This window comes from Triticum aestivum, chromosome 3B, assembly GCF_018294505.1.
Source record: "Triticum aestivum cultivar Chinese Spring chromosome 3B, IWGSC CS RefSeq v2.1, whole genome shotgun sequence".
NCBI lineage: Eukaryota > Viridiplantae > Streptophyta > Magnoliopsida > Poales > Poaceae > Triticum > Triticum aestivum.
Genome location: NC_057801.1, coordinates 87,720,679 through 87,791,660, shown reverse-complemented (window position 1 = coordinate 87,791,660; position 70,982 = coordinate 87,720,679). Strand labels below are relative to the sequence as shown.

The 70,982-nt window shown below is 44.5% G+C and overlaps 4 protein-coding genes and 6 non-coding genes across 11 annotated transcripts in view; 3 read left to right on the top strand and 7 right to left on the bottom strand.

Moving 5' to 3' along the window:
- Positions 1–5,922, top strand: part of LOC123068795 (autophagy-related protein 18d) — an 8,806-nt gene extending 2,884 nt beyond the window's left edge. The window contains exons 2-5 of the mRNA XM_044491455.1: positions 1,625–2,493; positions 2,678–2,936; positions 3,484–3,607; positions 5,526–5,922. Coding sequence (XP_044347390.1) covers positions 1,732–2,493; positions 2,678–2,936; positions 3,484–3,607; positions 5,526–5,634 — 1,254 coding nt within the window. The 5' untranslated portion in view covers positions 1,625–1,731 and the 3' untranslated portion in view covers positions 5,635–5,922. The remainder of the gene's footprint in view (positions 1–1,624; positions 2,494–2,677; positions 2,937–3,483; positions 3,608–5,525) is intronic.
- LOC123068796 (uncharacterized) lies at positions 3,777–5,506 on the top strand. The gene has a single exon (XM_044491456.1). It carries the CDS (start codon positions 4,162–4,164, stop codon positions 4,999–5,001), a length of 840 nt encoding a protein of 279 aa, XP_044347391.1. The 5' UTR covers positions 3,777–4,161; the 3' UTR covers positions 5,002–5,506.
- Positions 5,923–26,495: 20,573 nt separating the features above from the next.
- On the top strand, positions 26,496–30,161 carry LOC123068794 (rhamnogalacturonan I rhamnosyltransferase 1). Its single transcript, XM_044491454.1, has 8 exons — positions 26,496–27,067; positions 27,791–27,858; positions 27,951–28,039; positions 28,251–28,413; positions 28,511–28,800; positions 28,879–29,083; positions 29,167–29,324; positions 29,490–30,161. The coding sequence occupies exons 1-8, from the start codon at positions 26,821–26,823 to the stop codon at positions 29,740–29,742; spliced, it is 1,473 nt and encodes a 490-aa protein (XP_044347389.1). The 5' UTR covers positions 26,496–26,820; the 3' UTR covers positions 29,743–30,161.
- Positions 30,162–31,275: 1,114 nt separating this feature from the next.
- Positions 31,276–31,347, bottom strand: TRNAC-GCA (transfer RNA cysteine (anticodon GCA)). Its single transcript has one exon. It is a non-coding gene; the product is annotated as a tRNA-Cys (tRNA).
- Positions 31,348–32,804: 1,457 nt separating this feature from the next.
- On the bottom strand, positions 32,805–32,876 carry TRNAC-GCA (transfer RNA cysteine (anticodon GCA)). The gene has a single exon. It is a non-coding gene; the product is annotated as a tRNA-Cys (tRNA).
- Positions 32,877–38,928: 6,052 nt separating this feature from the next.
- On the bottom strand, positions 38,929–39,000 carry TRNAC-GCA (transfer RNA cysteine (anticodon GCA)). Its single transcript has one exon. It is a non-coding gene; the product is annotated as a tRNA-Cys (tRNA).
- Positions 39,001–40,658: 1,658 nt separating this feature from the next.
- On the bottom strand, positions 40,659–40,730 carry TRNAC-GCA (transfer RNA cysteine (anticodon GCA)). The gene has a single exon. It is a non-coding gene; the product is annotated as a tRNA-Cys (tRNA).
- A 3,219-nt stretch (positions 40,731–43,949) lies between these two features.
- On the bottom strand, positions 43,950–44,021 carry TRNAC-GCA (transfer RNA cysteine (anticodon GCA)). Its single transcript has one exon. It is a non-coding gene; the product is annotated as a tRNA-Cys (tRNA).
- A 3,051-nt stretch (positions 44,022–47,072) lies between these two features.
- TRNAC-GCA (transfer RNA cysteine (anticodon GCA)) lies at positions 47,073–47,144 on the bottom strand. The gene has a single exon. It is a non-coding gene; the product is annotated as a tRNA-Cys (tRNA).
- Positions 47,145–47,345: 201 nt separating this feature from the next.
- On the bottom strand, positions 47,346–49,361 carry LOC123068793 (dihydrolipoyllysine-residue acetyltransferase component of acetoin cleaving system). 2 transcript variants are annotated; one of them, XM_044491452.1, is made up of 3 exons: positions 48,389–49,361; positions 47,901–47,987; positions 47,346–47,814 (listed from the first exon to the last, which is right to left on the bottom strand). In XM_044491452.1, exons 1-3 carry the CDS (start codon positions 49,061–49,063, stop codon positions 47,596–47,598), a joined length of 981 nt encoding a protein of 326 aa, XP_044347387.1. In that variant the 5' UTR covers positions 49,064–49,361; the 3' UTR covers positions 47,346–47,595. The 2 variants fall into 2 exon arrangements, with proteins under 2 accessions (XP_044347387.1, XP_044347386.1); XM_044491451.1 differs by having other exon boundaries at positions 47,901–47,990; positions 48,389–49,336.
- Between the last annotated feature and the right edge of the window lie 21,621 nt (positions 49,362–70,982).

Here is a 70,982-nt window from a genome sequence, read left to right as displayed (position 1 = left end):
TTTGCGGCCTTCTTCGCCATCTTGTACTTCTCTATGTTGTCTGCACTCCTATCCAGGTATAGGCGTCTGAAGCAATCTTTCTTCTCTTTAAGCGCCTTCTGGACATCATCATTCCACCACCAGGTATCCTTATCTTCGCTTCTCCTTCCCCTGGACACTCCAAACTCCTCCGAGGCCACCTTACGAATGCAAGTCGCCATCTTCATCCACACATTGTCCGCATCCCCTCCTTCCTCCCAAGGGCCCTCCTTAAATACCCTCTCCTTGAACACCTGAGCTACCTCCCCCTTGAGCTTCCACCACTTCGTTCTAGCGACATTGGCACGCTTATCCTGCTGGACACGAATCCGAAAGCGGAAGTCAGCAACCACCAGCTTATGCTGGGGTACAACACTCTCCCCAGGTATCACCTTACAGTCTAGGCACGCACGCCTATCTTCTCTTCTCGAGAGGATGAAATCAATCTGGCTAGAGTGTTGGCCACTACTAAAAGTCACCAGATGTGATTCTCTCTTTCTAAAGAGGGTGTTAGCTACAATCATGTTGTAGGCTAGAGCAAAGCTTAAGACATCTTCCCCTTCTTGATTCCTGATGCCATAGCCAAAGCCCCCATCCGCCCCTTCAAAACCTGTGTTAGATGTACCCACGTGGCCATTGAGGTCTCCTCCTATGAAGAGCTTCTCACCAATCGGTACACTCCTAACCATGTCTTCCAAGCCTTCCCAGAACTCCCTCTTGGTGTTCTCATTGTGGCCTACTTGCGGGGCATATGCGCTGATAACATTGAGAACCAAGTCCTCAGCTACCAGCTTGACCAGGATAATCCGGTCCCCACGTCTCCTGACGTCTACCACTCCATACTTGAGGCTCTTGTTGATCAAGATGCCTACGCCATTTCTGTTTGCAGCCGTCCCCGTGTACCACAGCTTGAAGCCGGTATCCTCCACCTCCTTCGCCTTCTGTCCTCTCCATTTGGTTTCTTGGACGCAAAGGCTATCAACACCTCTCCTCACTGCTGCATCAACTAGCTCCCGAAGCTTCCCTGTCAGAGACCCTACGTTCCAGCTACCTAAGCGAATCCTCCTAGGCTCGGCTAGCTTCCTTACCCTTCGCACTCGTCGAGTCAAATGCGAAGACCCTTGCTCATTTTCCACTACATCCGGGCGCCGATGTAGCACGCCACTAAGGATGCGACGACCCGATCCTCGCTCACTTGCCATCGTATCCGGATCAAGATACGGCGCGCCACTTGGGGGGTGACGGCCCGGCCCTTGCCCATTTTCCACCACACCCGGGTTCCGATGTGGCGCGTCGCTGAGAGGGTTACGCCCCAACGAAAATCTTTTGGGTTTCATCTCCATAAGAGTTGCTGAGTTTTTACGTTGGCTCGCCAAGCCTATCACAACCCTCCTCCTTTACCCGGGCTTGGGACCGGCTATGTTGAGACAAGTACATATTCACATCCTCGACAGTGTTAAATGCTGACATTGTACCTAGATCTGTATCACTTGTTTGAATGATTACTGTTTTTGTTTGGAAGTAGTTTGAATGGTTTGTTCACTACATTCAGTGCAAGATGTTTTTGTTTTAGTTGCCTTCTGCTGATCTTTCATCTTTGTTGCAGGATCTCTGAAAACTTAACTTGTGTGTGTTGTTGTTGTTGCTTACACATCGACAACCTTTGGCGTAGTTGCATTTGGAATCGATTCGTTTGGTGTGTCTGGCTTGTATATGAGCTCACAAGTCTCCACATCGCGGGGTTTACATCCCCCAGAGAAAATTATGACGTACGAGTCCCCTCACACATGGCCACTGTCGGTACCTATGAGCAAGGCTGAGGCAGGTAGCAGCGATGATCAGGAGGTTAGGCTGTTGTCGGTTTCTTGGAATCAGGATTGTGGTTGCTTCGCTGCTGGCACAAGTAATGGCTTTAGAATCTTTAACTGCGACCCTTTTAAGGAGACTTTCAGGAGGGATCTGAAGAGTGGTGGGTTTGGGATAGTTGAGATGCTGTTCCGCTGCAACATCCTTGCTCTTGTAGGTGGCGGCTCCAATATGCATTATCCGCCCAACAAGGTGATGATCTGGGATGATCACCAGAGCCGTTGTATTGGGGAGTTTACCTTCCGCTCTGATGTCCGGGCTGTAAAATTGGGGAAAGATAACATTGTGATTGTCCTTGAGACAAAGATATATGTTTATAACTTTACGGATTTGAAGATGCTCCATCAGATAGAGACCCTGCCAAATCCTAAAGGACTGTGCTGTCTCTCTCATCATTCCAATACTTCAGTGCTGGCCTGTCCTGGGCTCAGTCAGGGAAATGTTCGGGTAGAGCATTTTGGGCTAAAGGTGACAAAGATGATTACAGCCCATGATTCACACATTTCTTGCATGGCCTTGACCATGGATGGTCTCTTGCTGGCAACGGCTAGTATGAAGGGTACTCTAATCAGAATATTTAACACAATGGATGGCACACGCCTGCAAGAGGTGAGTAATATTTCAATCTCACTTTGATGATATCCCATCCTTTTGCAAATAAATAGCAGACATATTTATCTCCATACCTCACAGGTCTTCTTTTAGCTGTCTCCACAAGTCTTTCTGTAGTATATGTAATTTGTTGATGGTTAGCATGGGCATGTAACTATCTTTATGTTTAAATGGTATGCAGGTGCGCAGAGGTCTTGATAAAGCCGAGATATACAGCATTGCACTGTCACCAAATGTGCAATGGTTGGCAGTGTCCAGCGACAAAGGAACGGTTCATATATTCAGTCTAAAAGTCAGGGTTGCGGGTGAAGATTCAAGTAATGATCAGCGTACCCTTGAAGCTCCACGGATGGATCACCAGAATTCTTCTACCTCTATGGATCCTCTTATACAAACAAACACCGGATCCAATGCAAGCTCATCACTGTCTTTCATGAAAGGTTAGAATGGCACTTCTGCTCACACTATTTGATTGCTCATCTGGTCTTGAGAGTTCTGTGTAGCTTTTGGCATAATGAAGGGCTAATTTAACAAAAACTTACATATGGTGTACTCCATTTGCCTAATGCTCATTACAATTAGCAATTCACAGAGGACTAATGGATGCACAATATTCTGCAATTTTGCATGCTGCTTATGAATGAATGTGATGAATAGTCTAGTTAATGCGGAAAAGTTAGCTCAAGATAGAATAATTAACATAATTGTCAATTTCGTAAAATGATGTTTACTAAGTAGTGATCTCAAGACATTAAACAGGCAAACTGCTGCTCTGCTATTGCTATGAGAGAAAAAATAAATTAAACAAAGCCCAATTCTAGCAGCAAGGGGCCAGGATCACATGCTTCACTTATCATTTGTTATGTACTCGTGATTCTCTTCATAACCAGTTGGATCAGTTTGTATGCATGTTCAGAATAATGGGTTGGCATCCCAGAGAATTCAGTTAGTCAAGGCATTAACATATCCTTTGCTTCATTTCTCTAGGGATTCTGCCGAAGTACTTCAGCTCAGAGTGGTCATTTGCTCAGTTCCATTTACCGGAAGTCACACGTTACATCGTAGCTTTCGGCGCTCAAAACACTGTAATGATGGTTGGCCTGGATGGCAGGTACTCATCAGTCACCTCGATTGGTTAAACATTTATTGCAAGATTTATCATTTCAGCAAATGTATACATACATGTATGGTGTTTCTTGTTTGCCATATACCTGTAGTCCTGTAGAACATACTCCCTCCGTCCCAAAATTCTTGTCTTGGATTTGTCCAAATACGGATGTATCTAGTTACGTTTTAGTGTTAGATACATCCGTATCTAGACAAATCTAAGACAAGAATTTTGGGACGGAGGGAGTATATAATTCAGTTAGCCTTTGCTGTCAGTATATGTTCGATTTTCACTTCTGAATGTCCGATCAATCGTTTAATATTTAGCTACAGAAAATTACACCAGTCGGTAGAAAAACAATGAGCGTTCTTGTTACAGGCTAAAGCTGTTTCAGTAGTAGTTGCCTGAGGAGATTTTTCTTCTTCTCTAGCAAGTAGCAAGTCACGGGAAGAGGGCTCCAGGCCCCCGCGTCGCCCCTGGGAGCGACTCGGGTGGCGAAACCCTAGCCGCCACCCAAGCCCCCTCCCTCCCCTCCCTCCCCTCGCCGCCGCCGGAGGATGCCGGCGGGCGAAGCCCACGCCGGTGGACGGCGGCGGCGGGGCCCTTGTTCGCGTGCTCGCGCGCAGGTGTTGGGCGCGCTGGAGCGGCGGGAGCGTGCGGTGGCGCAGCGGACGGCGGTCTGCGCGCAGGGGTGGTCGAGATGGCGCGGTGGAGCTGCCTGGCGACGGCTGGCCGCTGCGGCGAGCGGCAGAGCTGCAGGCGCCCAGATCTGGGCCGCGCGGGCCCGTACTGGCCCGCGTCAACCACTCTGCCCCTGCTCACCCTTCTCCCTCCTCCCACCCCTCCCGGCCGCCGCCAGTGGTCGCTGCTGGGTTGGTGAGCACGCGCGCGGCAACTCCGACGGTTGCTGCGATGCTGTGCCCCGGCGGATCCTGGTGGCGGAGGCTGCGGGCTGGCGCAGCGGCGGCGCGGTGCAGGTGACTGCTGTCGCCTGCTGGACGCGCTCCCGGCGGTGGCCGGCCTGCTGGCGCTGTGCTGGCCGGTGCCCACTTCTGCGACTGTCGACGTTCCTAGGCTTCCCTCCTCCATGTGTGTCTGTCTTCTCCGGCGTTCTCTGCCATGTCCAGTCTGAATCTGCATCTGAGGTCCTTGCTCATGGGTCGGGGCGAAATCCCCGCGCGGCGATAGCCTGCGCTGTCAACGGCGACGCCCGAGGGCGCCGTCACCTCCTTGGAGGCGTTGGCATGACCCTGACCGGGCCTCCTCCTAGAGCACCGGGAGAAATCGTAGGTCCGGCCTCCCGGACTGGGCAGCGGCGGCGTCTCTACGCCGTTACCCTCTTGATGGCGCTGCTTTGGCTGCATGCGGAGTTTGATGCGGCAGATGGTGGCTGGTGATGCATCGCTCTGGTGTCGACGGCTGCACAGGGAGCAGGTCGCAACGTATGCCAGCGCCGGCGCTCCCCAGTTCCTGTCAGGCCCTGCCTTTCACCCGCTGACTCCTAGGCACATGGGTGTGTGGTACGTTGGTCTGGCAAGAGCTGCAATCGTCCCTGGTGGTGTCTTGCAATGGCGGTGATGCTGCCCTGTTGCTCCGAGTCTCTGCGCCTCGCCATCTTTGGCTGGAGGTCTGGCTGGGCGAGGCCTAATGTCGTTGTGTGTTGTAGTTGAGGGCACCTCCTTACCTAGTTGTAGTCGCTTGGTGAGGACGGTCGTGTGTGTGTGTGTGTGTGTGTGTGTGTGTGTGTGAGTGTCCCTCCTTCCTGGAGGTTGTACCCCCGATGTCTTCCTGTTCAATGCAATGAAACGCAAACTCTTTTGCGTTTTCTCGAAAAAAAAAGTAGCAAGTCACTGTGCTAGCATCTTGCTCTTGTATTTGTTGAAACTCTCACACTAACTAGGTCGACTTTTGTCATTTCCAGCTTCTACAGGTGCATCTTTGACCAAGTAAACGGCGGGCAGATGACGCAGAAGGAATACTCGCGGTTTCTCAAGACTGACTACCCTCCCCTGAGGACATTGACCGCGTAAACCCGCCGCACCGCCTTGACGACATGTACATACTTAGAAGGTTGTGCTCTGTCCATTGTATATAACCGTCCTCCTCGCCGGCAAAGCTCTAGGCCGGTCGCTGGAATAAGGAGCGCCGGGGGTGTCCGGCTGAAACCGCAACCTGCCTGCCCATTTTGCTGCAGATGTCCTCCCATCCAAATTTGCATTGTTTATTCGACTTGTTCTGAACAAGATCGTCCATTGATATGTATGTATGTGTGTATAATCAGGAAGGAATGCAAATATGACCTTTTCTGCAACCAGCAATGAAACAGTCGCCATCAGACATTCTCTTGCCAATGCATAGATTATCAGTGTGAGTGCTGCTACCTTGGCGCGCAATGCACTCATGGATCCTGCCCGCCATCTTCTAAAGAAAGCTTATATAGACTCTAAAGAAAGCTCAGAGGACTACTCCCTCTGTTCCTAAATACAAGTCTTTATAGAGATTTAACTATGGACTATATACGGAGCAAAATGAGTGAATTTATATTCTAAAATGCATCTATGTGCATCATATGTGAACCATAGTGAAATCTCTACAAAAGACTTGTATTTAGGAACGGCGGGAGTAGACGCCAATAGCATATATGTGTATGTATTTGGTTTATATATTTAGCTTGGGTTGGTTGGGCGTGGTTTCGTGTGCTTGGCATGTTTGGTCATGTACATACTATAAACTTTTATTGAAAGCAACATGGGACCAGGTGCTCTTGGTCGCTCTCGAAGCCCTGATTGTAAGAGCATCTCCAACAGCCGCACAAAAATCCCGCGCCCAATAAACGTTATAGCACGTCATTGTGGCGTTTTTAAAGCCCCGGGACCAATTTTGGTTTAGCAGGTGCCCAAAAACGCGCGACTAAAAAGCAGACAATGCAAATTGTGAAGCACACGCAATCCGGCACCCCAAATATATTGCGCGCGATAGCGTTTTTCAGTGCGCGCCTAAAATTTTTTAGCGCTACAGCTTCTGCTGGAGCAGTCCGGCGCCCAAAAAAACAAACTTTTAATGCGTAGAGTTCTTTTTGTGCGCGTGTTGAAGATGCTCTAAAATGCCATTCAGGACCGCAGGGCAGTCCGTCTCTGTCGTGTCCATTCCCAGTGGTTGCGCGTCTCTGATCTGATCTCGTGTCGTCGTCCTCCTGATGTGCCCATCTCATCATACCATCATACGTGTATTTCCTCTTCTTTGTCTGTGCAAACTATTTATTCCAGCGCGGATGACTCGTCGCTGTAAAGTGTAGACGAAGGAGACAAAGATTTGAGCAACACGCAGCGTGTGGTTTTAGGGCCATTTGTCATGCAATTGTTTCGCCCTAATGATTTGGGTAATCCGGCCGGAGTTTCAGCGCGTAAAAAAAGGCACCGCTTGGAACGCATGAACGGAGGAGGGAACCAACGAACTTATATTGTACTAGGAGTGATGTCATTGGATTCGCGGAAAACATTTGCAGCATGTTTGGGTTGATGTTTTGTTTTTGCAAAGTTGCCATCGATCCGCTGCGCCGTTCGGCATAAATTTAGTTTATCTCTATGTTTGAGTTGGAATGAATTTAGTTTATTTATTAAATAAATGAAGCCTTTCAAAGAATTGGATTTCCCGGGGATTCTCTTGTTTCTCCCAGGGCCTAAACGTGCCTACAAATGGCAGCCGGATGCAGCCTAGTCACACTTGTCTGATTCGTTGACTTCTTCGGCTCCAGACGAGGCAATCAGCCATGTGATTCGTGACGTAGTACAAGCACAACCGACACAAAGAAGATACTAATATCTTCAAATAATAATGGCCATGATGGTGATGATGATAAGGGCATTAATTTGTTCTAAGCTACTCAATACCGTTTTCATCTCATGGTATTCTTTTTTCCGAGGGATATACACGGTATTCTTTTTTTTTTGCGAAAAACTTCCGATCTATTTATCTTCAATCATGGCAGTATAATGAACATCAGAAATAATAAAAATTACATCCAGGTCCGTAGACCACCTAACGACGACTACAAGCACTGAAGCGAGCCGAAGGCGCGCCGCTGTCATCGCCCCTCCCTCGCCGGAGTGGGGCACAACTTGTTGTAGTAGACAGTCGGGAAGTCGCCGTGCTAAGGCCCCATAGGACTGGCGCACCAGAATAGCAACCGCCGCCGATGAAGGATAACGTAGATCGAAAGGATCCAATCCGAAGACACACAAACATAGACAAAAAATAACCAGATCCGAGCAGATCCACCGAGGATAGATCCCTCGGAGACACACCTCCACACGCCCACCAACGATGCTAGACGCACAACTAGAACGGGGGCTAGGCGAGGAGACCTTTATTCCATCTTCAGGAAGCCGCCGCCGCCTCGTCTTCCTGAACAGGACACAAACCCTAACAAATCTGAAAGGAACGACTAACAACGGAGCCCTCTCGCCGGCCCTTGCTAGGATCCACCTCGCCTCCATGCCCCTAGGGCCACCGGAGGCGAGGCAGACCTGCAGCGGAGCCGGCTGATACGTCCATTTTGCATCATGCTTTTATATCAATATTTATTGCATTATGGGCTGTTATTACACGTTATGTCATAATACTTATGGCTATTCTCTCTTATTTTACAAGGTTTACCAAGAAGAGGGGGAATGCCGGGAGCTGGGATTCTGCCTGGAAAAGGAGCAAATATTGGAAACCTATTCTGCACAGCTCCAAAAGTCCCGTAACTCCACGAAAGTTACTTTTGGATTTAATAAGAAATTATGAGCAAAGAAAATACCTGAGGGGGCCCACACCCTGGTCAGGAGGGTGGGGGCGCCCCCCCTACTGGGCGCGCCCTCTGTCTCCTGGCCCCCCTGGTGGCCCTTCGGTGCCCATCTTCTGCTATATGAGGTCTTTTACCCTGGAAAAAATCATAAGGAAGCTCACGGGACGAAACTCCGCCGCCACGAGGCGGAACCTTGGCGGAACCAATCTAGGGCTCCGGCAGAGTTGTTCTGCCGGGGAAACTTCCCTCCGGGAGGGGGAAATCATCACCATGATCATCACCAACGATCCTCTCATCGGGAGGGGGTCAATCTCCATCAACATCTTCACCAGCACCATCTCCTCTCCAAACCCTAGTTCATCTCTTGTATCCAATCTTGTATCAAAACCACAAATTGGTACCTGTGGGTTGCTAGTAGTGTTGATTACTCCTTGTAGTTGATGCTAATTGGTTTACTTGGTGGAAGATCATATGTTCAGATCCTTTATGCACATTAATACTCCTCTATTATGAACATGAATATGCTTTGTAAGTAGTTCCGTTTGTTCCCGAGGACATGGGTGAAGTCTTGCTATTAGTAGTCATGTGAATTTGATATTCGTTCAATATTTTGATGAGATGTATGTTGTCTCTCCTCTAGTGGTGTTATGTGAACGTCGACTACATGACACTTCACCATTATTTGGGCCTAGAGGAAGGCATTGGGAAGTAATAAGTAGATGATGGGTTGCTAGAGTGACAGAAGCTTAAACCCTAGTTTATGCGTTGCTTCGTAAGGGGCTGATTTGGATCCATATATTTCATGCTATGGTTAGGTTTACCTTAATACTTCTTTTGTAGTTGTGGATGCTTGCAATAGGGGTTAATCATAAGTGGGATGCTTGTCCAAGTAAGGGCAGTACCCAAGCACCGGTCCACCCACATATCAAATTATCAAAGTACCGAACGCGAATCATATGAGTGTGGTGAAACTAGCTTGGCGATAATTCCCATGTGTCCTCGGGAGCGCTTTTCTCATTATAAGAAATCGTCCAGGCTTGTCCTTTGCTACAAAAAGGATTGGGCCACCTTGTTGCACCTTATTTACTTTCATTGCTTGTTACCCGTTACAAATTATCTTATCACAAAACTATCTATTACCTACAATTTCAGTGCTTGCAGAGAACACCTTACTAAAAACCGCTTTTTGTCATTTCCTTCTGCTCCTTGTTGGGTTCGACACTCTTACTTATCGAAAGGACTACGATATATCCCCTATACTTGTGGGTCATCAAGACTCTTTTCTGGCGCCGTTGCCAGGGAGTAAAGCGCCTTTGGTGAGTGGAACTTGGTAAGGAAACATATATATAGTGTGCTGAAATTTTCTGTCACTTGTTACTATGGAAACTAATCCTTTGAGGGGCTTGTTCGGGGTATCTTCACCCCGACCAGTAGAGCAAAGAGTTGCTCCTCAACCTACTGAACCTACTGAAAATGTTTACTTTGAAATTCCTTAAGGTATGATAGAGAAACTGCTAGCTAATCCCTTTGCAGGAGATGGAACATTGCATTCCGATTTACACCTTATCTTTGTGGATGAAGTTTGTGGATTATTTAAGCTTGCAGGTATTCCCAATGACATTGTTAAGAGGAAGGTTTTCCCTTTATCTTTGAAGGGAGACACATTGACATGGTATAGGCTATGTGATGATACGGGGTCTTGGAATTCTAAACGATTGAACTTGGAATTTCACCAGAAGTTCTATCCTATGCACCTTGTTCACCGTGATCGTAATTACATATATAATTTCTGGCCTCGCGAAGGAGAAAGCATCGCTCAAACTTGGGGGAGGCTTAAGTCAATGTTATATTCATGCCCCAATCATGAGCTCTCAAGAGAAATGATTATTCAAAAATTTTATGCTCGGCTTTTTCTCAATGATCGCACCATGCTCGATACTTCCTGTGATGGTTCTTATATGCTGAAGACTACTGAATTCAAGTGGGACTTATTGGAAAGAATTAAACACAACTCTGAAGATTGGGGTTCCGACAATGGTAAGGAGTCATGTATAACACCTAAGTTTGATTGTGTTAAATCTTTTATGGATACCAATGCTTTTCGTGGATTTAGCGCTAAATATGGACTTGACTCTGAGATAGTAGCTTCTTTCTATGAATCTTTTGCTGCTCACGTTGATCTTCCTAAGGAGAAGTGGTTTAAATATAATCCTCCCATTGAAGTAAAAGTAGTTGCACCTATTACAGTTGAAGAAAAGACTATTACTTATAATGATCCTATTGTTCCTACTACTTATGTTGAGAAACCACCTTTTCCTGTTAGAATAAAGGATCATGCTAAAGCTTCAACTGTCGTTCGTAAGAGTAATACTAGAACCTATACACCTCCTGAGCAAATTAAGGTTGAACCTAGTATTGCTATGGTTAAAGATCTCTTGGATGATAATATAGATGGGCATGTTATTTACTTCTGTGGTGAAACTGCTAATATTGTTAAACCAGATGCTAAAATACATAGACCTGTTGTAGGCATGCATGTTATTTCTGTTAAAATAGGAGATCATTGTTATCATGTCTTATGTGATATGGGTGCTAGTGCTAGTGTAATACCTTTTTACTTATATAATGAAATCATGCATGATATTGCACCTGCTGAGTTAGAAGAAATAGATGTCACAATTAAGCTTGCCAATAGAGATACTATTAAGCCTTTTGGGATTGTTAGAGATGTTGAAGTCTTGTGTGGGAAGGTCAAATACCCTGTTGATTTTCTTGTTCTTGGTTCCCCACAAGATGACTTTTGTCCCATCATATTTGGTAGACCTTTCTTAAACACTGTTAATGCTAAGATTGATTGCAAAAAGGATGTTGTTACGATTGGCTTGGATGATATGACTCATGAGTTTAATTTTGCTAAATTTCGTAGACAACCCCATGATAAAGAATTACCTAGTAAAGATGAAATAATTGGTCTTGCTTCTATTGCCGTGCCTCCTACTGATCCGTTAGAACAATATTTGCTAGACCATGAAAATGATATGTTTATGAATGAAAGAAGGGAAATAGATGAAGTATTCCTTCAGCAGGTTCCTATCTTGAAACACGACTTACCTGTTGAAATCCTAGGGGATCCTCCTCCACCCAAGGGTGATCCTGTGTTTGAGCTTAAACCATTACCTGATAATCTTAAATATGTTTATCTTGATGAAAACAAGATATATGCTGTTATTATTAGTGCTAACCTTTCAGAGCAGGAAGAGGAAAGATTATTGAAAACTCTGAAGAAGCATCACGCTGCTATTGGATAAACTCTGAAGAAGTATTAGTCCCACTCTATGCCAACACAAAATTAAAGTGGAAAAAGATACCAAACCTGTAAGAGATCCTCGACAAAGGTTAAACCCTAAGATGAAAGAAGTGGTAAGAAAGGAGATACTAAAGCTCCTTGAGGCATGTATAATTTATCCCGTTGCTGATAGTGAATGGGTAAGCCCTGTTCATTGTGTCCCGAAAAAGGGAGGTATTACTGTTGTTCCTAATGATAAAGATGAATTGATTCCACAAAGAATTATTACATGTTATACGATGGTAATTGATTTCCGTAAATTAAATAAAGCTACTAAGAAAGATCATTACCCTTTACCTTTTATTGGTAAAATGCTAGAAAGACTATCCAAACATACACATTTCTGCTTTCTAGATGGTTATTCTGGTTTCTCTCAAATAGCTGTGTCAGTGGAAGATCAATCAAAAACTACTTTTACTTGCCCTTTCGGTACTTTTGCTTATAGACGTATGCCTTTTGGTTTATGTAATGCACCTACTACCTTTCAAAGATGCATGATGGCTATATTCTCTAACTTTTGTGAAAAGATTTGTGAGGTATTCATGGATGACTTCTCAGTCTATGGATCTTCTTTTGATGATTTCTTGAGCAACCTTGATCGAGTTTTGCAGAGATGTGAAGACACTAGTCTCATCCTGAGTTGGGAAAAGTGTCACTTTATGGTTAATGAAGGCATTGTCTTGGGGCATAAAATTTCTGAAAGAGGTATTGAAGTTGATAAAGCTAAAGTTGATGCTATTGAAAAGATGCCATGTCCCAAGGACATTAAAGGTATAAGAAGTTTCCTTGGTCATGCTGGTTTTTATAGGAGGTTCATTAAGGACTTCTCTAAAATCTCTAGGCCTCTGACTAATTTATTGCAAAAAGATGTTCCTTTTGTCTTTGATGACGATTGTGTAGACGCATTTGAAATACTTAAGAAAGCTTTGATCACCGCACCTATTGTTCAGCCACTTGATTGGAATTTACCCTTTGAAATTATGTGTGATGCCAGTGATTATGCTGTAGGTGCTGTTCTAGGGCAGAGAGTCGATAAGAAATTAAATGTTATTCAATATGCTAGCAAGACTCTTGATGCTGCCCAGAGAAATTATGCTACTACTGAAAAAGAATTCTTAGCAGTTGTATTTGCTTGTGATAAGTTCAGACCTTACATTGTTGATTCTAAAGTTACTATTCACATTGATCATGTTGCTATTAAATATCTTATGGAAAAGAAAGATGCTAAACCTAGACTTATTAGATGGGTCCTCTTGCTTCAAGAATTTGATTTACATATTATCGATAGAAAGGGAGCTGAGAACCCAATTGCATAGAACTTGTCTAGGCTAGAGAATGTTCTTGATGACCCACTACCTATTGATGATAGCTTTCCTGATGAGCAATTAGCGGTCATTAATGCTTCTCGTACTGCTCCATGGTATGCTGATTATGCTAATTACATTGTTGCTAAATTTATACCACCTAGTTTCACATACCAGCAAAAGAAAAAGTTCTTTTATGATTTAAGACATTACTTCTGGGATGACCCACACCTTTATAAAGAAGGAGTAGATGGTGTTATTAGACGTTGTGTACCTGAGCATGAACAGGAACAGATCCTATGCAAGTGTCACTCTGAACCATATGGAGGACACCACGCTGGAGACAGATCCTATTGCATCCAGTTTTTATTGGCCTACTCTCTTCAAAGATGCCCGTAAGTTTGTCTTGTCATGTGATGAATGTCAAAGAATTGGTAATATTAGTAGACGTCAAGAAATGTCTATGAATTATTCTCTTGTTATTGAACCATTTGATGTTTGGGGCTTTGATTATATGGGACCTTTTCCTGCCTCTAATGGTTATACACATATTTTAGTTGCTATTGATTACGTTACTAAGTGGGTAGAAGCTATTCAAACTAGTAGTGCTGATCATAACACCTCTATTAAGATGCTTAAAGAAGTTATTTTTCCGAGGTTTGGAGTCCCTAGATATCTCATGAATGATGGTGGTTCACATTTTATTAATGGTGCTTTCCGTAAAATGCTTGCTAAGTATGATGTTAATCATAGAATTGCATCTCCTTATCACCCACAGTCTAGTGGTCAAGTAGAGTTGAGCAATAGAGAGCTCAAATTAGTTTTGCAAAAGACTGTTAATAGATCTAGAAAGAATTGGTCCAAGAAACTTGATGATGCATTATGGGCTTATAGAACTGCATATAAAAATCCTATGGGTATGTCTCCGTATAAGATGGTTTATGGAAAAGCGTGTCACTTACCTCTTGAACTTGAACATAAGGCATATTGGGCCATTAAAGAGCTCAACTATGATTTCAAACTTGCTGGTGAGAAGAGGTTATTTGACATTAGTTCACTTGATGAATGGAGAACCCAGGCCTACAAGAATGCCAAATTGTTTAAAGAAAAAGTTAAAAGATGGCATGACAAAAGGATACAAAAGCGAGAATTTAGCGTAGGTGATTATGTGTTACTATTCAACTCTCGTTTAAGATTTTCTGTAGGAAAACTTCTCTCTAAGTGGGAAGTCCCTTACGATATCGAGGAGATCTATCGTTCCGGTGCCATAAAAATCAACAACTTCGAAGGCACAAGTCTGAGGGTGGTGAACGGTCAAAGAATCAAACATTATACCTCAGGTAACCCTATTAATGTTGAAACTAATATTATTGAAACCGTAACCCCGGAGGAATACATAAGGGACACTTTTCAGAATGTTTCAGACTCCGAAAAGGAATATGTATGTGGTACGGTAAGTAAACCGACTCCAAAACAATTCTAATGGCAATTTTTCTCTGTTGTGGAATATTTAAGAATTTTGGGAAGAAAGAAGTAGTCCGAGAGGGACACGAGGCCTCCACGAGGGTGGAGGGCGCCCCCCCTACTGGGCGCGCCCCCTGTCTCATGGACACCTCGTGTGTCCCCCGGACTCCGTTTTCTTGCACGTTACATATTTTGGTCGGTAAAAATTCATTATATAATCTCCCGAAAGTTTTGACCACCGTATCACACAAAAATCTTCTGTCTTTGTTTCGAGCTATTTTTCTGACAGATTTAGAGCACCATGACGTCTCCAAGAGCTCCCAAGGACAAGTTTTTCGAGAGGGTTATCAACCCCTATCTTGCGGAGGTGCTGCAACACCCTCAAACCATTGAGATGCGTGAGGGGGTGTTGCACATCCGCGATGTGGAGGGACCCAAGTGTACCAGAAGCATGGAGACAAGGCTCGAAGCTATGGAACAACAAGTCTTCAAGTGCCAAGAGATGGTGGAGCGTGGACTCAACGCCAACCAAATGATGATCACGGAGTTCACCAACAACCACAAGCTGGATGCCAAGGACATTGGGGAGACCATCTTCAAGCTTCATGAGAAAATCGAGCATCTCCAAGCCCAGATTTATGACCTGCAAAACCAAAGCTGTGAGTATGAATATAGATTCAAGAGGATGAGTTTGGCTGCAGATTTGAGGATCCCAGAGACTCGATCATCCTTTTATGATGGTGAGCCTATGCCTTGGAAGATGGACGACAAGCCTACATCATCGACAACTCCTACAACACCAACTCTGAAGAAGGGGACATAATCACATGGGTATGGGCACTCCCCTTGGCAACTGCCAAGCTTGGGGGAGGTGCCCCGGTATCGTATCACCATCACACTCATATCTTTACCATTTTACTTAGTTCGATCCTTTTAGTAATATCTTGATCTAGTAGATTGAAGTCTTGGTATGAATTAGTTTTGAGTTTTGCTTTGTGATCTCTATGTAATCGAGTCCGTGAGTTATCTATAGTAAAGATTAGTGTTGAGTCAAAGGGCTTTGCTACCTTGCTATGATCTTGAGAAAAATAGAAAGAATATAAAAATAATAAAAGAGTTCATATTGATCTTGTGGATAGTAATGACTTCACACATAGAAAGTATGAGGCTTAAAAGTTGTTGAGAGTTGACAAGCATAGTTTTGGTCATCGTTGCAATTAATAGGAAATAATAAGGAAAGACAGGTTTTCACATATAAATACACTATCTTGGACATCTTTTATGATTGTGAGCACTCATTAAAGTATGACATGCTAAAGAGTTGATGTTGGACAAGGAAGACAACATAATGGTTTATGTTTTCTTGCATCTCAGTTAAAGTATATTGTCATGGACCTTCCTAACATGTTGAGCTTTCCTTTCCCCCTCATGCTAGCCAAATTCCTAACACTAAGTAGAGATACTACTTGTGTTTCCAAATATCCTTAAACCCAGTTTTGCCATGAGAGTCCACCATATCTACCTATGGATTGAGTAAGATCCTTCAAGTAAGTTGTCATCGGTGCAAGCAATAAAAACTGCTCTCTAAATATGCGTGACTTATTAGTGCGGAGAAAATAAACTTTATACGAGCTTGTTATGGAAGCAATAAAAGCGACGGACTGCATAATAAAGGTCCATACATAAGTGGCAATATAAAGTGACGTTCTTTCGCATTAAGATTTTGTGTATACAACCCTAAAAGCGCACGACAACCTCTGCTTCCCTCTGCGAAGGGCCTATCTTTTACCTTATGTCTTTTACTTTATGCAAGAGTCAAGGTGATCCCCACCTTTCCCTTTTTCATTTTATCCTTTGGCAAGCACCTCGTGTTGGAAAGATCTTGATGCATATATCCAATTGGATGTTCCTTAGCATGAACTATTATTGTTGACATTTGTTGGAAATATGCCCTAGAGGCAATAATAAAAGGATTATTATTATATTTCCTTGTTCATGATAATTGTCTATTGTTCATGCTATAATTGTATTAACCGGAGACAGTGATACATGTGTGAATACATAGACCACAACATGTCCCTAGTGAGCCTCTAGTTGACTAGCTCATTGATCAACAGATAGTCATGGTTTCCTGACTATGGACATTGGATGTCATTGATAATGGGATCACATCATTAGGAGAATGATGTGATGGACAAGACCCAATCCTAAGCATAGCACAAGATCGTGTAGTTCGTTTGCTAAAGCTTTTCTAATGTCAAGTATCAGTTTCTTAGACCATGAGATTGTGTAACTCCCGGATGCCGTAGGAGTGCTTTGGGTGTACCAAACGTCACAATATAACTGGGTGACTACAAAGGTACACTACAGGTATCTTCAAAAGTGTCTGTTGGGTTGACACGAATCGAGATTGGGATTTGTCACTCCGTATGACAAAGAGGTATCTCTGGGCCCACTCGGTAATGCATCATCATAATGAGCTCAATGTGACCAAGTGGTTGGTCACGGGATCATGCATTACGTAACGAGTAAAGTGACTTGCCGGTAACGAGATTGAACGAGGTATTGGGATATCGACGATCGAATCTCGGGCAAGTAACGTACCGATTGACAAAGGGAATTGTATACGGGATTACTTGAATCCTCGACATCGTGGTTCATCCGATGAGATCATCGTGGAACACGTGGGAGCCAACATGGGTATCTAGATCCCGCTGTTGGTTATTGACCGGAGAGCTGTCTCGGTCATGTCTGCTTGATTCCCGAACCCATAGGGTCTACACACTTAAGGTTTGGTGATGCTAGGGTTATTAGGAAGACTTGTATGTGATTACCGAATGTTTTTCGGAGTCCTGGATGAGATCCCGGACGTCACGAGGAGTTCCGGAATGGTCCGGAGGTGAAGATTTATATATGGGAAGTTGTAATACGGTCACCGGAAAGTTTCGGGGGCATACCTGTATTGTATCGGGGCTACCGGTAGGGTTCCGGGGGTCCACCGGGAGGGGCCACCTCTCCCGGAGGGCCTCATGGGCCGTGGAGGGAAGGGAACCAGCCCCTAGTGGGATCGGTGCACCCCCCTTGGGCCCATGCGCCTAGGGTTGGGGGGGAAACCCTAAAGGGGGCGCCCCCTTGCTTGGGGGGCAAGTCCCCCCCCCTTGGCCGCTGCCCCCCTCTAGATCTCATCTAGAGGGGGGCGGCCCCCTTCCTCCTCCCCTATAAATAGAGGGGCGAGGGGAGGGCTGCAAACACACCTCCAAGGCGCAGCCCCTCCCCTCCCCAACACCTCTCCTCCTCCGTAGAAGCTTGGCGAAGCCCTGCCGGAGTACTGCCTCTCCATCACCACCACGTCGGCGTGCTGCTGCTGGAGCTCTCTTCCTCAACCTCTCCCTCCTCCTTGCTGGATCAAGGCGCAGGAGACGTCTCCGCTCCGTACGTGTGTTGAACGCGAAGGTGCCGTCCGTTCGGTGCTAGGATCTTCGGTGATTTGGATCACGACGAGTACGACTCCATCAACCCCGTTCTCTTGAATGCTTTCGCTCACGATCTACAAGGGTATGTAGATGCACTCCTATCTCTCTCATTGCTAGATGACTCCATAGATTGATCTTGGTGATGCGTAGAAATTTTTTATTTTCTGCAACGATCTCCAACAACATTACCCTTGAGGTAAAACATTGGGAGGCAACATTATAAGCACCTATCTTTCTCAGTGTCCGATTAAAACTCCATAACCATAAGTAGTGCGTGAGTGTTAGCAATTGTAGAAGACTATATGATAGTTGAGTATGTGGACTTGCTGAAAAGCTCTATTCTTGACTCTTTCTGACGTTATGATAAATTGCAATTGCTTTAATGACTGAGATTATAGTTTGTTAGTTCCCAATGAAGTTTATATTCCATACTTGACATTGTGAATAGATTGTTACTTGAGCATGAGAAAGCATATGGAAAAAATCTATATATGTTGTTGTTATAAGAATGATCATGATGCCCTCATGTCCGTATTTTATTTTTATCGACACCTCTATCTCTAAACATGTGGACATATTTTTCGATTTCGGCTTCCGCTTGAGGACAAGCGTGGTCTAAGCTTGGGGGAGTTGATACGTCCATTTTGCATCATGCTTTTATATCAATATTTATTGCATTATGGGATGTTATTACAAGTTTTGTCACAATACTTATGGCTATTCTCTCTTATTTTACAAGGTTTACCATGCAGAGGGGGAATGCCGGCAGCTGGGATTCTGGCTGGAAAAGGAGCAAATATTGGAAACCTATTATGCACAGCTCCAAAAGTCCCGTAACTCCACAAAAGTTACTTTTGGATTTAATAAGAAATTATGAGCAAAGAAAGTACCTGAGAGGGCCCACACCCTGGCCAGGAGGGTAGGGGCGCCCCCCCTACTAGGCGCGCCCCTGTCTCCTGGGCCCCCTGGTGGCCCTCCGGTGCCCATCTTCTGCTATATGAGGTCTTTTACCCTGGAAAAAATCATAAGGAAGCTCACGGGACGAAACTCCGCCGCCACGAGGCGGAACCAATCTAGGGGTCCGACAGAGCTATTCTGCCAGGGAAACTTCCCTCAGGGAGGGGGAAATCATCACCATCATCATGACCAACGATCCTCTCATCGGGAGGGGGTCAATCTCCATCAACATCTTCACCAACACCATCTCCTCTCCAAACCCTAGTTCATCTCTTGTATCCAATCTTGTATCAAAACCACAAATTGGTACCTGTGGGTTGCTAGTAGTGTTGATTACTCCTTGTAGTTGATGCTAATTGGTTTACTTGGTGGAAGATCATATGTTCAGATCCTTTATGCACATTAATACTCCTCTGATTATGAACATGAATATGCTTTGTGAGTAGTTCCGTTTGTTCCTGAGGACATGGGTGAAGTCTTGCTATTAGTAGTCATGTGAATTTGGTATTCGTTCAATATTTTGATGAGATGTATGTTGTCTCTCCTCTAGTGGTGTTATGTGAACGTCGACTACATGACACTTCACCATTATTTGGGCCTAGAGGAAGGCATTGGGAAGTAATAAGTAGATGATGGGTTGCTAGAGTGACAGAAGCTTAAACCCTAGTTTATGCGTTGCTTCGTAAGGGGCTGATTTGGATCCATATATTTCATGCTATGGTTAGGTTTACCTTAATACTTCTTTTGTAGTTGCGGATGCTTGCAATAGGGGTTAATCATAAGTGGGATGCTTGTCCAAGTAAGGGCAGTACCCAAGCACCGGTCCACCCACATATCAAATTATCAAAGTACCGAACGCGAATCATATGAGTGTGATGAAACTAGCTTGACGATAATTCCCATGTGTCCTCGGGAGCGCTTTTCTCATTATAAGAAATTGTCCAGGCTTGTCCTTTGCTACAAAAAGGATTGGGCCACCTTGTTGCACCTTATTTACTTTCATTGCTTGTTACCCGTTACAAATTATCTTATCACAAAACTATCTATTACCTACAATTTCAGTGCTTGCAGAGAACACCTTACTAAAAACCGCTTTTTGTCATTTCCTTCTGCTCCTTGTTGGGTTCGACACTCTTACTTATCGGAAGGACTACGATAGATCCCCTATACTTGTGGGTCATCACCGGCGAGAGGCGCAAACCCTAGCTTTTTTGGTGGTGGAGGAGGAGGCGGCTGCGTTTGAAGTTACTGCTCAACATATACACGGTATTCTAAAGGTGCAATAATACAAACATTTATAAAGAGTAATTGTTTGAGTGCTCCGAAAGAAATTGTGACAGAACTTTCATGTACCTCCTCCAAAATAAAATGGACTGGACCATCTTGTAGTGTTTCTGTAAGCTGATCATTCCAGTATGCGGCTGGACTAAAACTTCAACGCTCTGTGAGCATAGCTCAGATGTTTAGATTCCTTGTGGTGGAACCAATCCACCAGGGTTCAAGTCTTGGACTTGACATTGGTGGTTGCATTTTCATGTATTTATTTCAGGCCTTCGGTGATGTGCGCTCAGTGGGAGGATACGTTCCCGTCGACTACGAAGGCGTCTGTGATGACTTCGTCAATCTTAAGATGATGTGTCTCAGAGGTGCTCATAGGGGTATGGTGTGTGCGCGTGTGTATGTATGAGCATTTACGTCTATACTGTGTTGAAAAAAACTTCAACATTATGATGATTTCTCATAAATTTTCAATGTTTGCGATTCCCATGCACTCAACATATAATGGGATTCACCCGCAAAAAGGAAAACCATATAACGGAATTCACAAACCATTGGGAGAGATTTTCTCATGTCAAATGTTGTGACGATTTATCGAATTTTATTTTCACAAACATATAATCAAGGGAGGCACAAAATCTCTTCACAACCATTGGGCATATAAAAATGAAATTAAATTAAAGATTTCATATGATTCACATAAGAAACATCCAAAACCAATTTATACTTTTTATATTCTAATAAAGACATAGAGTACATGATTGATATTTTTCTAAATCGTGTCCTTAGGGCCCTGATTCATTAAAAAAGGTAGAAGAGAAGAGAGTTGCACGGTTAATTTGCTAATAGATAGTTGTTAAGCAACAAGGAAATAGGAATAAAATTTGGGTAATAACATCTTTATAAGTATTTAGATTATACAGTCAAAGTTAAATAGCTAAGTATAACTTGAAAACTAATTGTATTTGATCAAGGAGCAGTATGCGTTAATTTATTAGAATCCACTACCTCTGTAACTTTTTATAAGACGTTATTAGAGTCTATGACATTGTCAAAAACCGTCTTATATTAAGCTCCGGAGGGAGTATTTTTTTACAGAGAGTACTATACTCCCTTCGTCCGAGTTTATTGGGGCCTCTCGTATTTTGAGCCAGAATTTGACCATCTATATTATTAATAAATATAAAGTATATTCTACAGAAACTATATGTTGGATTTGTATCTCAAAAAGATTTTCCACGAAATAACTTTTGTGACACATAGTTTACATTTTATTAGTTAAACTTATAGCTTAAAGTAAGAGTGGGACTAACAAAATCGAATGTAAGATGTAATACAGATCATGACCAAAGTTTAATCTTAGGTGTATTTAGACACTTGTAAATTGAATAGTTGAGTTTATCTTGAAAGCATTTATATCCAATATGCAGTTTTACTAGATTTCAACATTTGAAAGTTATAAAGGTTAACACTCACTAGCCCACTACAAAATGGGGTCGCCACAGCCAAATGTGTACACTGAAGATGACATTGGTATTAGAAAAACTATATACATAAAAGGGTACTATACCAAACTTAACATACTAGCAACCATGGACATGCAAAGTGTGTTGAACTAATATAACTGAAACATGACTCTTTTTGGCTATGTACATGTTTTTCCATCTACAATATTAAAAAAAACTACAAGAAGCGCATGCTTTTATTAATCAGATTATAAGCTCAAGAAATTACAAACTTGCATCTATCAATCATCACAATATTTCTTGCTAAATTCGTTTTTTTTCAAAAAGGATGAAAGCCCCAAGGTCTTTTGCATGGACTGATGCACATAATAATTAATTTCTTGTTAAATTTTAATACAATTTTCTAAAATAATTCAAGTAACATGCACATGACGGGCGCAAAGACATGGAAAAATATTTTAAAATATAGTGCAATATTTTTGTAAGAACATAAAGAATTCCCATGTGTGCAAAATAAAATACCATGAGAGTAACTAATTATGAGATAATGCATACAATTAAGAGCACATAAGTATACGAGTGATTAAGAGAGGTACGACATATCTCCATATTCAATGGATAAGCAATAAAAACTACTCCCTCCACTCCAAAAAAGTATCGTTGTTTTAATTCAAATTTGAAATAAAATCATGACACTTATTTTAAAATGTACGAGTAGATTAAAAATTTCAGATAGTTTGCATGAGAAATAGCCCAATTAGTTTGTGCCTTTTAGTATAGATCATGGAGTATAGAACTTACACTCCCTCTGTCACTTGAACTAAAACCACGACACTTATTTTGGGACGGAGGGAGTAGTTCGTACAACAACAAGGCAAAGGGGAAACACCTAACGAGCAATGACCAAGGAACGGTTAAAAGCTCACATGTTGAACCTAACGAGCAATGACCAAGGAACGGTTAAAATCTCACATGTTGAACACATGTAGCTTTTCCAATTTTGACCACTACTTGTAAATTAAAGATAAGATACTTCCAAATTAAGTAGTAGGAAAAACTATCTTGAAAAGTACTTTATCTGTACTTTGATTAGATGCCATAGATATATTGTGGAGAACAAATTCATGACTGAATTTGCATTTTGATAATCTCCAACATTTCAAAGCAACCGAAGAAAGATTGACAACAATTAATTGGTTGCCAAATTTAATAAACAATTAAGTATTGAAAAAAATTAATCAATTAATTGTCGTGTTTAACAAAAGTACTTGTTTGATCAAGGAATACAAATATGCAGTAATTTATTAAAACCTATATATTTTACTAGGAATATTGTAGTATGAATAAATGACCAAAGTTGCATATTATGTGTATTTTATATTAGACACTTCCACATTAAAAAAAGGCAAATTTATCTTGAGAAGTACATATCCAACACCTAATTTTATTAGTTCCTTTCAATGTTTGCGTTTCCCTTTCACTCAACACGTAATGGGATTCACAAACCATTGGGAGAGATTTTCTTGTGTCAAATGTTATGATGATTTATCAAAAATTATCTTCACAAACATATAATCAAGGGAGGCACATAATCTCTTCACAACCATTCGGCATATAAAAATAAAATTAAATTAAAGATTTCATATGATTTACATAAGAAACATCCAAAACCAATTTACACCTTTTATATTCTAATAAAGTACATAACTAATATTTTTTAAGTCATGTCCCTTAGGCCCCGATTAATTAAAAAAGGTAGAAGAGAGCTGCCCGATTAGCTTGCTAATAGATAGTTGTTAAGAAACAAGGAAAAAGGGAGAAAATTTGAGTAATAACATCTTTATAAGTATTTAGATTAGATATTGAAAGTTAAACAACTAAGTTTAACATTAGTATATGATCATGGAGCAGTATGCATGATTTATTAGAATTTACTAACTCTGTAACTTTTTATAAGACATTTTTAGAGTCTGGCAGTGTCAAAAAACATCTTATATTAAGTTAGAAAGGGAGTATAATATTTTTACTAAGAGTATTTTACTCCCTCCGTTCAGGTTTATTGGGCCCTCTTGTATTTTGAGCCAGAATTTGACCATCTATATTATTAATAAAATATAAAGTACATGCTGCAAAAGTTATATTGTTGGACTTGTATTTCAAAAAAGGTTTTCCATGATATATTTTTGTGACATATAGTTTATACTCCCTCCGTTCCTAAATATTTGTCTTTCTAGACATTTCAAATGGACTACCACATACAGATGTATGTTTACATATTTTAGAGTGTAGATTAACTCATTTTGCTCCGTATGTAGTCACTTGTTGAAATGTTTAGAAAGACAAATATTTAGGAACAAAGGGAGTATTTTATTAGTTAAAATTATAGGGAAGCGGCTATTCTGCACCCGACCTCATCTACACCCGGGTGTGAACAGTAAAATATATTTGTTAGTAAAAATATTCAAAAAATTCTTTTTCTTTTGTGGTGCAAGATGTTCGAATGCGTGAGGTTTGTGAAAATTTTAGCATGGTTGGACATTTGAGGAGCTCGTGGCAAAAAAGACAAAATTTGGGTGTCGGAGAAACTTTTGAAATCAACAATGTTCACACTAGATTTTGTCTTTTTTGCCACGAGCTCCTCAATTGTCCAAACAAACTTAAATTTTGCATGGACATCACAAGTTTGAGCATCTCGCACCACAAAAAAATCTATTTTTTTTGCTTTTTTTTTTATAGATTTTACTGTTCACCGGTATAGATGAGCTTGGGCACCAAATTAAAATTTTGAATTTATAGGTCATACTTGAGCCCAAAATAAGAGGGGGCCTAATAAACAGGATGGAGGAACAAATCAGTGACCAAAGTTTAATCGTAGGTGTATTTAGATTAGACACTTCTAAACTGAATATGTGAGTTTATCTTGAAAAGTATTTATATCAATATGTAGTTTTATTAGATTGCAGTATTTGGAAGTTCTAAGGGTTAACACTAACTAGCCCACTACCACAACAGGGTTGCTGCCATTACCATTGTTGAAAGGGCTAAAGCGACGGACAACGAAGACATACCTAAAATCTCCAAACGAAAGATACCACATGTCCATCCGGTAGATGAGGGCCTCCCTGAGCTCCCACACTAGCAGGGTAGACAGAGGAGGAGGAGTGGCCCCATGCGAGGGGTGGGGGACTACCGGCAGAGGAGATGCGATGGCGCAACATGCTCAAGATCGCCTCTTGCTAGGGTTGGAAGACAAATGGTTTAGCTCCTGCATTTGTTTTCAAACTTAACGATCTTTAAGATTGATGTACATACAGTTCCTCCTGTCAAGTGTTATGATGATTTTTAACAATGTTTTTCACATGATTATATGCTATATTTTATTTTTCATTAACATGCAAATCAAAAAGTAACGGCCAAATGTGTACACTGAAGATGATGTTGGTATTAGAAAAACTATATACAATTATACATAAAAGGGTACTAGTACCAAACTTAACATACTGGCAACCATGGACATGCAAAGTGTGTTGAACTAACATAACTGAAACATGTTTTTTTGTGCTATGCACGTTTTGCCATCTACAATATCATTGTTATGGAATAAAACTACAAGAAGCGTGTATTTCTAATACTAATCATATTATAAGCTCAAGAAATTACAAACTTGCATATATCAATCATCACAACGTTTCTTGTTAAACTCATATTTTTCAAAAAAGGAGGAAAGCCCCCAGGTATTTTGCATGGACTGATGCACATAACAATTAATTTATTGTTAAATTCTAATACAATTTTCTAAAATGATTCAAGTAACATGGACATGTTGGGAGCAAAGGCATGGAAATTTCTATTTAAGATATAATGCAATTTGTTGCAAGAACATAAAGAATTCCCACAATGGTCAATGGACAAGCACAATAAAGCACATAAGTATACAAGTGATTAAGAGAGGTATACCACATCTCCATAGTCAATGGACAAGCAATAAAAACTACTCCCTCCGTTCCAAAATAAATGTTGTGATTTTAGTTCAAATTTGAACGGAGGGAGTAGATTACAAAATTTGGGTGGTTTGCATGAGAAATATCCCAATTAGTTTGTGCCTTTTAATATAGATCATGGAGTATAGAACTTATAGTTCATACAACAACAAGGAAAAGACAAAACACCTAATGAGCAATGACCAAGGAACCGTTAAAAGCTCACATGTTGAACACATGTAGCTTTTCCAATTTTGCTACTACTTATAAATTAAAAATTAGATCTTCCAAATTAAGTAGTCATACACTTGTCTTGAAAAGTACTTTATCCAACATGTACTTTGATTAGATGCCATAGATATGTTGCAGAGCACAAACTAATGATCAAATCTGCATTTTTATGATCTCCGGCATTTTGAAGCAACCGAAGAAGATTGACAATGATTAATTGATTGCCACATTTAATAAATAAAGAAATATTGGAAATAGTTAATTGAATAATTGTCGCGTTTAATAAAAAAGTACTTGTATATGATGAAGGAATACCGATACATAGTACAGTAATTTATTAGAACCTATCTTGAGGAGTACTTATCCAACATGTAGTTTTATATGATCCCATATATATTTAAGTAGAACACAAATTATTAATAAAAAATTTGTACTCTCTTCGTTCCGAAATTTTTGTCTTAAATTTGTCTGGATATGCAGGGAGATTTCAGCATTTTGAAGGAAAATTGACAATAATAATCAAATTAGAATATTAATAATTGCCGCGTTTCAGGGTTAGCACTCACTAGTCCACCACCAACCGAAGGAGGCCTCCGGTATCCTCCAAATGCTAACGTCCTGCCTACCCGCCTCCCTGTCCCATTTCCTCGATCTCTTCTCTTCTTCCTACGAAAAGCTCGAAGCTTTTTGCAATCGCAACGACTATTAATGGCTGCCGTTCTAAACTAATCACGGAGGCCATTACTAGCTCCTGACGGCGTAGTTAATCCCCCCATAAACACCGTCGCGTCCCGCTCTAATCCTTCGCCTCCCGCCGCTGGTGCCGCTGGTAGCAGTGGTACTAGGTGGCAGTTAGGTGGAGGCGAGGCCGCGGCCGTAGGGGGCGGGAGAAAGAAGCGGTGCGTGCGGCGGGGGAGGAGGTGGAGAGATGGTCGTGGCGCTGGCGGCGGCGCGGCGGAGGCGGGTGTGGCGGTGGGCTATGCGGGCGGTGGCCAGCGCGGTGATGTGGACGGCGGTCCTGCAGCTGGCGTCCATCACCGGCCTCTGGCGCCCCAGGGTCTTCACGGACTGCTGGGGAGGCTCCGGGTCCGGGGGAGCCTCGGCCGGCCTGGCCGCGCTCGCCGGCGAGGACCGGGTCGCCGCGCTGCTCTCCCCTCCGGCGCTCGTGCCCAGGAGTAAGTGCTCTCTTCCTCTTGCTCCCATCCCAAGCTCCCCCCTCCCCTTCCGTGGAATTTAGTTTGGGCGATCTGGGCGAGCTGGTGGTTCCCTGATTTGGGCGGAGCTCGAGTCAAACGCGGCAGTTTGGTGGTCAACGACGCCGTCTCTCCCGGCGATTCGGCTGGACCGCAAGCTCGAAATGGCGATTCCGAGGCCAATTTTGTGCCGTCGTGGGATCTCCAGGTTGCATTGGGGCTGCAAACGTTTTGAATTTGCGTTCGCTTCTTGGTGGACGCTGTTCTGAACCTGGACCTGAAATGCGTGTTCATACCTCAATCTTCATTTCCTTTCCTGTGTTGCTCATATGCTATATCTTGAGAGCTGATTTTTAAGCATGAAATCACTGGAACATCCAATCGAAAGGCGCGCTCGATGTGCCGAGCTAGCTCCGGCCTCTGATTAAGATGAACCTTTGGTGCTTTATGTTGCCAAAAATTAGCAAATGATACAGAGTTGTTCGCAACACGCAAGCAGCATCCATCCAGTGATGCATTTTTATTTATTTATAATGGAAGCTTTTATTACCCCCAGACTCTACATCATTGATGCATACAGCCTCACTGATTGCATCGTTTGTTACAAAGTCACCAAACAATGACATTTGGCATGTCTTGTTGTCTCAGTCCCTTTGTTGGCACTGCGGCACTGGCGCTGATTAGGGTCTTGTTTTTTTTATGCAGGAGTTTATAGAAGCAATGGCTATCTGCTAGTGACTTGCAACGGAGGCCTTAATCAAATGCGAGCCGGGGTTTGTACCTTAGCTAGAATAGATTATTTTTTGCTCCGTAGTTTGGGTACATGCCCGTGATTCTAATTTTCTTATGAAGTGGTGTGCTGCAGATATGTGATATGGTGACCATAGCACGCCATCTGAATCTAACGTTAGTGCTCCCTGAACTCGATAAAAGGTCTTTCTGGGCTGATCCAAGGTATGGTTAGTTTTCCATTCAACATTGTTTCAATAACATCAAACACTAGCTGTTTGTCCAAAATTGCTTCTGCAAACACATAAATATGTGCTATTTAAATGCCATTCATTCCCTTATCTCAGAGTAAAATAGGATCATTTTTCTGTGTGAAATATGTTAATTATTGTTTGCTGCTTAATTACAAAATAAGTTTGTTATTTTGACTTTGCAGTGATTTTGGAGATATATTTGATGTGAACCACTTCATTAATTCGTTAAGAGACGAACTAAAAATTGTCAAAGCACTACCATTGAAACTCCAGCTAAAAACTAGGAGAAGACTTTATTCGATGCCTCCTATCAGCTGGTCAAACGATACGTACTACCTAAAGCGGGTAAATAATGTCTGTCTTACTGCACGCTGCATTTAGCAGTGATAAAAAAGTTAGGAAATCTCATAATCATGTGGACCTGAAAGCTTCTCTGCTGCAGGTATTACCTCTTGCAAGGAAGCACAAGGTCATCCATTTCAATAAAACGGATGCCCGGCTAGCAAACAATGGCATTCCTATCCATCTCCAAATGCTGCGCTGCCGTGTCAACTTTGAGGCTTTGAGATTCACTCCACAGATTGAGGCCCTCGGCAGAAAACTTATCTCCACCCTTCAGCGAAGTGGGGAATTTGTTGTGCTTCACTTGCGTTATGAAATGGACATGCTCTCCTTTTCAGGCTGCACGCATGGCTGTTCTGATAAAGAAACTGAGGAGCTCACCAGAATGAGGTTTGTATTTTGCATTACTACTTGGTGTTATAGATGTGCTGCTTCAGTAGGAACCAACTGATCACGTATGAACTATAGATATGCATATCCATGGTGGAAAGAAAAAGAAATCGATTCTGAATCCAAGAGGCTTCAGGGACTTTGCCCCCTCACACCTGAGGAAATTGCTCTAGTGCTTAAAGCTCTAGGGTTTTCAAAGGATACGTTGATATATATTGCCTCTGGCGAAATCTATGGAGGTGAAAGACGGTTGGCTGCTCTTAAGGCTGCCTATCCGAATTTGGTGAGTGCTTCTTCCATTTACTATTTTCATTTACAATGTTCTCTGAGACAAGTGTTCATTTTCTCAGCTTTGTGTAATAATAGGTTAGAAAGGAAAAACTGTTATCTTCCGATGAATTGTGGCCATTCCAGAACCATTCGACCCAGATGGCAGCACTGGACTACATGGTTTCTATAGCAAGCAATGTTTTCATCCCCAGTTATGATGGAAATATGGCAAGAGTTGTCGAAGGTCACCGCAGGTTGGCTTCTCCGGAATATGTTATTAATGTTTACATTAGTTCAATTTTTTTTGAGTTTGTGTGCTCTTTTGATTATTAGAAACAAACATAAGTAGGTCTACTTTCTAATGGCAACAGAACTACTTTGGGGTTATGCTGATGAACCTTTTGGCTGTTCCGTTTCAGGTATAGTGGCTTTCGCAAGACCATCTTATTGGACAGGACAAAACTTGTTGAGCTTTTGGATCATTTCCAGGGAGGTTCGTTGTCCTGGGATGAATTCTCTGCTGCTGTGAAGGAGGCGCACCAGTATCGCATGGGCCAACCCACAGACAGAAGGGCCATCCCTGGCCGGCCGAAGGAAGAGGACTATTTCTATGCTAATCCGCAAGAATGCGTCGGTTCCAGTTCCATGGGGAGATTAAGAGATGTTTCCTGATGATACCCGGAAAAGCATTGCAAATGAGTATTGATGCTGACCTGATAGCATAGCGTTAACCCGGCGACACCATGACTTTGTACAGCTGACCCAAGTTCCTCCTGCTTACTACTGATTATTCACTTTAGGTACAAGCAGACCTACACGTCGAGTGTCTATAACCAGATTCCATAACAGAATAAAGCTGAGAAAGAGATTCAAGGCATCCGAGTTCGGAGAGAAGAGACGCCACATGAGCAGCCATTCTGCTCTGCTCGATTGCCACTTTCAGTTATTGTTGTATTTTCATTATCTTTAAAAAAAAATCCATTTCATTTCACTCTCCACGCCCCCTTCTGTTTGTTTAGGGCTCTGACTCTTATCATGGGTATGTCAAAGTTCATGAGTGTTAATTTTGACTATGAGGAGTTTTCCTCCAATGTTCTTTTGTACTAGTTACCAAAGCCATTATGAAATTTCAGGTCATACAGAAAATGTTCTGACAAACATTAACCTGGAGCTGGAGGGCTCCATGATAAGATGATCCATTTTTATTTCTGTCCAACAACTGGGTCATGGAGTGTGTTATTACTCTGTTGAACTGTATGCAAACTTCAAGGATGTGGCTGTTGTCCTTGCTTCTGCGTATTTGACCTGCAACCGCGAAGGAATCAGCTGACCTGCAACTGCAAAGGAACCAGCTGATCTCATGCATATCTCTCTTTTTTGTTCCTCTGAAATCCCTAGATAAGTAGTGCAATCCAATGCTGTGTTTCGTCCGTGCAAGTTTTGGACTTTGGTGATGTGTCCTAGAGATTTGATGTGCCCTAGAGATTTGGTTTAGTGTAATCGCTTGTCCAAACATGTTGGCATGGAGAACATCTTGTGCTTGGTTTGAAAAGAAAATGCTCTAGAATCGTTTGGTATTTTCTGTGAACAAGTCTGAACTTGATTTTCTCCTTTTAGTGTTTGTTTAAATCTTTCACTACTTTTACGGCTAAATTTTCAACGGTAAACTATAAAGTAAGCACAACACGACATAGTTCATCGCTCCAGGATCTCTCTAGGTATTCAACTTCTTGTATGTCCTTACTTATACAACATCTGACGACGTGCTGTCACAAAATCAACAAGTCTTCAGCGGGGGAGATAAATAAGTCTAGTATACATTAAATGTTGAATTGAAACGGATGAATTTCAAACAGATTTGCTAGTGCTCGTTTGATGAGAATTAACAAAGTCTTATCTAACTCATATGCTGTTTCATTTTTACGTGGAGATTCATGAGAACCTTTTTTATGCTTGATTGATTTTTTTATAACAATGTCAGTTAGATGAGACTTATTTAATTCAGATATGTGTTATGAACGGAAGTGGTATTTTCTACAAGAATATTGTATGACCATAAAATGTTTTTCCGGCTTGTTCATCAGAAATACTGCATCGTTGTTGACAATAAGAGATGAAAATATTGAATAAAGTTGGGGGGTAAGATCATTGCTATTTTCATTTGAAGAAAGCAAGAACAAAAATGGAAAAGTGCAAGAATTTGCAAGGGCCCAACCAGGTTCGAACCGGTGACCTATTGATCTGCAGTCAATTGCTCTACCACTGAGCTATGGACCCAATTTGGTTAAAAAAAATTAATTACGAACATATTAGCTGATCTTGTCAGAGTGCACATGTTTTTTCTGTTTTGAAGTCTGCTCTAGAGGATCTCGATTCATTATTAAAAAAAGGAAAGAGAGTTGCTTGTTAAATTTGCGGAAAATCGTTACATCATGCTCACAAGATGGGGCATTCCGGCAGACCTGTCTACCCACAAGACCCACACACTACCGAAAAGAGAAACACCGTTGAGGATGCCTGCAAGGTGTCATCGTTGTCACTTCTCCCTAAGCTCCGACTTCATCGCAGACGATCAACCAAGAGCCCAAATAAATATGTCTAGCAGAGTCACAATACTAGCGCCAACCTCCGTAATTTTTGGAGGTCATTCCAAATAGAGCCCGCAAACCTTCAAATTAAACCCAACCGATCATGAGGAAGGGAACTTTCAGGTCATGCTTCCTCCCCCTTTCATGCCCGTACCAATGTTGTGGCTATGTTTTTCAACCGTAAATGCGCCCTTTAACGGCTGCTCTCTGCCTGCCGTCTCCCCAACTACCCATTAATGGCGTTTGTTCCTGCCGCCCACCGGCTATACGATGCATCTCCCTCCACTAATCCACTCTCCTCAATGGCTTATCGCAAGCCCATTTCCACCGACATCAAGTAGGAGCAGCAAGAGAAGGTGTACGACTAGGCTGCTCGACGGCCGACTTTGACCATGCCTTGGTTGCTGTTGGGAAGATGAATGCTGAGAGGGACCACTGGTTTTGGGATCATACGCCCGATGCCAACACCGGGAATGTCACATGCAGGAAATGGGATGAGCCTGCCCTGCCCTTTCTTCCCTCCATCATGGCCCGCAATGTCGTCGCCAGTGCAAGTCCGGTGTGGGACGAGGCTGCTTTTGGCTCGTTTTCGTGAGATTGAGGCGGCCAATGCCGCATCGTCTAGCATCGATAAGTCCCGCCGCCGTTATCGTTTCAACAACTAGTTTTTTTACATGTTTAGTTTAAATTTTAATGTTCTATATTTATTAAGTCGTAACGTGACCAATGCCGCATTGTCTAGCATCGACAAGTCCCGCCGCCGTTATCGTTTCAACAACTAGTTTTTTTACATGTTTAGTTTAAATTTTAACGTTCTATATTTACTAAGTCGTAACGTGACCAATTTTCTAGAGCTAACTATGAAATAAACTGCTTGGGCCGGGAAATCGTCCATGAATTAAATTGTCTGTGGGGAGCCTGTCCAGGAAGAAAATGTCGTAGCCAATGACATATGAGTCTTACATGCAGACTTTTTTTATTCGCATCAAGAAGAGACATCAAAAGAGAATATCACGTCCTTCTGAAGTTAACGATTCAAAAGTAATCATCATGTTTGCCAATGCATATTACGTAATGTTCTTCTGAAGATGTCTAAAAAAAACATGTTCTTCTGAATAAGTGAGATAAACAAAAAGACAACATATGAGGGCCCAACCGGGTTCGAACCGGTGACCTATTGATCTGCAGTCAATTGCTCTACCACTGAGCTATGGACCCAATTTGACTAAAACATTTTTGTTTTAACTTTCCTTTCATCCTCCACGCTCCCTTCTGTTTGCTTAGGGCACTGACTCTGATCGTGGGTAAGTCGAAGTTCGTGAGTGTTAATCTTTTTTACGAGGAGTTTCCTCTGATGTTTTTCTTGTACTAGTCACCGAAGCCATTACGAACTTTCAGCTCACACGGAATGACAAACATTTTTTTCGCGAATACGCAAAGCTTGCGTATCATTGCATTGATAGAAGGAATAGAATGAGTACAGAGAGGGGAACATCACATGACGCGGCCGCAGACAGGCGTGAACATGATGTCCGGAGCAGGGAGACAAGGGATGCTCGGCCCGAACAAGGGATACGCAAACATTACTTGCTACGGAGGGGTCAAATCCTCAAAGATAATACTGTACTATGATTGATTGATTTTACTTTCTTTCCAGCAACTTATTCATGGGGTGTATTCTTGTTCTATCGAACAACTCGTGTGCTTAAACACCGATATTGTGGCTGCTGTGCCACAAGAGAGCACATCCTTCTGCACATTGACCAATCAGCTGATCTGATGTGCAGCTTATTTTTTTTTGTTCTTGTGAAATCCCTAGGCCAGTGTATTCCAGTCTAGTCCTTTTTGTCCGGCTTTGGTATCGTTGCAGTCATTTTCTGCTAGATATCTGATTTGAATTGATGAGTGTAACCCAAAGTCTTCCGACACCGACAGGAAGATAAGAAACATGAGAGCATGATGTTTTCTTTATCTTGCTGTCCTGTGAGGAACCTTTATCATCAAAATTTGGTGCTTTAGAGATCTTGTTGAGATTTGGAGATATTTGGATTCGAGTTCTAGGGATTTGACAGGAAGAACATGGGGAAAAACTCTGGGACCTTCTGCTCTGTTCGAGCGAGCCCCTCTTCTCTTAATATTGTGATTCTTATACTCCAGCCCTCCACGAATTACATATTTACTTAGTTACATATAAGATATAACTCAACACTCCCCCTCAAGATGGGGCAAATGCATCGTACAACCCCATCTTGCTACAGAAGGTAGAAAATAATCTATCAGGCAAGCCCTTTGTGAGGATATCTGCTAATTGATTCGATGAATTTACATATGACATGAAGATAATTCTGAGATCCAGCTTCTCCTTAATGAAGGGACGGTCTATCTCAATATGTTTTGTCCGGTCATGTTGCACAGGATTGTTAGCAATATCGAGGGCCGCCTTATTATCACAGTACAACACCAGTGGTTTTGATTGAAATAGGCCTAGCTCCATCAACAGGATCCGTAGCCATAATACTTCACATACACCATGTGCCATGGATCTGAATTCCCGCTTCAGCTGTAGATCGTGCTACAACACTTTGCTTCTTACTACGCCATGTAACAAGGTTACCTCCAACAAATGTGCAATAGCCCGATGTCGATCTTCGGTCGTCCATGGAACCAGCCCAGTCCGCGTCAGTGTAGCACTCTACTTGCAAATGGCCATTTGATGTGTATAATAATCCTCGACCAGGACAACCCTTGAGGTATCTAATTATCCGAACTACAACATCCATACGATGAGTTCGAGGATCATGCATGAACTGACTTACGACACTTACAGCGAAAGCAATATCTGGACGGGTGTGAGATAAATAAATTAGTCGCCCAACAAGTCTTTGATAGAGCTCTTGATCAACAGGCCCGCCATCTCCATCATGAAGACGATGATTCTGCTCAATTGGGGTAGGAGTCGGGCGACACCCAGACAAGCTATTAGAGTTCGTACCGAGTTCATTTTTGCAACCGGTGCGAATGTCTCATCATAGTCAATCCCATATGTTTGGGTATATCCCTTCGCTACTAGGCGAGCTTTGTACCGTTCCACTTTGCCGTCAGGATTTTGCTTGACCGTGTACACCCACTTACAACCCACAGGCTCGTTACCCATTGACAGCGTCACAAGTTCCCAAGTTCTATTTTTCTCCAAAGCTTTCATTTCCTCGATCATTGCTGCTTTCCACTTAGTGTCCTGCATGGCCTCTCTCCAGTCTTTGGGTATGGATATGGAGTCAAGGGAAGCAATAAAACTTTTGAACAAAGGATTACAATTATCATAGGAGATGAACTTGGCGATGTCATGTTTGTGGCCAACATAATCCTTCAGACGTGGTGGTGTAACTGGACGTCTAACAGGCTTACGTAGAGCAATAGGAAGATTATGAACAGTAGGAGGGTTTGGAATAACAGTAGAGGGTTCAGTACCTTGCTACAGTGTGTCTTGTATCACTGAATTAGGGGACAGTGACATGGAATCTGGAGACACCGGCGTGATGGGTTGTACTACATGTTCAGTAGAGGACATGTCATGTTCATGCCCCTCTTGAACACTGGAGTTGCTATTGTTCTCACCCGTGTTCATGGTGTTTGTGTTTTCCTCCCCCTGTGTACCTTGCCCATATTGAGGTGTGTCACCAAGTGAAGGAACAGGAATGGACTGAATAAGAACATCTCTACCAACAACATTCTCCCCCTCTCGACCAATCCTAGAAATAGGAGTAGTAGAGGAAGAAGGATGGCATGCACCAAAGGTAGGGGGATAAAATGACTCATTTTCACGAAAAGTAACATCCATGGTCACAAAAAAACGCCGCTCAGCTGGGCACCAACAGCGATAGCCTTTCTGAGTGGGAGAATACCCAACAAAAATACAACGAACAACACGAGGGTCAAGTTTTCCTACTGAATTTCTGTAATCATGTACAAAACAAACACATCCAAATACTTTTGGTGGCACAATAAAAGGATTTGAACCACTCAGGCATTCAATTGGGGTTTTAAAGTTCAGAATGCGTGAGGGCATATGGTTTATCAAATATGCTGCTGTTTTAACTGCCTCGCCCCAAAGAAACTTTGGCACATGCATTGTAAACATGAGAGAGCGTGCAACCTCCAACAAATGTCTATTTTTTTGTTCAGCGACACCATTTTGGGAAGGAGTATCAACACATGTTGTTTGGTGTATTATGCCATTGGAGGACAGAAAATAATAAAAATCATTATTAACATACTCAGTGCCATTGTCTGAACGAAAATTTCACCTTTGCATTATATTGGTTGCAGACCAAAGCGTAGAAATCTTTGAATGCGTTGAAAACATCACATTTTTGTTTGAGTAGGTAAAGCCAAGTACATCGACTAAAACCATCAATAAAGGTTACAAACCAACGATCTCCCAAAAGAGAGGTGGTGACGGAAGGACCCCAAACATCCGAGTGAATAATCTCAAAGGGAGTTTGACTTGTTTCACTACTAGTAGGATAGGTGGCCCTTGTATGCTTAGCAAGTTCACATGCATCACATACAAGCTTATCCTTGTAGCAGGAAGCAAAAAGAGAAGGAAATACACGAGATAAAACATGGAAAGACAAATGGCCAAGTCTGCGGTGGAGTAATAGCAACTCATCTGTGGATGAGGTAAATGCAGCAAGTGCAAGCGGGGCTGCAACATTGTCGAGGTAGTACAGACCATCACGCTCGGTGCCAGTCGCAAGTACCTTCCCTGTCTTCAGTTCCCGGAAGACACAAAAGTAAGGTTCAAACCAAGCTCTACAATTAAGCGACTTCATAATTGAACTGACTGAGAGAGGATTTACTGGAAAATCTGGAACATATAAAACTAGGGTTAAAGATAAAGAAGGTGTACAACTAATAGTTCCACTCCCCATTATAGGAATATAAGAAACCTATAAAACTGGAAAATCTGGAACATATAAAACAGAGGATCCATCAGCTATACGGACCCTATCTTTTCCTGGTCTAGGAATATAAGAAGAGAACCCCTTAGGGGAACCTGTCATATGGTTAGTAGCTCCAGAATCTATTATCCAAGGAGAATATGCATATTTAATTGGATGATGTGAGTAGTCCACACCTTGAGATGGATGGTAACTGGACACAGAGCCAGCAGGAACTTCATTGGATGCAGCTAAGAGTTTTGATTTAAATTCCTTGAGAGCTTGTGCAGCTGCTGCTGATAATTCACTTGTGGACGAAGTGAGATGCACACGATCTTGCTTCTTCCATCGGGCATCACCAAACTTCAGCCGTCCATGTCGTTGTTGCCACCCAGGTGGATATCCAATCAGATCAAAACAATTCTTCTTTATGTGGCCAGTTTGCTTGCAGTGATCACATACTACCTTTGGCTTTCTCCTGTACTCAAACATAGTAGTATTTGCTTGATCATTGTTAGAAGCAACAGAAGATGTAGTATGAGCCTGTGAAGAGAGAGCAGCACGAGTGTCAACACTTGCATGTGGGGTCACGACTTGGTTTGATAACCGAGTCTCCTCTTCGAGAACACTAGATACTGCTTCATCAAGGGTGGGCCAATCCGGAGCTGAATAGATCATTTGTCTTCGAAGATCAAACTCTTGGTTTAGCCCTTCCAAAAAGCTTTGAACAAGAATGGGCTGAAACCATTCACGAAGAAGAGCCAAGTCTTTTGGATCATTAGACTCGAAAGGACGAAAGAACTCAAGGTCCCTGTATAACCTTTTCAGTTCACCAGCATAATCTGTTATAGACCTCTCTCCTTGTTTAAGATTTCTCATCTCATGGAGCACCCTTGTCACTTGCATCTTGTTTGTTTTGCGAGAGAGTTGTTGTCCAATTTCCTTCCACACTTCTGCTGTAGTTTGCAGGTTCTCAACCTGCTCACGGACCGAAGGCTCCATCGACCCCAACAACCACACCATAACACGCTGCTCATTCTGTTCCCATTGCTCCAACTCCAGTTTATCATCTGGTTTCACAGAAGTGCCGTCCAAAAAATGTTTGAGGCCATGAGATCCTAGAATCAGAGTAGCATGCCGTGACCAACTGAAATAATTTCCAGGTCCAGAAAGCCTGACCGGGTTAGGCTCCAAAGTGATGGTTCCTTTAGATTTTTGCTGGGATTACTCAACAAGCTGGGCAAATAACTTCTGCATACTCTCACATAATTTATCTACACTGGCATCTCCCATCTTATCTTTGATTTTATCTCCCATACAATCAGGTCACGACCAGATCACTAGTTCACCAAACACTCAGGTTCTAGAAAAACACAACACACTTATACAGACAACAAAACAGAGGATGAATTGTACTTGTAGTGCACACCTGAGCCAAATCGCATGGAACAGCCTAATCTTGCATCAATCGGACATCCAGCTAGCTAGCTTACTTCTTGGATAGAGACAGCTTGATGAAGACACAGCAGCACCAAGCAATTTTTCAGCGACAGCAAGACGCACCGGTCGGCGACTGCGACGGGATACAACAGACTGACGCTCACGGTGGACCTTGCCGCAACCTCCAGAAGAAAACTAAGGCGACGACGGTGCAGTGATGCAACGACAGCGACGACGGCGCTCTACAGTACCTCGCAGCCGACGACGGCGACCACGACACAAGCGGCGCTAGCTCCACCCGAGAAGCCATTTCAGCATGCAGGTGCTAATGAAGAAAAAGAAGTTAGAATCCGTTCTATGATCAGAACTACTCCCTCCGTCTCATGATGTAAGACCTTTTTTTGTCACTATCGCCCAACCTAGATATCTCTACCTTCAGCTCGATTGTTGCACAATTTATTCATTTTTTAGGTTCGGAGTCTAGAACTATTTTTTCTTGGACTTGACTCACATTGCACATGTTGTAATATACTACTCGAAAAAGGTTCCTCGCAAGCGGATTTTCAATAATGATGTAAGCGTGTTTTGAATGCATATTACAGAGCTGCTGGCCAAAAGAAAGAACAAATGACCATATCATGTTCATATGAAGAACTGAGAGTAAAAAACAAACAAGAGATACTCTACAAAAAGAAGACAATTATCATGTCTATTTGAAGAAATGAGATTTATAAAAGAAGAGAAACAAAAATAAAATGATAAAAAATAAAGAGCTGCTGGCCAAAAGAAAGAGATACTCTACAAAAAGAAGACAATTATCATGTCTATTTGAAGAAATGAGATTTATAAAAGAAGAGAAACAAAAATAAAATGATAAAAAATATAGATAGAGGGCCCAACCGGGTTCGAACCAGTGACCTATTGATCTGCAGTCAATTGCTCTACCACTGAGCTATGAACCCATTTGTTGATAAATTTATTTTATTTTCCTAAGACTGAAGTTCTCCACGATAGTATGGTTCATTTTACTTCTTTCCAGCAACTGATTCATGGAATGCATTCTTCTTTTACTGAACAGCGTGTGTATAAGCAAACGCCGATGTTGTGGTTCTTGTCCTTGCTCTGCACATTGACCTGCAAGTGCAAACGTATCAGCTGATCTTACGTGTAACTTTTCTTTTGGTTCTTCTGAAATCCCTATCTGAGTGTGTGACACAGACACACAGTGCGATGTGTTTTTGTTAGATTTTGGTGATGGCAGTATTGTCCCGGTCATTTTCTGCTAGAGGCTTGGTTTGGTGTAGTCTCCTTGATCCAAACTTGTTCACCTGGACATAATTCTGTGTTTGGTTTGAAAACTTGGTGAGAGGTTTTCTTTTGGATTAGGCACAAAACTAAAGGAGTACTAAGAGCTCCTTTGATTCAATGAAATTCCATAAAAAAAATTGGAGGAATTTAATCCTTAGAATTATTTTCCTATGGTGGTCGTTTGATTCGCAGAATTGGAATCTTTAGGAATTTTTTCATAGGATCCATTTGTACTACTTTTTAGAGAAAATTTTCCATCCACTCAAACCTCTTGGTAGAATCCCATTGTTTTTCGTGTGCTATCAAACATTCGTTCATTCATATGTTTGTTACCCTGTAGGATACAAGAGGATATGACATTGTTTCTTCATTTAGAGAATCATGTGAATCAAAGAGACCATAGTTGCAGAGTTTGGTTTTGTGTGTTCCTTTTGGAACCTCCCTTGTATGGCAAGGGTGCTCGCGCAATTCATTGAAGATAGACAAAGTTACATCATCTTATAAGGAAAACCAAGTTGAAACACTTACAAAACACGGTTTATTGAAGAAAGACATACCAAGACCCTCACATCGAGCGATGGATCTAACAAAGACTAGGCCCGGAGCGCTGTCGGCACACTGTTAGTAATTTAACTTTTTTTGCGAGTGACTGCTTAACTTTATTGCCTCAACAATTGCACTAGGATATTCCAAAAAAAAAAACAATTACACTAGGATACCTGGCAAAGTCATCATGTTGTTGGAGTCTTTCAACGATGATGAAAGAAGCACAAGAACATGACCAACGTTGGTCAATACCTAGTGATAAGAAATCTCACAACCTAAGAAACTTGTGCTAAAACAAGTACATAATACATGGTCTAGGGAAAAAATGGCTAGACTCGGTTCTCGTACTAGAACCAGGTTCCAACTTATGCCCACCCGTAGATGCTCCTACCTTTGGCTCAATCGCTTTCTTATTTTTCAATCGCTTTCTTAGACGCGAGTCTAGTATTTATTTTGGACTGAACTCATGTGCTCGTGCTGTAATTGACCGGATTTCTAATAATGAATTAAGCACGTTTCACATGCATTTTGAAGTGAAACTTAAAAAAATAAAAGAAAACAAGATATATTCTATGAAAAGAATACCACATGCCCATATAATGTTTATTTGAAGAAGTTAGTTTAAAACAAAAAATAAATTAAGCGCGTTTCGATATGCATTTTGAACTCTAGTTTAAATGAAAAATAAAATATACTCCTGTATTCTAAAAAAGGTACCACATGACCGTATACCGTTTATGTGACAAAAATATAATGGAAATTAGGGAGGGCCCAACCGGGTTGGGACCGGTGACCTATTGATCTGCAGTCAATTGCTCTACCACTGAGCTATGGACACAATTTGGTTAAAAATAATAATTACAAACATATTAGCTGATCTTGTGAGAGTGCACACGTTTTTTTTTCTGTTTTGAAGTTTGCTCTAGAGTATCTCGATTTATTATTAAAAAAAGGAAAGAGAGTTGCTCGTTAAATTTGCTGAAAATCCTTACATCATGCTCACAAGATGGGGCATTCCGGCTGACCTGGCTACCCACAAGACCCACACACCGCCGAAAAAAGAAACACTGTCGAGAATGCCTGCAAGGTATCATCGTCGTCACGTCTCCCTGAGCAAGCCACTCCGACTTCATCGCAGACAACCAACCAAGAGCTCAAAAAATATGTCTAGCAGAGTCACAATAACGGCGCCAACCTATGTAATTTTTGGAGGTCATTCCAAATCAAGCCCGCAAACTTTCAAATTTGAAGGCTGGGAGCGTTGTTATGGAGCAAGCTCCAAACCCAACCGACCACGAGGAAAGGAACTTTCAGACCGTTCTCCCCTCCCTTTCGTGCCCGTACCAATGTTGTGGTTGTGTTTTTCACCTGTAAATGGGCCCTTTAACAGCTGCTTGTTGTTTATCGTCTCTCCAACTACCCATTAATGGCGCCCGTTCCCGCGGTCCGCCGGCTATACGATGCCTCTCCCTCCACTACTCCACTCTCCTCAATGGCTTATCGCAAGCCCATTGCCACTGACATCAAGTACTAGTAGTAGGAGTAGCAAGAGCAAGTGTACGCTAGGCTACTCGACAGGCCGACTTGGACCGCACCTTGGTGGTTGTTGGAAAGATGGATGCCGAGAGGGACCACCGGCTTTGGGACCGCAGGCCCGCTCCCAAGACTGGGAATGACAAATCATCGGAATGCGATGAGGCCGCCCTGCCCTGTTTCGCTCCATCGTGGCATGCAATGTCGTCGCCCACGCAAGGCCGACGTGGGACGAGGCCGCTTTTGGCTCGTTTTCATGACGTTGAGGAGGCCAATGCCGCATCGTCCATCGTCAGCGCCGTTATCGTTTCAACAACTAGTTTAGTTGTAGGTTTGGTTTAAGTTTTATTGTTTCATATGTACTAAGTCGTAGTGTGACCATTCCCCCCCCCCCCCCTTTTTTTTGAGAAAAACCAATTTTCCGCCCCTGACTATGAAATAAGCAGCTTATTTTAATTTTACCCGTTGGTTCGGCAGCCTTGAAAACATTATGGAAAATGGCATGCCTTCCTGAAGAAGCAACATAAAAAAATATCATCTCTTTTTGAAGATAACGAATGAAAACTACCATGTTTCCAATGCATACCATGGACCCAAGGGAGTTTTCCTACGGGAGGGCCACATGACTATACCATGTTCTTATCTGCAGTCAATTGCTCTACCACTGAGCTATGGACCCATTTGATGACAATTTTCATACCTAATGGTACTCATTAGATAAACAACGGATAACCTTTTTACGTCATACTCCACATGAAATGTATAGCTTACTTAACGACGGCCAACATGCAATGTATGTTCGAGATCACGTGCTCCAACCCAAGAAGAACTCCACATGAAATGCCCGTACATGAGATACCGGCGGATATATATACTTTCATACACACTGATCCTCTCGTTTCAAAGTAAACAAAGAAGAAAGAGTCTCGTATCGATCATCGTATATGAATCAGAAAGAAACGATGCGTGCATGAAACAAAACAACATCTTCTTCCTTATACGCTCCATTACAAGTTACCACGACGTCCACTCTTGCCACCTACACGAAACCAAGTGGCGGTCTCTCTAGGCTCTAACTACTTTATCCCAGTTTTACAGTTTGTTTTACAGTATTTGTTCGACCGTAGCTAAAATAAACCCTTAAAATGCAATTTTTTTTACCCGTATCTCAGCTTTATAGTTTGCGATGTTAAGGGGTCTGTTAGAGATGCTCTAAGGGCTCCTTTGATTCAATGAAATTCCATAAAAAAAAATTGGAGGAATTTAATCCTTAGAATTCTTTTCCTACAGTGGTCGTTTGATTCGCAGAATTGGAATCCTTGGGAATTTTCATAGGATCCATTTGTCATTTTAGAGAAAATTTTCCATCCACTCAAGCCTCTTGGTAGAATTCCGTTGTTTTTCATGTGCTATCAAACATTCTTTCATCCATATTCTCATAGCTTTGTTATCATGTAGGATACAAGAGGATATGACACTATGTTTCTTCATTTTGAGAATCATGTGAATCAGAGAGGCCCTAGTTGCAGAGTTTTTTTGTTGTTGTTGCGAGAAATAGAGTTTGGTTTTCTGTGTTCCTTTTGGAACCTACCTTGTCGGGCAAGGGTGCTCGTGCAATTTATTGAAGATAGAAAAAGTTGGACCAGCTTATAAGAAAAACCGAGTCGAAACATGGCTTATTTTTTTGTTTTCATCAAGTTTGGATTACTTACCCCGAGTGTCACATACAAAGACCCTCACATGGAGCGATGGATCTAACAAAGACTAGGGCTGGAGCACTGTAGGCACACTGGTACTCCCTCTGTCCCAAAATATAAGAACGTTTTTAACACCACACTAGTGTCAAAAACGTTCTTATATTATGGGACGGAGGGAGTAGTATTTTAACTTCTTTTTTTCCGAGTGAATGTTGAACTTTATTGCCTCAACAACTACACTAGGATAGCTGGCAAAGTCATTATGTTGTTGGAGCCTTTCAACGCTGATAAAAGAAGCACAAGAGACCAATGTTGGTCAATAACTAGTGATAAGAAATCTCACAACCAAAGAAACTTGTGCTAAAGAAGTATATAATACATGGGCTAGGGGAAAATGGCTAGACTCGGTTCTCGTACTAGAACCAGGTTCCAACTTACGCCCACCCGTAGATGCTCCTACCTTTGGCTTAATCGCTGCATAATTCTTTTCTTAGACGTGAGTCTAGTATTTATTTTGGACTGAACTCACATTGCTCATGCTCTAATTGGTCGGATTTCTAATAATGAATTAAGAGTTTTCAGATGCATTTTGAAGTGAAACTTCAAAAATAAATAGAAAACAAGATATATTCTATGAAAAGAATACCACATGCCCATATAATGTTTATTTGAAGAAGTTAGTTTAAAACAAAAAATAAATTAAGCGCGTTTCGATATGCATTTTGAACTCTAGTTTAAATGAAAAATAAAATATACTTCTGTATTCTAAAAAAGGTACCACATGACCATATACCGTTTATGTGACAAAAATATAATGGAAATTAGGGAGGGCCCAACCGGGTTGGGACCGGTGACCTATTGATCTGCAGTCAATTGCTCTACCACTGAGCTATGGACACAATTTGGTTAAAAATAATAATTACAAACATATTAGCTGATCTTGTGAGAGTGCACACGTTTTTTTTTTCTGTTTTGAAGTTTGCTCTAGAGTATCTCGATTTATTATTAAAAAAAGGAAAGAGAGTTGCTCGTTAAATTTGCTGAAAATCCTTACATCATGCTCACAAGATGGGGCATTCCGGCTGACCTGGCTACCCACAAGACCCACACACCGCCGAAAAAAGAAACACTGTCGAGAATGCCTGCAAGGTATCATCGTCGTCACGTCTCCCTGAGCAAGCCACTCCGACTTCATCGCAGACAACCAACCAAGAGCTCAAAAAATATGTCTAGCAGAGTCACAATAACGGCGCCAACCTATGTAATTTTTGGAGGTCATTCCAAATCAAGCCTGCAAACTTTCAAATTTGAAGGCTGGGAACGCTGTTATGGAGCAAGCTCCAAACCCAACCGACCACGAGGAAAGGAACTTTCAGACCATTCTCCCCTCCCTTTCGTGCCCGTACCAATGTTGTGGTTGTGTTTTTCACCTGTAAATGGGCCCTTTAACAGCTGCTTGTTGTTTATCGTCTCTCCAACTACCCATTAATGGCGCCCGTTCCCGCGGTCCGCCGGCTATACGATGCCTCTCCCTCCACTACTCCACTCTCCTCAATGGCTTATCGCAAGCCCATTGCCACTGACATCAAGTACTAGTAGTAGGAGTAGCAAGAGCAAGTGTACGCTAGGCTACTCGACAGGCCGACTTGGACCGCACCTTGGTGGTTGTTGGAAAGATGGATGCCGAGAGGGACCACCGGCTTTGGGACCGCAGTCCCGCTCCCAAGACTGGGAATGACAAATCATCGGAATGCGATGAGGCCGCCCTGCCCTGTTTCGCTCCATCGTGGCATGCAAAGTCGTCGCCCACGCAAGGCCGACGTGGGACGAGGCCGCTTTTGGCTCGTTTTCATGACATTGAGGAGGCCAATGCCGCATCGTCCATCGTCAGCGCCGTTATCGTTTCAACAACTAGTTTAGTTGTAGGTTTGGTTTAAGTTTTAGTGTTTTATATGTACTAAGTCGTAGTGTGACCATTCCCCCCCCCCCCCTTTTTTTTTGAGAAAAACCAATTTCCCGCCCCTGACTATGAAATAAGCAGCTTATTTTAATTTTACCCGTTGTTTCGGCAGCCTTGAAAACATTATGGAAAATGGCATGCCTTCCTGAAGAAGCAACATAAAAAAATATCATCTCTTTTTGAAGATAACGAATGAAAACTATCATGTTTCCAATGCATACCATGGACCCAAGGGAGTTTTCCTACGGGAGGGCCACATGACTATACCATGTTCTTATCTGCAGTCAATTGCTCTACCACTGAGCTATGGACCCATTTGATGACAATTTTCATACCTAATGGTACTCATTAGATAAACAACGGATAACCTTTTTACGTCATACTCCACATGAAATGTATAGCTTACTTAACGACGGCCAACGAACCAGTGACCTATTGATCTGCAGTCAATTGCTCTACCACTGAGCTATGGACCCTATTTGGTTAAAAAATAATAATTACGGACATATTAGCTAGTCTTCTGAGAGTGCACACGTTTTTCCTGTTGAAGTCTGCTCTAGAGGATCTCGATTTATTATTAAAAAATGGAAAGAGAGCTGCTCGTTAAATTTGCGGAAAATCATTACATCATGCTCACAAGATGGGGCATTCCGGTTGACCTGGCTATCCACAAGACCCAGACACTACCGAAAAGAGAAACACCGTCGAGGATGCCTGCAAGGTGTCATCGTTGTCACTTATCCCTAAGCTCTGACTTCATCGCAGACGATCATCCAAGAGCCCAAAAAATATGTCTAGCAGAGTCACAATACTGGCGCCAACCTCCGTAATTTTTGGAGGTCATTCCAAATCAAGCACGCAAACCTTCAAATTTGAAGTTTATGAGTGTTGATATGGAGCAAGCTCCTAACCCAACCGACCACGAGGAAGGGAACTTTCAGATCATGCTTCCTCCCCCTTTCATGCCCGTACCAATGTTGTGGCTAAGTTTTTCACCCGTAAATGCGCCCTTTAATGGCTGCTCTCTGCCTGCTGTCTCCCCAACTACCCATTAATGGCGTCTGTTCCGCCGCCCACCGGCTATACGGTGCCTCTCCCTCCACTACTCCACTCTCCTCAAGCCCATTGCCACCAACATCAACTAGGAGCAGCAAGAGAAGGTGTACGACTAGGCTGCCAGATGTGCCGACTTTAACCGTGCCTTGATGGTTGTTGGGAAGATGAATGCTGAGAGGGACCATTGGCTTTGGGACCACACGCCCGCTTCCAACACCGGGAATGACACATGGACGAAATGGGATGAGGCTGCCCTGCCCTGTCTTCCCTCCATCATGGCCCGCAATGTTGTAGCCGGCGCACCGGTGTCGGACGAGGCTGCTTTTGGCTCGTTTTCATGAGATTGAGGCGTCCAATGCCGCATCGTCTATCATCGAAAGTCCCGCCACTGTTATCATTTTAACAACTAGTTTTTTTATAGGTTTAGTTTAAGTTTTAATGTTCTATATATACTAAGTCGTAGTGCGACCAATTTTTTCGCCCCTAACTATGAAATAAACTGCTTGGGCTGGGAAATCGTCCATGAATGAAATCTTCTGTGCTAAATTCATGCGTGCTTTGTGTGTGTGTGTGTGGGGGGGGGGGGGGGGGAGTTGAGCTGGGAAGAAAAATGTTATAGCCAATGACATACGAGTCTCACACGCAGATATTTGTTACTGATTTTAATTTTACCCGTTACTTCGGCAGCCTTGAAAACATTATGAAAAGTCGCATGTCTTCTTGAAGGAGCGACATAAAAAAAATCATATCGTTCTGAAGTTAACAATAAAAAGTACTCATCATCTTTCTGAAGTTAACAATGAAAAGTACTCATCATGTTTGCAATACATATTACGGACCCAAGGGAGTTTTCGAGAGGACCACATGAGTATATCATGTTCTTTTGAAGAAGTGACTTCTAAAAAGAAAATGAAAAAAAAACTAAATGAGCACGAGGGCCCAACCGGGTTCGAACCGGTGACCTATTGATCTGCAGTCAATTGCTCTACCACTGAGCTATGGACCCATTTGATGATGAATTCCGCGCCTACCACTCCCCATTACATATAAACAACGGATAATCTTTTACACCATACCTAAGCTTACTTACCTACGGCCAACGTGAAATCTATGTTCGAAATCACGTGCTCCAAGTCCAACCCGAGAAGAACTCGACATGAAACGTCCGTACATGAGAGAAGACCAAATGCCGGCGGATATATGTATGTATGACACTGAAAACTGTCCTCTCGTTTCAAAGTAAAACAAAGACGATCGAAAGAGTCTCGTACCGATCGATCATCGTATATGAATCGGAAGAAGGCGATGCGCGCATGAAACAACACATCACCACCTTCCTTATACGCCCAATTACGAGTCCACTGATGCCACTTAATTACTAGTACTACATTGCACCCCACTCTATATATCAAAATTAACCTGCACGGCATCAAGTGAGTGGCGGTCTCTGTGGCTAGCTACTTGGCGGCGGCGACGGCGCCATTGGAGGAGGAAGGCGGAGGCAGCAGGAAGTCGAGGAGGATCTGGTTGAAGAGCTTGGAGTCCTCCTGCTGCGGCAGGTGGCCCGTGTTGGGGATGATCCTCACCGTCGCCTTCTCCCCGAGCTTCTCCTTCACCTTGTGCGCCTTGGCCACCGGGAAGATCTGGTCGAACTCGCCCCACACGATCAACACTTCCTGCAAACATACGATCATGCCAACATCCCTGCTGTTAGTCGAACAAACGTACGTCTGTGAGTGCTAATCAGTAGAGTAGTAATTACCTGAGGGAGAGGAGTGATCTGGAAGCCGTGCCCGGAGGCGATCCCCTTGATCAGCTCGATCTTCCCCTCTCTCTGGACAGCGAAGCACTTCTGCACAGTAAAAGTGTTCGTGCTTTATCAAGTTATAAATCAATTAGTTGCAATCTAGTACCCCTACTCTAACTTGGATTTTTTTATTGTGGCTACATGCATGCATGCTTGCTGTGTCACACACCCACATTCTCCACCAACTGATCGGTCGGTGGCAGACGTGATTCGCCACCAAATCGCTGGTGCGCTAGCGAGCTGGGGCGATCCATCATTTTCTTAGCTTTTTGATCATGGCGGCGAATGATGCACACTACTCCGACCTTTTCAATCGACGTCGCACCCAACCCACGTATGCATGGCCTCAATGTTACGTCAACCAGAACACGTTTACTGTATGTCTGTATTACTACATGTGCGTGTGTTGTACTCCGGCGAATGGCGTCGGAGTGCGTACGTACCCGGAGGAGGTCGCGGGCGAGGCACTCGGGGAGGTACTTGGGCGGGCCGTGCGCGCAGATGTCCATCAGCCGCCGCAGCGCCTTGGTGTCCGCCGGCACCATCAGCTCCGTCACGTCCGCCACGCCGCCCTTGGCCGCCAGCGCCCGGTCGTCCTCGGGGCCCTTGGCCAGGTCCGAGCTGCAGACCGCCACCTTCCCCACCGTCCACGCTCCGCCTCCCTGCTGCAGCGCCCGCGCCAGGTGGTACGCCACCAGCCCGCCGTAGCTGGTGCCCACCACGTGCACCACCCGCCCATCCCCGGCGGCGAGGTGGTCGCTGGCGAGGAGCTTGGCGATGGCGGCGGCCTGGAACGCGTCGGAGCGGCCCGGGGCCCGCGTGGTGGAGGCGCCGAAGAAGAGCAGCGTGGGCACGATGAGGTCGAAGTGCTTGGACAGCGGGCCCACCTGCGACGCCCACTGCCACGTCGGGTCCGGGCCGAAGCCGTGGATCAGCACCACCACCGGCCGCCGCCCCCGCTGCTTGGACTCGGCGTCGGGGGAGGAGAGGAGGGAGGGGTGCGCCCAGAAGTGGAGCGTGGTGTCGGCATCGACGGCGACGGAGCTGGGACGGAGGCCGGCCGAGGTGAAGGCCCGGCGGAACACCGCGTTGAGCAGGGACACCACGCCGAACCCCATTGCTGTCTATGTGTCTGTCTCTCTCTCGCTCTGCTCAGCTCTGTCAAGCTCTGCTTCTTCTGAGAAATCTGTCTGCCTCGACGTGCGTCTTATAGTCTGTGTGTCTGCTTGTTTCCGCCCAATAGTATTAGGTTTTGTTGCTTAACTACTGGTGTACTTTGTGATGTTATTCCAGGTAGAGGTAGGTGAGCATGCATGGTTGGTTCAAGTGTGTCGACTGGATCGTTTCTGCTGCTTCTAGAGAGAGTTGGAGAGAAAATACGTCGTACTATGAAGAATGCGACTCAGATGGGGATGCAGAGTATGGAGGAATAACCATGGACTGCTCTGTTTTTTTTAGTACGAATTGGATGTAATCTTGGGTCAATCTTCTACAAAATTGACTGGTTTTTCCTCACCAGCCACGCGATCATGCGCCGGTTCGATATTTCTTTAGGGCATCATCCAACACTGCCCCGCAAAGTGAACACCGCATCTGTCCGAGGAGACCAGTCCGCCGACTGTGATGCAGGAGTCGGCCATCCAAAGCTGTACGCATACATTTCAAGCCAGATTTCAATAAATCAAACAAATTACATGTAAACCGAATGAGTTTCATGAAAAACAAAGCACATTTACTATATTTCGGACATCATTAGAAGAAAGGACCGGACCCAAACCTAGCGTACGACGGTGCTCGCCCGTGGTCCAAGTCCTCCATCTACCGTCTCCATGAGCGGCGAAGGCAAGACCTGTGAAGTGAAGGTGCGGTCGCCGGCGAGAAAGAGTAGAATATGGGAGGCGGACTAGCCCACTTGGGACTCGAGACCCCGCCGCCTCCAATGTTCTACTCCTCCTCGTCGGAGTCCGCGACCCATCCGTCGCTGGTGGAAGTGAGGTCGACGATGGACATGGATGGTCCGAGACTGTCCTCTTGCCACATGCGCCCCTGAAAGTTCGACATCGGTGTGTAGGACGCGTAGCTGGCGGCGTCCTCGTCCTCGATCATTGGTGCCGCCTCCGTGTCCAGCTGCGCTGCCTCGGTGTTGCGAGCGGTTGCTTGAGCACGTGCGGCCTCATAGAGTGCCCGCTGCTCGGCGACGAAATTGGGGTTCATCATGGCCATGGTCTCCACGGCCTCCTCACTCGCGCGCTCGCCGTAGATTTGGCCCTTTGCCAGCCGGTGCTGGTCGAGGAGGAACGTATTGTCCCATTGTTCCTTTTGAAGTGCGCATGTGCCTGCTCCGTAGTCCAGCCGGCATTCACCGCATGGGCTCCAGTGTTGTGTCGTCGTCAGAGCCTGTCTTCATCGTGGGGTCGTCGTCGGAGACCTCGGGGGAGCTGGCCGACATGCTGGCCTCGATCCTCCTGGCACGGCGGCGCTGCCAGGTGGCTGCAAGGGCGGCCACCTCGTGCTTCTGATCCATCGAGAGGCTCTCCCATAGAGCTTTCCTAAACGCGGTAATGGCGGATGTCGCGCACGGGAGAAAGATGTGGAGCGAAAGTGTTGTGGTGTGTTGTGAGCTTGGCATGGCCTCCTTTAAATAGCGGTTTCCGATGAGGTCAAGCGTTCGGGTGCGTCAATGCACGGGCGTCGGAGTTGGTTCCTTGGCCGGTGAGTTTGTTAAATGGCGGTAGACGGCCGAACGGACATTGAACGGGCAAAGTACATATACGTCACGTCCCATCAGTAAACTCTTCTCCAGTATCGAACATGCGCCTACACTGGGGTGCGGCATGGGCGGCGCCCTCAGCTGGCAAGCGGCTTCAATGTTGGCGCCAGGAGAGGTAACGTTCGCTTTGGGCTGGCGTCAGTGCGGAGCGGCCGCTCTAGAGCGGTATGAATACTGGTAGCTGGCTTCAGGCGGAAAAACGCGTGTGCGAGGGGAAGGTTTTGGGTGTGCCAGGTTTGTCGAATGCTTGTGCGGCAGCGGTTGAGACTGGTCAACGGACCGATACAAGACCGCATTGGATGACAAAACATGTCCTAACCACGTGGTCCATACGGTTACGGACGGTTTGAAAGTCGGCGTTGGAGATGCCCTTAAAATTAGGCCCGTCGGTAACAAAAGAAAAACGCATGAATTTTGGATGATATGATTCCTATAGAAACTATTCGTATTCTATTGTCGTTTGGAACAAAGGAATAATATCCTACACTCATTTGAAATTCCTATGCAACTTGTTATTCCATTGGAATTTTGAAGGAAACAAAACGTGATGTCATATCTCATGTTTTCTTCTTTTGTTGTCTACAATTTCTATGCTTTTTATGTGCGGCACCTAAATGTTAGTTTTTAGGTTTCATGTAGTTTTAGTTCCTATAGTATTCCAGGATAACACGACATCTATATTCACGCGTTTTCCCTATTTTTACGTTACGAGAGGGCAAACAGAGCTTTAGTCCTTGGGAGGCCTGTAGTCCCACGTACCCTCAACGTCGAAACCCGGTCAAGCTTCGGGATGTAGCCATATCGATAAACCTCATTAACAAATTTCGGTGTCGTATTCGTATGATTGCTTGATCCTCGGATGATCAACGGAGTGCCTCGGATTTATTCTAACAGCCGTCGACCCCGTGCGTCTCTACTCCAACACCGGCGCGATTGGTCGGCTTCTTCACCGACCCGGCGGCCTCGCGCGTCATCCACGCGTCTGCCCGTCGGTCGCCCCGACCCGGCGGCCTCGCGTCATGCAGCGGCCCTTCACCACCGTCGTTCACGCGACGTCCCGCCCGTCGATCTACGCCGGCCATCACCGCACTGCTCCGACCGGGACTCCTGCATCACCCCGACCGGCCGGCCTCGCGCCATGCGGCGACCAATCATAGCCGCCCTGCCGCCCGCCGCCGTCGGCTTCATCTCGGACTCCGTCGCCACCACGCCTCCACCGAGTGGCGTCCCTGACCTCGCGCGCGATCAGCTTGATCACCCGCTCGCCGCTGCGATCCGCCTCATCTACGCCGCGCGACTGACCTGGCCCGTCGGTTGCACGCGCCTCCGCAGGTCCCGTGAAGATCGTCCCCGAGTTCAGCGCGCCTCTCCACCGATCGAGCATCGGGCTGCCGCTGCGTCGCCCCGTCGGGCCGTAGTGTCGCCGCCACGTGGTTCTCCTCGCGGCTGCACCGACCCGCGTCACCGCTGCGTCGCCCCTTCGGGCCGTAGTGTCGCGGCCGGCGGTCCACCGCTGCCCCGGGGCCGTCCGCTCCAGGCCGTTCCCGTGGCTGCACCGACCCTTGCGCCGCCGCTGCGTCGCCCCGTCAGGCCGTAGCGAGCGTGGCATGCGGTCCACGCTGCCGTCCCGAGGCCGACCCCGCGGTTGCACCACTCGCGAACCACCGTTGCGTCGCCCCTTCGGGCCACAACGTCGCGGCTCGCGGTCCCTGTCGCCGCCCCGCGGTCTTCCCTCCGTCGCCCCGACCCGCCTGCCGCCGCTGCGTCACCCCTTTGGGCCGTAGTGCCGCGGCCCGCGGTCCACTCCGCCGTCCACGCGTCGACCTACCGTGGTATGCGCCACGCCGTTTTCCTGGGCGCGGGAAGGCCACCGTCCGCGCCGGTCTTCGTCACATTGTCAGGGTTCTTCGCCTACTTCGAGCACCGCCGCCGCACACCTAACCTAGCCGCCGCCGCCGCCGTCAGGCTGTCGCCGCCGCTCTTCTTTGGCCGCCGCCGCCGCTACCTCCGTAGCCGCCGCCGCCGCTCGTCCACCACCTTCATCTTCGTCCAAGCACCAGCCCGTTGTCAGCGTCGCCGTCATCTACCCCGACCACTTCGTCTACTCCGACCACCATCGGTGACTTCGGCCCCGCGCCGATGGACGCCGCAATCGTCGTCGAGTTCTTCTCTGCTGGCCCCTCCAGTTTCTCCGACATGGCGTACAGCTCGTGCAGGTCCCTCGTCTACGCATGCCCGGTGCTGGCAACACCGATGCGTGCCTTCATCCACGACGTGTCCCCAGGCCTGGCAAGCCTGGTCGGCGCTTCGTCAACTTCGTCTTCGTCCGTCTACGCATGCCCGGTGCTGGCAACACTGGTGCGTGCCTTCGTCTACGATGTGTCCCCGGGCTTGGCAAACCCGTTGCGACGCGTCGTCAACAACATCTTCTCCCCGGTGCACCACTACTTCGACACCACTGCGCCTATGACTAACACGGCGCCTCCTTGCGCCCGCGGCTTCACGGCGACTTCCTCGACAGCGGCTACCCCGACTCGACATTGACCACAGCATTCTTCGCACGGCTACCTCGACCACGACTCCACCACCCATGCTCTCGGCTACATCGACAAACGGCACAAAGGGCTATCGTCTGCTTGAGCAACCTTGTCGGTTTTCACTCCAGCCATGACTCCGCGATGCGTTGACTGTTCCGACTGTGGGGGGGTATCCGTCGGCTTGCCTTCGGATTCTTCTCCAGTCTCACCGTCTGCGTCGCCACCGTTGTGACTGCGGGGGGATGTTGAGTATAAGGATTATTAGGAAGTATAGGATAGACTAGGATTTGGTCCTGCCTTGTCTTGTACTCCAAGTTGGTCTTTGTACTCCTATATATATGCCCACGAGGCTCAAACAATACAACGACTATTCCACCAAACCTATCTTTCCCTTCTAACATATAGAACCTCGATGATGTAGTCTATTAACAGTCCACTGAGATAGTTTTAAAGCGTATTTGAAATGATATGGATCCATTTTAAACTTGTAGGAGACAAACCAAGAACTAAGAGTCGGAACAATGATGAAAAGGCCCTTGGTGCTCCAAGATCGAAGCACACATTGCTTGCTTGTGAGGTAAGATTATTACAGTTTATCCATCACGTTGGTTTTTTCCTACATCACTTGCCAATAGAATTGAAGTTTGGATACAAATCATGGCGTGCTAAAAAATTGGGCACTAAAGTAAGATTTTTAGATTGGCTCCTACATATTGATGTTGATTCTTCAACCCATATTTCTCAATTGTTTGTTGAGTAACTTATGAAAGAAAAACTTTGTGATGCTTCATCCGACTCTCCCAACCATGATCGACTAGTTAAATTGGGATGGGGTGGAAGCCCCCCTCCACCATCTTATGTCAGGGTAGGGGGGCTATGCCCCCCTCCCCTCTCATTGTATAATCACATATACATGGTGTATTAAGACATTATTTGCTAATGAAAATTACATTTTTGATGTTTATATCCTTGTAATGTCCTTCATAGTATGCAATGTATAGGTGTGAAATTACTTGTTTTACACTATTATAGCCATTATGCCTATTATAACAATAAATCAGCTCAATATAATCCACTTGCGAGTTAGGCACATCAATTATTATGTCAATATTTGGTGTCTTTATTAAGTATATTTGCAACTGGGTCAACTATTCTGATATCTACTTCAACATCTCAAGATGGAGCTCTCAGGTTCCTAGCACGTACACTGGGGACGGTACGACTGACGAGAACGCTTCACAGGAGAAATCCTAGGGAAATCATATAAAATTCTTTCATATTCTTAAACTTCTAGTAATAACAATTTATCCTAAAATCATATGCTCCATGAGAAGGCTACAGATTTTGCATTATCGTCACAAGGGAGCCCAAGTTCACTCAATCCTTTTATTCAATACAAGACCCTTCTAAGGTAATGTATCATGTGTCATGCTTACATTAACATGTATAAACTTATTGCTTGTATTATTAAAGTATCACTCATGTGCTTGTACTTAGGTGATGGAGTTTCTCAAAAGCTAGTTTTTGATGAAGCGTAGGTGAACTGCGTTTGCATTATGAGAAGAAGCAGCGACAGAGCACTAGTCTGTACAAAAGCAACCAGAACGGCTGCGGAATGAGAAAGGAAACAAAAAGCCGGGCACGGCCTGGCCTACTCTCGCGGCATCAGGTGTCGTCCCCCCGCCAGAACCCAGGTTGCTAGCTCATCTGTAATCCACTCGAACACCATCCCGATCGGCCGCTCAACTTCCTTGAAGATGTGGCCGTTCCTCTCTAGCCAAATCGACCAGACGACGATTTCTCAAAAGCTAGTCACATTGAGAACTGTTGGCATTGAAACAGAGGACAAAATTATTATGTTGTCCCGAGGAAGACTAGGAGAGCACCGTATCAATAAGGAATCCTATATTATTTGTTGTCTCAGTGAGTTTTACTTTTTCTTTAGAAATTTCAAGTTGACGGATGTGGAGTATCTGCTCCCCAGCTCAAATGCACCTTGATGAACAATAAAGTCGCAAAAATAGTAAGATAAATTCAAAAATTCTGAATTTGTTTTGTGGTAAATTTGACAAATGTTTTGTATGCTTGCAACATTTCAGCATGAAATTACATTGGTGGAAGTCGTGACAAAAAAAAATCGATGCTTCAAAAATGCTAGTTTTGAAAACATCTTGGAGTACTGATTTTGTTTTCTTTTTGCCAGACCTCCACGTATGTCATTTCATGCTGAAATTTGTTAAGCATATTCGTCAGAGTTTATCAAAAATAAAATTCAGACTTTTTTGAATATTTTTACTATCTTTTTATTTTACTGTTCACTGAGGTGCATTTGAGCTCGGGATCAGAATAGGACTTTTAACATCTTCTATTTTAGTTGCATTGGGCTGTATAAATTAATGTGGCACATACGTAAGTGAATATGTTTGAATCATGTGGCCTGGACCTATGCTCCAGCTGAACCATAACTAAGCTTACAATCACGTAGACGCACACGGCCAACTCCTAGTAGATTCCATGCAGGGCGCGCTGGTGCTCGATGACTTCGTGGCACGCAGCGCCGTTGGTCCAAATGTGAAATGTGTAGTGGGTTGCTGATGCTGGCTAGTCAGCTAGTGCTACGTGGTTAGGCAATTAAGTAAGTTCCAAGTTCCAACCAGATTGATTTCTAATTCTAATTCTACTAGAAGGTTAGGTGGCATATGCAACAGTAGTCCCTTTCTAGAAGGCTTGTCGGTTGGTTGGCGGGTCGATGGCGCGATCGAGTCGCGAGAGATGACCCCCCTATACAGCCAAGTGAAGTGAAGTGTGCTCCACTACTCGCGTCTTCAAGTTGAAAACAAATATACTTTTGGTGGCCACCTAACTGACGTGCGCCGACGTGGTTGGCGCCGGAACCCCGCTGCAATGCCAATGCATGGTCCGGTTGGCACCGGAACGATTGGCCGGAGCGGCCGGTCGTTCTGCACGTCCAAAAGTCTCTGAGGAACGAACAAGGGGAAAGTGTCTGCATATATAGAGCGCGGCCAAGCTGGATGTGCACGCTGCTCCTCTTGGACCCAACGCGAATGCTACACCTACCTACTCGCTCGAGGGGCAGCCCAGCAGTGGTTGCTTCCTGCGGTTCATGGTTTTGGAACCTTCTACGGCTGGCTGGGGAGTAGTTTTGGAACCTTCCGTCTGGTTTTGGAAGGTTTCGTCTAGTTTTCTTTTCTTTCATGCTTTCTAACATTTTTTCTGTTTGCCTTTTGCTTTCTTTCCCCCCTCTCTTTTTGTTGTTTATTTTTCTCTTTTTTTCTATCCATGGTTCTTTCATATTTAACGAAAATCCAAGTTTTTTGTTAAAAAAAAAGGAGTAAACATGATGATTATTTTATAAACGTAAACATTTTTTTAAAGGCAAGATAAATGTTATTTAACCACGCAACAAAACTTTTTCGGGCACACAATGTACATTTAGAGTATTTTTTTTGTAAGATATAAGAATTTTTCCTTCTAAATGTTGTCAATGTATTTGTTGGAGTTTTAGACAAAGCAACAAAAATCAGTGCGTAATATACATGCTTACCGCGGCGACAATATCTCACATGCTGCGAGTGCTCCTTCTGTCTCGCTGAAGGACCTTGTAGCTACTGGGCTGGCCCATATTTACTATTTGTTTCGTTCCCTAGATTTCAATTTGTTGTATTCGTTCGCTGCGTTGGTTTCCCCACAGTACGTTTTTATTTTTTATTTTTCTTTTGTTTCTTTACAGTTTTCTTCTATTTTCTGTTTTTCTCTTCTTTTTTCATCGTGTTCTTCATTTTTCATGGTTCTCACCGGTTTTTTTTTGTTCTCTTCATGTTTTCATATTTTTGTTGTTTTTTCTCAGTTTTCACTAAGTTTTTATTGTATTTCTTCTTTTCTTCATTTTCTTGTCTCTTTCTTAGTTTTCTTTGGCTTTTCTGGCATCTTTGTCTCCTTTTCTTGTTTTCCGTTTTTCTTGGTTTTCTGTACACATTTAACACTTTTCGTATACATTAGAAATATTTTTATATACATGTTTAGCACATTGAAATACATGATGAACATTTTTGAAATATTTGTTCATGTTTACTTTTTTCCATACATACTGTACATTTTTGGTATATATCTAATACCTTTTTTCTAATAGCCGTTTAACATTTTTCAAATAAATTTTTAACATTTTCCAAATACAATATTAACATTTCTAGTACATGGTCAACATTTTTTCTATACACATTTTTAACATTTTTCAAATGGTTGGTTACATTTACAAGATTAACCTTTTTTTAATACATGGGCAACATTTCTGCTATACACATTTAACATTTTCAAAAGCTTGATTAACATTTTTAAAATACAAGATCAAATGTTTTTAATATGTGGTCAACATTTTTTCTATACACATTTAACATTTTTTAAATATAAGATTAAGGTTTTTTGAATACATGGTCAATATTTCTTCTATACACACTAAAAAAATTCAAATGCTTGATTAGCATTTTCCAAATACTTGTTCAATATTGTTTTCAAATGCTACATTAACATTTTCTAAATACATGATCAGAAAATTTCAACACATTTGTATTTCTATATGTTCTTTTTGTATATATAAGAGACATTTTCTCCATAAACATTTAACATTTTTCAAATGTTTGATTAACATTTTTTTCTTACCTAGTTAGAAGTATAAAAGAAAAACGAAAAATAAAGCAAAAAACAAAGACAATAAACATGAAAGAAAACATTAATTAAAATAAAGATTGTGGCCACATGTTCGGCTTGGCGGCCCATCTCGCGTCTACGTTCAGGCGCGGCTTCCCTCTGTCTCGCATGAAACGAGACATAGAGGCACCCCATCCTTACTTGCGTAGCCATATCAATGTGTAGTAGTCTGGTAGTTGCAGGTACCCTTTCTCGCATAAGGCCTGCGACATTTTCGGGGAATGCCTCTGACAATGACAACTTTGGTCTCGCAATAAGCGAGACTTAGACGCACTCAAAGGTATGACTAGGTAGGCTATATGGCTTTGGACTTTGTGTGTATGAAATAGTGTTTAGGAGATATTGACTCGAGCAAATCTATCACGAGCCCCTTGATCCCCTATGAATAGTGTGCTACTCCTATAACTCACGATATAAACGAAAAAGCTTCATTTCTTGTTGTCATTGCATCATCCTTGGCAATATCACCAAATAGGGATGGACCGGTCCAAATGTTCAAAATCCCACAAAACGGCCCCAAATCAAGGAGCAGTGGAGAATTTGGACGCTCGCATGGCCCACCTTGGTCCCACTCTAAGAGCCACATCGTCCTCCGTCTCTCTCCTCCGCAAGACGCACGCCCCCCTTCCGCTCTCCTAGTTGTCGTCCCATCGAAAGCAGAAAATCTAGTGGCGTTGGTAGCTACTGGCAGTGCACTAGCCAATCCGCTCATGCCATGTCAAAGCGTATGTTGCACCCCATGTTGTATAGAAATATTTCTTTTCAAGTTTACTGAATACTTGTATTTCACCTGGCTAGACCACCACTGTCCTTTGCTTTTAGTTGTAGGCATTGCATGAATGTGACAAGTGTAAGGGCATATTTATCCCCAAGGTGTTTTGGTGATTGATGACAATGCTTTTGCGGACTAATCGTGTGCATTGAGATTTTCAGAGATTCATCCTTTGGCACGAGACGATTCCCTCCCCTCGGTGTTTTATTCAAGACGGCGCAGCTCCTTCATTTCTCTATTGGTGGACTAGTTGCGTAGGAGTCACCATACTATCAAGAGTGGATCCGCTTTGGTATGGCTAGGGTGGAATCAACACGTACACATTCTTATTACACCCGTTGTTCCTTCCCGCTTCGATGGAGCTCTCATTCCCCTCTCTGCTCTCTCTGTCTGGCCCCAGCGGTAGTACCGCGGGCCACAACGGTAGTACCACCGAAGACATCAAGCGGTAGTACCGCTCCTCAGTGGTAGTACCGCTTACTGGATTCTGCCGTAGTACCGCTGAGGCTCCGGGCCACTACCGCCTCGAATCGAGTCCTCGTTTTCTCGTGTCGGGTTCTGCGGCACTAGTCGCGACAGTAGTGGCGGTAGTACCACTCCCGAGCGATAGTACCGCCCCTACCACCGCGGTAGTACCGCTCTGGGTCCAGGTCCCTGCTCCCCTCTTGTGCGCGGAAGTACCGCTGGGTGGCGCGGTAGTACCGCTGGCTCAGCGGTAGTACCGCCCACCCAAGCGGTAGTACCGCTCTCTGCGAGGTTGCTTGGGGGGGTAACGGTTGGATTGTTCCCCCCACTATATAAAGGGGTCTTCTTCCCCAAAGTTGACCTACCTCTTCCCCCAAAAAGCTCCATTGTTGCTCCAAGCTCCATTTTCGCCTGATCTCTCTCCCTAGCCAATCAAACTTGTTGATTTGCTCGAGAGTGGTTGAGAAGGCCCAGATCTACACTTCCACCAAGAGAAATTTGATTCCCCCCACTAATCCCTAGCAGATCTTGTTACTCTTGGGTGTTTGAGCACCCTAAACGGTTGAGGTCACCGTGGAGCCATAGTCTATTGTGGTGAAGCTTCGTGGTGTCGTTGGGAGCCTCCAATTAAGTTGTGGAGATTGCCCCAACCTTGTTTGTAAAGGTTCGGTCAACGCCTTCAAGGGCACCAATAGTGGAATCACGGTATCTCGCATTGTGTGAGGGCGTGAGGAGATTACGGTGGCCCTAGTGGCTTCTTGGGGAGCATTGTGCCTCCACACCGCTCTAACGGAGACGTACTTCCCCTCAAAAGGAAGGAACTTCGGTAACACATCCTCGTCTCCACCGGCTCCACTCTTGGTTACCTTGTGCCTTTACTTGTGCAAGCTTATTTGTGTTGTATCCCTTGTTTGCTTGTGTGCTAGTTGTTGTTGCATCATATAGGTTGCTCACCTAGTTGCATATCTAGACAACCTACTTTGATGCAAAGTTTAATTTGGTAAAGAAAAGATTAAAAAGTGTTAGTTGCCTATTCACCCCCCTCTAGTCAACTATATCGATTCTTTCAATTGGTATGAGAGCCTCGTCTCTTTATTAAGGACTTTGTCGTCCGAAGAGTATGGTTGACACCACAGACGGTGTGGAGGAGCACTCCGGTGTGAATCCTATCTTGTCTACGGCCGATGGGGGAACCACGGTCTCTCGTGAGGAATTCAATGTGGCTTTGGACACATTGAAAACCTCCATGACGACCGAGGTTGAAAGCATGTTTACTAAATTCCTAGAAGGGCTTAAATTGTCTACCTCGCCGATGAAAGTGGGTGATCCGACTAACAAGGTGACGGATGCTACCTCCGACAAGGGGGAAGCTAACAGTGGAAAGGGTCCTTCTACTAGTGGTAGAAATGGCACCGGCATCTTTGCCCATGTGGAACCTCCAACTTATGGAGGACCGATTCCCTCTACTCATTTAAATCATGTCGGACCTCCTCCTAAGATTGTGAAAAATGAGGATTTTGATTCTTGGGTGTATCGCTTCGAGCGTCATTTAAATCATGTGAATACTAATATTTGGAGAATCATTGAAGAAGGTTTCTATCCACATGACCCAAGCAACTTCACCCCTAGAGAAGCCGTGGATAATCAATTCAATGAGAATGCTCTCTTCATCATCCAAGATGCAATTCTCCCCGAAGATCTCCCTTATCTTCGACCCTACGCCATGGCCAAAGACGCGTGGCATTGTGTTGTGTCTCTCTATCAGGGAAGCGCAAGCATTTAACGCTCCAACTATGAAGTGGTGCAAGATGAAGCCGATGAGTTTGCTATGAAGGAAGATGAAGAACCTCGTGAGCTCTTTCAGAGAGTAACCAAACTCGCGGTCTCACTCCGAGATCATGGGAGCAAGGACACGGATGACAATTGGATCAAACGCAAGTTTCTCAAGGCCATGATGCCCTACAACAAGGCCATCTCCTCTGTAAGTCGTCAAAGACCGGACTTCCACTCCATGACCGCAAGTGAAGTGTTGGATGAGTTCATTGCAATGAGCATCTTGGACAAGACTGCCGATAATGCGGTGCTCCGGTCTCAAAGGGCAAAGAAGCCCAACCTTGCCTTGAAGGCCAAGGTTATTGTGGAAGAAGAGGAAGAAGAGGAAGATGAGGAGAGCAACCCCGAAGATACAAAATATGATTATCATGAGCACATGGCTCTTGCTTCAAGGCAATTTTGGAGCAAGAAGAACTCAAGACCAAATTTCAACAAGAACAACTCAAGTGGCTTCAAGGGCAATCAACGAGTAAGAACTTGTTACAACTGTGGCAATGTGAGCCATTTCATTGCGGATTGTCCTTACGAGAAGCAGGAAGACAATGGTGGCAAGCTTATCCGAAAAGACAAAGCCAAGTCCTTCCCCAACAAGAACAACTTCACCAAGAAGACTCCTACTCGAGGGTTGGTGGTTCAAGAAGAATACCGTGAGGATGACGATGATGATGAAGATAATGAAGCAATGGCCATGGCATCCGTTGCCATTGCCACAACTCCTCAGGTGTCTCTCTTCGATTCACCCAACGAGAACATCACCGCCAAGTGTCTCATGGCTAAAGCCACCAACAAGGTAACCCCCAACATTAAAACCACCATCATTACTAATCCTTCCTTGACGGATTGCATTGATGAAAGTGAGGGGAATAATGAAGAGATGAATTAATTTGATTCTTTTATGAGTAAACTCAAGGGCAAATCCAAGAAGCACTTTATTGCTCTCTTGGAACAACTTGGTGAAGCCAATGACATGATCGAGGCTCACGAAGAAACCATCTCTAAGATGGAAGGGCATAGTCGTGACTATGCCGATGAGATATCATATCTTTCTAATGCTCTTGAGGAAGAGCGTGGGCATCGTTTGACTCTTGAGGAGTCACACAACGATGACCATGCTAAATTAAAGAAAGATCTTGATCATGCTCTTGTTGTCTCTCATGTGGCAAACTCTGAGAAGGCTAAACTTGGGGTTGATCTTGCTAGACTCAAAGAGGAGTTTGATTTACTTGACAAGGCACACAAGGCCTTGAAGGGTGCTCATGCTAGCCTCAAGGAGTCTCATGCTCAACTCCAAGTGAAGTTAACCAAGGAGAAAGTCACTTTTCCTCATATGGTCTTAATTGATAACGCAAATGCTACTAACCCGTGGTGTGAGCATGTGCATCTTGTGGAAGAGAATGCCAAGTTGAAGGAACAACTCGAGAAAGGCCTTGTGTCATGCATACAAGGTGATAAGAACCTAAATGACCTTTTGAGCAATCAAAAGGAATGTGTGGCCAAGGAGGGAGTTGGGTTCACACCCAAGTCCAAGGATAAGAAGAAGAATGACAAGACCAAATGACCTCCCCCTCTTAAGAAAACTTTTGTGAAGGAGGGAGAGGGTGCTCCTAAGGAGAAGAAGAACAATGCGAAGAGTGGTGATGCCAAAAAGGGCAAAGCCATCTCTTCCAACAAAGCTAGCGACTTTAACCCTTCTTATGTGTTGTGCCGTGCTAGTGATGGGCATGTTTATGCTAAATTTGTTGGTTCTCCTTATGAGTACATTGAATGGTCTATTTGGGTTCCTAAGACCCTAGTAACTAACATCAAAGGACCCATTACTAAATGGGTACCTAAAACCAAGCATTTATCTCTTGTAGGTGTTTGCTTCCGGTGGGGGATCATGGTTGCTCGATAGTGGAGCAACAAATCATATGACCGAAAGCAAGGACTTGGTGGTGGACGTACAAAAGATCCCATCTATGCCCACCAATGTCGAGTGGGGTGATGCCTCATCTTCTAAGGTATTGGGTCTTTTGGGAAGGTTGTCATTTCTCATGATCTTACGATCGAGAAAGTCATACTTGTTGAGTCTCTTGCGTACAATTTACTTTCCGTTCGTCAACTTGCACTTATGGGCTTTGCCACTTTCTTTGATGTTGATACCGTGGCCCTCTTGTGGAGCAAGACTCTTAAGGTAGCCTTTGTTGGGCATGTCGAGAATGGTCTCTATGTGATTAACTTTTCAGAGCGACCCACTAAGATCGCGACATGCCTAATGGCTAAAGTTGATGTGGGTTGGCTTTGGCATCGCCGTTTAACCCATGTCAATATGAGATCTTTGCACAGTCTTCTTAAGGGGGATCATGTTCGTGGACTAACAAATGTTAGTTTTGCCAAAGATCGTGCTTGCAGTGCTTGTATCGAAGGGAAGCTCCATGAGAAGGCTCACCCACCCACGACTATCATCTACTCGAAGAGACCCTTGGAGCTCCTTCACATGGACCTCTTTGGGCCTCCATCCTTTGATAGTCTTGGAGGTAGAAAGTATTGTTTGGTGATTATGGATGATTATCAAGATACACTTGGGTATATTTCTTCAAGAGGAAGAGTGAGACTCAACAAACTGTCATCGACTTTGCAAATGAAGCTCAATGTCAACATGATGCAAAGATCTTGACAATAAGAAGTGACAACGGCACCGAGTTCAAGAACTACACCTTGGATGAGTTTCTTAGTGATGAGGGGATCAAGCATCAATATGCTGCTCCATATACCCCTCAACAAAATGGTGTTGCGAAGAGGAAGAACCGAACGTTGATGGATGCGGCAAGGACCATGATGGCGGAGTTCAAGTCTCCATACAATTTTTGGGCTGAAGCCATCAACACTGCATGTCATGCATCCAATCGGCTCTATCTCTGCAAAGGCTTGAACAAGACTCCTTATGAAATACTTACCGGTAACAAGCCCAACCTCAAGTACTTTCAGGTGTTCGGGTGTAAGTGTTTCATTCTCAAGAAAGGTGTTCGCTTGTCTAAATTTGAGGCTAGAGCTTATGAGGGCATATTTGTTGGTTATGCTACAAACTCTCATGCTTACCGTGTCCTCAACAAGTCCACTGGACTCATTGAGGAGACGTGTAGCATGGAGTTTGACGAAAATAACGGCTCCCAAGTGGAGCAAAGTGGTACTTGTGATGTAGGTGATGAAATTCCTCCCCAAGCCATAAGAAGAATGGGTGTGGGTCATATCCTACCCATTGAGGAACCCCTTGTGGCCGAAGGAGAAGGACAATGCTCCACTCAAGTGGAGCCATCACCAACCCAAGACCCACACGCTTCCAAAGAACAAGGTGAAGGCCCTCAACCTCGTGAACAAGACCAAGGGCAAGATCAACCTCAAGATGGTGAAAATCCACCAAATGATTCCCAAGGTCAAGTTCTCCCCCTCGAGCAAGTTCAAGATCAAGAACAAGCTCAAGATCTTGAACAAGCTCAAGACGACGCTCAAGATAATCAAGTTGATCCTCCTCCCTCCACATCCGAGGAGGAATTAGAGCGTCGTGCCGCAAAGATTGCTTCCAAGCTCACCACCAAAGGCCATCCCATGGAGAATGTGGTTGGAAGCCTAAGAAAGGGGGTAAGCACTCGTAGACAATTAGCAAACTATTGTGAACATCACGCATTTATCTCTTGTGTTGAACCCCAAAAGGTCTATGAGGCGCTCGAAGATTCAGATTGGCTCAATGCCATGCATGAAGAACTCAACAACTTCGAGTACAACAAGGTGTGGAGATTGGTGCCACGGCCGTCAGGAAACCATAACGTCATTGGAACCAAGTGGATTTTCAAGAACAAGCAAGATGCTCATGGGAACATCATTCGCAACAAGGCAAGATTGGTAGCACAAGGCTACTCCCAAGTCGAGGGTATCGACTATGGTGAAACCTTTGCTCCCGTTGCTCGCCTTGAATCCATTTGCTTGTTGATTGCTTATGCTTCCCATCACAACTTTAAGTTACAACAAATGGATGTGAAAAGTGCTTTTCTTAATGGTCCTATTAATGAGTTGGTTTATGTCAAGCAACCCCCCGGGTTCGAGGATCCCTACTTCCCGGATCATGTGTATCAACTCGATAAGGCACTCTATGGCCTTAAACAAGCCCCACGTGCATGGTATGACCACCTTACCGAGTTGTTACAAGATCGTGGATTTGAGGTTGGGCAAATTGATCCCACTCTTTTTACTAAGAAGGTCAAAGGGGAGTTGTTTGTATGCCAACTATATGTTGATGATATTATCTTTGGTTCCCCTAACAAAGCTTTCAATGAGGAATTTGCCGCTCTCATGACCTCTAAGTTCAAGATGTCTTCGATGGGATAGTTGAAGTTCTTCCTTGGTTTTGATATCAAACAAATAAGAGAAGGTACCTTCATCAACCAAGCCAAATACACTCAAGACATGCTAAAAAGATTCAAGCTAAGTGATGTCAAGCCGGCTTCTACTCCAATGCCTACCAAGTGCCAACTTGACATTGATCCCAATGGTAAAGCGGTGGATCAAAAGGTATATCGCTCCATGATTGGGTCCTTGCTTTACCTTTGTGCATCTAGACCGGATATCATGTTGAGTGTGGGAATATGTGCACGTTTTCAAGCCGCACCAAAGGAAAGCCACTATGTGGTGGGCAAGCGAATCTTTCGATATTTGGCTCATACCCCAAACTTTGGCTTATGGTACCCAAGAGGAGCAAACTTTAAGCTTGAAGGATATACGGATTCCGATTGGGCGGGAGACAAAGTGGATAGGAAGTCCACTTCCGGAGGGTGCCAATTTCTTGGTTGCTCTTTGGTGAGTTGGTCTTCCAAGAAGCAAAGTTGTGTGTCTCTCTCGTCCACCGAAGCGGAATATGTGGCGGCCGGTAGTTGTTGTGCACAACTCTTATGGATGAGGCAAACTTTAAAGGAATACGGTGTCATTTGTGACAAAGTGCCTCTTTGGTGTGATAATGAAAGTGCCATCAAGATTTCTCTCAACCTGGTGCAACATTTCAAGACGAAGCATATTGAGATTCGGTACCACTTCATCCGGGATCACATTAGGCGAGGGGATATCGAGCTCAAGTATGTCAACACTAATGATAACATTGCAGATATTTTCACGAAGCCCTTGGATGAAGCAAGATTTTGCGAGTTAAGGCATGAGCTAAATATCATTGATTCGAGCAATGTTTCTTGAACCCATGCACATCCCACCTCATTCAACATGTTGTCTAGTTTGGGTGTAGGCATGGAGATAGGGAGAGTGTTGTTCTCTCAATGAACTCTCCCTCCCCCATTATGCATAAATTGAGCAAGTCTTTCACTTTAACCATCCTCGATGGTACTTGTGCTTCAAGGACGAGTTTTGGTCATGGGGACAAGGTTAAAATCTTCGCGGCGCCATACCTCTTGACTCAAACATAGGTGGCCTCGGCCACCGCCCTCTCTTGAAGAGGTGTGTCTTGGCCCCTTGCTAGTGTGTTCGCTGCCGAGTTAGTCCTTCATCCGCTTCTTGCCGTTGGTTTTCCGTTTCTTTTTGAGCTTAGCCATGCTGTCTAGTGGCCATGAGTTGCTGGGCGGTACTACCGCTGGTGGTGCGCGGTACTACCGCTTATAAGCGGTACCACCGCCCATCAGCGCGGTACTACTGCTGCGGGGCGGGGTCAGGGGGTTATATCGGGGCAGGGGGAGGTTTCTTCTCCCCCATACCCATTCGATTCGCCCCCTCGCTCCTCTTCGTCTCTCCAGCAACTGTTCGCCACGGGAGGGCTCTGGCGGATCTTCTTGTCCGGGGCGTCCCTCTCCATTCCCTTCGGTGCAGTCGATCCCCACCTCGTCCTCTTGCCATGGATGCCGGTATTGCCCCGTTCCCTCTCTCGTCTTGTCTAGATTTCAAATCTAGCATCTTAGGGGCAATAGTGGTTGCATCTCTAGATTTTTGGCTAAATCTAGGCTTGAGTAGGATGGAGAAGGCAACTAGACGGTTTGGATTAGTGATTGGTAGGAGTATTTTTGAATTTGGTAGGACGGTAGTGCCGGATCTGACCGGGATAGTAGGAAACCGCTGTTTCCCCGCCTCGAGCGATACTGGAGCGGTACTACCGCTTGGAGCGGTACTGCCGCCTCCAGGTCGCGGTACTACCGCTGCCTACCAAGTTCCATCATGCTCCTACCATTCTGTGATCCTTTTTGTTGAGTTTGGTGGCTTATGCTCGTTCTTTCTGGTTGTTTTGCATGCTCTTGTGTTTGGTTCTAGGTGATGAACATCCTGAGCATCAAGCTCGCCGCGTCAACCCCAGCCGTGCCACGTTGAAGCGCTACCGCACATCTGAGTCAGCAGGAGGTTCCACTAGTGCTCCACCTCCACCTCAGCTCCCGAAGAAAGCTGCCGTCAAGCCAAAGCCAAAGGGCAAAACTGTGTCTCAAATGAATGCCAAGGAGTTCTGGGCAAGGCGTCACCGCAACCCCTATGTGGAAGACCAAGATCCCACTTTGGTCAACCGTCCGTTCTGGAACCGCTTTCAGTTTGCCATTTTCTTTGATGTGCTCAACGCCAAGAAGAACCTCTATGTGGATGTGCGCTCCATTGACACGGACTATATGGAGAAGGATCCTGAGTACTTTGGTGAAGCCTTTCAGATGTGCACTCAACTGAACATTCTCAGTATCATGCAGTTCAACAAAGACTATGATGCTGATATTGTGGCCCAATTCTATGCCACGGTCCATCTAGGGACTGATGAGGACAGGACTCTGACTTGGATGACCAATGGCAAGTTACTTTCTGTCAAGTGGAAGGCATTCATGGAGTTACTTGGAGTGGAAGATCACGGGCTTGAGACTCCTGTCGGTTTTCGCCCTCACAGTAAGACAACCTCCACTCACAAGCAAGCTCTCTGGCCCTACTGCACTCAGAAGATCAACCCTGACACTAAGAAGGTAACATATGAGTTGCCTGCCTTTCTGGACATTCTTCACCCTGTCTTCCGGGAGACTCTCTTCCCTCATATCGGGAATCTGGATATGGTTCACTCCTTTCTTGTGGACATGCTTCTCTTCTGCCAACATGAGAAGGAGGCTAACTCTGGCGAGTCCTTGGACATTTCTCATGTTATGTGGTCTGAGCTCTTATCTGCTATCTCTGAGCGCAAGTGCCCGATCTATGGTCCTTTCATCATGCTGCTCATTGAGAAGGCCTGGGATAAGGTCTATCCCAAGGTTATGCTAGAGACTGGAGACTTGGTGTCTCATGAGATCAAGCGTCTGAGGAACAAGGATAACTGGGGCACCCAGGTCCCTAGATCTGGGGCTACATCTTTTGCTGCCGCCATGGAGATCAAAGAGGAGGCTGATGATGATGATGATGATGATGACTATGAGCCTTCTGGGGCAGAGCCCTCTTGGACACAGAAGCTCAAGCTCAAGGTGAAGAAGTTGTTCTGCATGGAGGCTCACGGTCAGTACATGACTCATGTGGCTGAGAAGAAGGCCAGGGGTCGTCACAAGGAGCTCATGCGTCAGTTGGGTGCCACCATTTACAGTGGTTCTGAGGACCAGCTTACTGAGGAGGAGGAGTGGATTCAGCAGCACTGCCCGTGGACAAATTCTGATGCCGAGCAGTTCCCGACCGACTACGGCAGTGCAGACGATCCCGCTGGGATATGATGTTCGAGACCCTCGCGTACTATCACCTGGAGCCGTAGCAACACTCCCTCTCTTTTTGGTGTCTCGATGCCAAATGGGGAGAGAGTTTAGGGATTTGTGTCATTGTCTGCTTTGTGAGTGTGTTTTCTTTGTGGTGTGTTTTCTCGCCATTTGCTTTGCTTGGTTTTGTGCCAGTGAGACTTAAGTTCCATACATATGGTGTGAGACATATGCTACCTTATCCTTATTATCATTATCTATGTCTATCTAGTTCTTCGGTATCTCATGAGATGCATGCTTATCTTGTTATATATACTTTGCTCTCATATATCTTGCTTATGTTGTTGGTCTCCAAAATGTAGGGGGAGCGTTGATCCTAGTATGTGTGCCGTGCAGTCCAAAGCACCTATCTAGATAGCCCACATCTAGGGGGAGCCCATCTACATTTGTGAGTTGTGGGGTTTGCGCATGTCCTATGTCTCTTCCCATTTGTGCAAATCCCGTATTGTCATCAGTCCACCAAAAAGGGGGAGATTGTAAGGGCATATTTATCCCCAAGGTGTTTTGGTGATTGATGACAATGCTTTTGCAGACTAATCGTGTGCGTTGAGATTTTCAGAGATTCATCCTTTGGCATGAGACGATTCCCTCCCCTCGGTGTTTTATTCAAGACGGTGCAGCTCCTTCGTTTCTTTGTTGGTGGACTAGTTGTGTAGGAGTCACCATACTATCAAGAGGGGATCCGCTTTGGTATGGCTAGGGTGGAATCAACACGTACACATTCTTATTGCACCCGCTATTCCTTCCCTTTTCGATGGAGCTCTCATTCCCCTCTCTGCTCTCTCTGTCTGGCCCCAGCGGTAGTACCGCGGATCACAGCGGTAGTACCGCCGAAGACAACAAGCGGTAGTACCGCTCCTCAGCGGTAGTACCGCTTACTGGATTCTGCCGTAGTACCGCTGAGGCTCCGGGCCACTACCGCCTCGACTCGAGTCCTTGTTTTCTCGTGCCGGGTTCTGCGGCACTAGTCATGGCAGTAGTGGCGGTGGTACCGCTCCCGAGCGGTAGTACCGCCCTTACCACCGCGGTAGTACCGCTCTGGGTCCAGGTCCCTGCTCCCCTCTTGTGCGCGGCAGTACCGCTGGGTGGCGCGGTAGTACCGCCCACCCAAGCGGTAGTACCGCTCTCTGCGGGGCTGCTTGGGGGGGGGGTAACGGTTGGATTGTTCCCCCACTATATAAAGGGGTGTTCTTCCCCAAAGTTGACCTACCTCTTCCCCCAAAAAGCTCCATTGTTGCTCCAAGCTCCATTTTCGCCCGATCTCTCTCCCTAGCCAATCAAACTTGTTGATTTGCTCAGGAGTGGTTGAGAAGGCCCAGATCTACACTTCCACCAAGAGAAATTTGATTCCCCCCACTAATCCCTAGCGGATCTTGTTACTCTTGGGTGTTTGAGCACCCTAGACGGTTGAGGTCACCGCGGAGCCATAGTCCATTGTGGTGAAGCTTCGTGGTGTCGTTGGGAGCCTCCAATTAAGTTGTGGAGATTGCCCCAACCTTGTTTGTAAAGGTTCGGTCGCCGCCTTCAAGGGCACCAATAGTGGAATCACGACATCTCGCATTGTGTGAGGGCGTGAGGAGATTACGGTGGCCCTAGTGGCTTCTTGGGGAGCATTGTGCCTCCACACCGCTCTAACGGAGACATACTTCCCCTCAAAAGGAAGGAACTTCGGTAACACATCCTCGTCTCCACCGGCTCCACTCTTGGTTACCTCGTGCCTTTACTTGTGCAAGCTTATTTGTGTTGTATCCCTTGCTTGCTTGTGTGCTAGTTGTTGTTGCATCATATAGATTGCTCACCTAGTTGCATATCTAGACAACCTACTTTGATGCAAAGTTTAATTTGGTAAAGAAAAGATTAAAAAGTGTTAGTTGCATATTCACCCCCCCCTCTAGTCAACTATATCGATCCTTTCAACAAGCCCACTCTCTCTTCTCTCACGCAACAAATCCAACATTTTATTTCAACTTTGCTAATTTAAATCATCAATTTCTTCTAAAACATATTTTTGAACTCCTGGCGCACAAACCTTTATAACAAGACCAATCTTGGATACCTTTGAAGCACGTTTAAATATCAACATTTCAGTAAACTTATTTCACTTCAAGAAATTGATTTAAATTATTTAGAAAGTCATCTCACATGTTTAAATAATCTGATTTTAGTCCTTAAAAAATGATCTAAAATATTTTGAACACTCATTTCAGTTCT

Coding starts and splice junctions, on each gene's coding strand:
- LOC123068794 (XM_044491454.1), top strand. CDS start 26,821: ATGGTCGTGGCGCTGGCGGCGGCGCGGCGGAGGCGGGTGTGGCGGTGG. Junction 27,859..27,950: donor TTAATCAAATGCGAGCCGGG/GTTTGTACCTTA, acceptor GGTGTGCTGCAG/ATATGTGATATGGTGACCAT. Junction 28,801..28,878: donor GAGGAGCTCACCAGAATGAG/GTTTGTATTTTG, acceptor TATGAACTATAG/ATATGCATATCCATGGTGGA.
- LOC123068796 (XM_044491456.1), top strand. CDS start 4,162: ATGCCGGCGGGCGAAGCCCACGCCGGTGGACGGCGGCGGCGGGGCCCT.
- LOC123068793 (XM_044491451.1), bottom strand. CDS start 49,063: ATGGGGTTCGGCGTGGTGTCCCTGCTCAACGCGGTGTTCCGCCGGGCC. Junction 47,991..48,388: donor TCGCCCGCGACCTCCTCCGG/GTACGTACGCAC, acceptor TTTACTGTGCAG/AAGTGCTTCGCTGTCCAGAG. Junction 47,815..47,900: donor AGATCACTCCTCTCCCTCAG/GTAATTACTACT, acceptor GTATGTTTGCAG/GAAGTGTTGATCGTGTGGGG.